At 41.4% G+C, this 72,089-nt stretch overlaps 2 protein-coding genes across 3 annotated transcripts; both read left to right on the top strand.

Annotated features, from left to right (window-relative positions):
• The first annotated feature begins 18,802 nt into the window (after nt 1–18,802).
• Nucleotides 18,803–59,164, top strand: notch1b (notch receptor 1b). 2 transcript variants are annotated; one of them, XM_072387463.1, is made up of 34 exons: nt 18,803–19,122; nt 19,788–19,869; nt 32,323–32,585; nt 32,752–33,090; nt 35,254–35,376; nt 35,463–35,696; nt 36,201–36,356; nt 36,778–36,963; nt 37,923–38,036; nt 40,957–41,070; nt 41,189–41,422; nt 41,505–41,615; nt 42,663–42,855; nt 42,968–43,113; nt 43,199–43,312; nt 44,025–44,144; nt 44,587–44,739; nt 44,853–45,081; nt 45,590–45,791; nt 46,016–46,169; nt 46,306–46,490; nt 47,282–47,414; nt 47,942–48,199; nt 48,425–48,537; nt 49,339–49,910; nt 50,154–50,588; nt 50,791–50,939; nt 53,140–53,353; nt 53,685–53,775; nt 54,074–54,236; nt 55,380–55,678; nt 55,929–56,076; nt 56,174–56,271; nt 56,375–59,164. In XM_072387463.1, the coding sequence occupies exons 1-34, from the start codon at nt 19,065–19,067 to the stop codon at nt 57,746–57,748; spliced, it is 7,557 nt and encodes a 2,518-aa protein (XP_072243564.1). In that variant the 5' UTR covers nt 18,803–19,064; the 3' UTR covers nt 57,749–59,164. The 2 variants fall into 2 exon arrangements, with proteins under 2 accessions (XP_072243564.1, XP_072243563.1); XM_072387462.1 differs by having other exon boundaries at nt 54,071–54,236.
• A 2,261-nt stretch (nt 59,165–61,425) lies between these two features.
• ubac1 (UBA domain containing 1) lies at nt 61,426–69,610 on the top strand. The gene is made up of 10 exons (XM_072387461.1): nt 61,426–61,857; nt 63,553–63,673; nt 63,785–63,858; nt 63,961–64,068; nt 64,191–64,293; nt 64,692–64,800; nt 64,968–65,235; nt 65,437–65,523; nt 66,347–66,485; nt 67,349–69,610. Exons 1-10 carry the CDS (start codon nt 61,720–61,722, stop codon nt 67,462–67,464), a joined length of 1,263 nt encoding a protein of 420 aa, XP_072243562.1. The 5' UTR covers nt 61,426–61,719; the 3' UTR covers nt 67,465–69,610.
• The last annotated feature ends 2,479 nt before the right edge of the window (nt 69,611–72,089 follow it).

Genomic DNA, 72,089 nt, shown 5'->3' with positions numbered 1-72,089 from the left:
ACGCAGGTATTTTTTGCCAAACGCAGGCTTTTTTATGCATTTATGTCCATCATTCACATGCCAAAGCAGTTTTTGGGAATGGCACACAAACTAACATTTCTTCCAGGATTTTTTTTCACATGCTCTGACTAAAAAGTTTGGATGTGACTGAATTTTCTGGCTTGTGACATCAGGTTGTGCACAGCCATGTGTGCAGTAATATCTCATGGATGGAGATTTATTTTGTTAATGGAGCTGTGAGAAAATGACTTCGTTTTGAGAACAAAGAAGCGAAAAACTCAAAATATATGTGTACATGTGGACAAGGCCACAAACACCAACCATTTGGGCAAATTGGATTCTGCAATAATTTTGGAGAGTAAGAGGTGGACATGGATAATTTAAAATCATCATTATCATTTATTAGCAAAATATAACCAAATCTGGTACTTTGACATAGAGATGTATGCTGTTTTTTTTTTTCATTGCATGGTACAGCATCACTCAACACTTCGACACTTCGTTGTCTACTGCAGGCAATATAAATTATAAAGAAACTTCATAAATTTAAAAAGGCTACAAGCTTAATCCGGCTGACAATTATTTTGAAACTAATTGTAACCCTAAGAATCAGAACTGAAACATTTGATATGGAAGGCTTCAGAGTCTTAAAAAATACTTCATCTTTTGATTAATTCATCCTTTTTTATACCCCAATTTCTGTCTGTTTCTGCCCAAATAAACTCTCACTTTTTCTTGTGGTGATTTCTAATCAAAGTGTAAAAAATATATATTGGGACATAATTTTACTGCAGATATGGTATACACAATCAGATTGAGTATTTTGATAAATATTTATGCTTATAGGACGTAAGTTTGCATAAATCTTTCAATGAATTAATGTTATTCTGGTGAAATCTGCAGCACGATGTTGTCATGTGATGCAAGTTTATTGATGTAGGTGACTTCGAGTCTGCTCAAAGAACAAGGAGCTGATTTATATAGTCAGGACATAAAGTCTTATCATGTGTGTCGCGCCACTAAACCACCTGGCATAACATTAGGATTAGCAGCCTTACTTATTGCATCTCTTTAAGGTCTTAATGGCCTTAAAGAGATTCTGAGGTGGAAAATTGAGAACAAACATTTTAGGGAGTAATTATTGATGTGACAAAGGAAAGTCTTCAAAATGTAAGAGGGGAAGGATGGGAACGTCCAGTCTGTCTCAGAGTTGGCAAAAATACTCATCTCCTTACAATGATGCATTGTTTTCATGTTCAGTAGCCCTTGTTTGGTTGAAAGAGATCAGCAATTCACAGCTATTAGCACTCATAAGGTGTAATAAACCCTTTTTTTCTTCAGAATGTTCAAACAGCAGCGATTGGAGGATTAATGTTACTCAATTATGTGGCCTAGCTGGAAAATAAATTTCCCACAATTTTGAGGCTGTCATGAGAGCCAACAAGTGACGTTCAGGTCTGCGTAGGCAAATTACTGTTTTTATCTCTGTTTGGAGAGAAAGGATATTCAAGTAGGCTGTGAGCTGCATGGAAGCCTCAAATAGCTGTTTTCTTAAAAGAGCAGGATTTAGCACATAAGCAAACACTTACCTGGTGTGTAATTTATGTAAGTTCTTCCGAATAACTGAGAAGTGAAAGGGGAAATCTGAACAAAAGTCAGGCCTATCTTTGAAACCTGTCGCTGGGAACGGGAACAGAACACCATTTTGAAAACAAGACGCTAAGGAGCTTAATTGCAGAAAACAAACATTTACTTCCTCTGAAGTGTGTACGTGCAGCTGGGAAAGGCTCTTTTGTCTGAGCACGCTATTGCTGATCATTGACAATTTTTTTCAGCTGACAAAACGTTTTCAAAGTTATTCGTATCGTGAAATTCATCAGCATGCATTTCTTTTACACATCTGTAGAAACAGGGTAGCACATATACAGCTGTCTTTAAAACAGTCAGAAAGCCTCTGATCTTGGCATTCACATTTTGGACATCCATCTGAACATTTGTCTGCAAAGTTGTTAATTTACACATCTACTTAACTATAGCTCAATCAGACTATCACACATAGTTCTAAACCAAATTGCACCTCCTGCATTTTTCAAAATATTTTGAGAAGAATGTGAGACTGACTTTTGACATGAAAGAGCTTTCCCGTCCAGCATCATCTAGATAAGTTGGCAAAGACAGGCCTGACTGAGTCACGATCAGAGAAAGTCTGAGTGCTTGTTACAGGAGAAAGTCCTGCAGGTCAGTAGTGTTTTTACTCCCATCTGAGGCACAAATCTGATCGCAAAATAAAAATTTTCATTGCTTAGAAAAAATCATGAAACTATGTCAGCACAGAATTGAACGTGTGTGGTATTTAGAAGACACCAACTCAGGAAGAAGAGCTGGAGAAAGTGGACCGATTGTCTTCATATTGGAGGGTAACGTTGCTTTTTCTTAAGTTTATGACGTAGCAAAATCCTAAAGCGCTGTATAGCCCTTTTTACACTTGTCAAAAAAAATCACCAACATCTGGCTTCGCAGCAAAATGTAAAATGAGTTTAATGAACAGAAAGACCTGAATCAAATGAATATGCAGTATTTATGAGTGTTTATAGGCTTTGGCTCTCATCTGATTGTTTTAAGACACTCAACATACTTTCAAGACTTTGAATTTCCGTTTTATCCATGTCTGCATGGTTACCCAAAATATTTTAAGTTCCAAACATATTATTGGAGGTTTCATTTCCAGTTTAACACTGCCACTTTGTTAAGGGCAACAAAACATCAAATGACTAAAATCACACACTAACCAATGAGAATCTGGACTTTTCAGCAACTACAGGGAAACAATTCTGCACCCATCATTCAGTTTAGTAATAGCTCCTTGTTTTATACAAATGAGAGTTGTGTGACTTTGTCTGAAGCCTTTGGTGTCTTCAATGTCTCACACCACTTCTGGTTTCTTAACTCCTTGTGTGGCACTGGGTCACGGGATCCCACACTGTTCTCATGCAGACATTACACAGAAACACACAGAGGTGCACTAATCCTCACCCTTCCTTCTCACACACAAACTACAATTATGTGATTAGGTTCACAAACAAGCAGCGAACACACTCACACACATTATTGGGGCTTACAGTTATATTGTCCAAACTCTGAGGACTTTAGAAGACATTCAATCTTATGATAATAAACCCAGAGAACATCAATGTCTCGCGTAACCAGTTATTTTCTGGCCAATATTTTTCTAATTAGTACATACAGTGGGAAAAAGATGAGAGGAACAAAAGTTAATAAGTTGAATAAGTTTCTCCGTGTTGAGCCAGAAAGGAGGACAGGAATAGTCCCTAATGAGGGAAAAGGCAGAAAGTCCCCCTCAGCCTGAGCTGTGACCTTGCACTGGTTAAGTCCATATCAGTAACCCCGGCTAACCCCTTGACATAGAGCTATTTCATTCCCATGACTGGACTGCAGATATTTACCCACAATCCAAGAGAGTCATGGAGCCGGACTGTCCCAGCTGCACGGTGATACTTTGGCCTCCCTCATCACTTACTCCTTATCTCTGCTTCAACAGAGGAGAGCAGATATCATATTAGATATCTTTCAGTGTGCAAACAGCAGGTGCTGACACTCATTGAAACATGGCAAGAAGAAGAAACTAACTGAAGAAAGCATAGTCATAATTCATCTATTGTGAAAAATTTAATTTTTTAAAAATTTAAAGATAGATTTTTAGAAACAACGTGGAAACTTAACTGTTCCATGTTGTAATTTGCTGCGTTTGGAGATGATGCATAAAATGTCTTTTATTAATCAAATTTGACAAGCCTTTGTTTGGATGAACAAATATTTTGTTCCATGAAGGACCCTAACACTGGACTCAGAATCCAAAAAACTAAACTCAAAACAAACAAGAAGCTTAACGGAGGTGGATAGACAAGACTGCTTGGCACAAAAGAGCTGCGAAGATATGGCATATATGCCATATAGATATATTTAGATATATGAAGGAAACGGGGGCGTGGGAAGCTATAGTGACAAACAACAAGTGAGGTAATGGGCTAATTAAATCCAGGTGTGCAATGACAACAAAACAATAAAAGGAACAGCCTTAGATGAAGAAACATAAAATATGAGATGAACTTAACAAATCTTAACACAGAAAATCAGTAAAATAATATGACAAAGTAGTTCTAAAACGTAACCAAAAACTTACACAAAACCCATAGGCCATCGTAACAAAACCTTAGAATTCAAATAGTTTTCAGATAAAAATACCAAGAACACACCAGGCCTTTTCAGAAAGCAGTCAAGCATTATCTGCAGGAGAAATATTACCTTGTTATGCTGCCTTTGCCCACTTTGCCCACTCATACTGACCAGACAGAAGCACTGTAGCTGACAGTTTACATGTAAAGTAATATTCCTATATTAATCTGGCCACAGCCATGTAAACACCATATTCTCATGACCTCAACCCAAAAAAGGTCATATTTGGAGGAATCAATAACCAAATTAAGCTATGTGTAGTATTGCAGTCTTAGTGACATTATGCAGTGATGTATATACATTATATGTGCTATTACGTTCTACTGGAGTCTTTGCTGCATTTTTCAACACACACACACTGCTACTTTACAGTGCATGCTTCAGCAGGGTCTGTTCAGAAGATGGCTGCAGGGAAAAAAAGACATTTGGAATGAAGGAGAAACCCCAGTATTACATTTTGTTCGGAGGGGTTCCTAAATAGGGGTTGCACGTAGTATGGTGGTTATCACTGTCACTGACAGTAAGAGGGTTCCAGCTTCAATTCCCAGCTAGGGCTTTTCTCTGTGGAGTTTGCATGTTCTCCCCATGCATTTTCTCCAGGTACTCCGGCTTCCTCCCACCATCCAAAAACATGCATATTAGGTTAATTGGTGTTTCTAATTTGTCCCTAGGAGTGAGTGTGAGCGTGTGTGTGATCATTTGTCTCTGTGTGGCCCTGTGATGGACTGATGACCTGTCATGGCTGTACCCTGCTGTTTGGGATAGGCTCTAGTGCAATGATCCGACAGGAAACAACAGGAAACCAGGAGTAAATACACTGAGGAGTAAATTAGACATGAACAGCAGGTGAGGCAATCAGCAACAGAAACTTGATCAAACCCCCATTTGATCAGATACTAAGTTGATTGTGTGATTGAATCATTTTTGTGCTGCCAGGTTTAAGACATGTGAAACATCCACTTATTAAAAGCTGCGCTTTCTTTGCAGTAACATTAGTTTCCAGTTTTACTGGATAAATAAGCTTTTAGAAATTCTGGATTAATTTATTTTACATTGTATTTTGAATGGTTGATGGATACATAAAACAACGAGGCAGTAATACATGTTTTAAATAATATGCTATTTTAACAATAGGCAACAACATTTGAACTCTTTCTTTACCTTTTTTTGTAGGTGATTGTTAAGGTGATGAAAACAGGACAAGCAAAAATCACAGCTTAGTGACTTGAACTCCTCAATGTGTCAAGAAAAACAAGAAACCAGTGTGAAATAGGACACTGCCCACTTTAATGAAAATGTTTCCACTTTGTTCCAGTTTTTACCCCACTAAACACCAAATAAAGTCTTCCACTCAACATGCAGACTTAATATACAGATTAGTGTGTGAAACCACAATAGATTGAAGATCCAAAAAGGAGTAAAAAACCTTAACAATGTCTGCAGGTGTGGGTGCTCTGTGGACAGTTTTAGTGAGCTGTTAGTAGCTCTATAATGGTTGTGTATGGGCAAAAACCACCTTTTGGGCTGTAGTGGCCTTTTGTTTACTTTTTCAACACTGTGAGTGTGCTCTATGAAAAACACATAGCGCCATATCTAAATCTAAAACAAACAAAATTAGATCAGTTTTGGGTCACTGCTACAGCTCTTCTAGACAAGCTTGTGCCCCGTGTACAGAGGTTGAGCTGTCACTGTGGCAAACCCTCAATCGATTCTGACGCTGGGCAAGTGACTGGATAACACTCCCTTCTCTCTCTCAGCTCAATGTCCTGCTCTTTTTTTCTCATCTTTTCCTAAAGAATTTGACCAATTTTGTTCCACTGGTGCAGTACAGAGCCATACCCTGACTCTCAAACAGGCGGATTTCTCAAGTTGTACTTGTACCTCTTTCTGTACCATTTCCTTTCTTTGTGTCTAAAAAAATTTATCCAGGAGAAGGGCAGGGCTCTGTAACTACATAAAGAGAGTAGAATGTAGTAGAAATGCCAAAAGCTGGTGCAAAATGGGCTGTGACGGGGAAAGTGACACACCTAACTATAATGTTAGGTGGTGGCTCTTATTCTGCAGGAAGTGATTCAGAGTTGGAGAATATGGTGCAGTTTGGTGACATCATCGTGTGAATGTTGGCATCACTGAATGTGCTTTTTTTGTCAGATGAAACTGACCTTTTACGCTCCTATTTAACAAAATTACAGCAACATTAATCATTATTGCTTTGAAGTCGCATGCATGACTTTCTCTATACTTGACAGCATGTCAGCGTTCTTGTTTGAGGACTTCTTAGCCACAAGACAGAGCTTTCATTGGATTGTGTCTCAATGCATCTGTAATCACGTTCATATTTGTCTTAAAGCTCTGTGTTTCATTTGAATGGGGAAAGTGGTTTAAACTTGTTAAAATAACCTTTGGGAATGCAACAAGCCTGGACCTCTGATACATGGCATGGCAACTGGGCGTGTGGGAGTCCTGGCAGAGAAGATTGAAAAAAGGAGGAGTTAGGTCGGGGAGGTGGAATGACATCAAAACGGCGGAGGCAGAAGCAAAGGTAAAGAATAAGTGAGAGGGAGAAACAGAGAATGAATGATGGAGGAAGCAATGGATGTGAAGTGGAATTACACTCCCTTGGGAAATCCAAACAAGGGAAAGGCCACATACTTCCCAAACTCCCCAAAACACAACTTTTTTATTTTTTTTTGTCCAGGCTGCACTAATGTTTGGAAGCCAACATTTTAAGTAACAGATAATCCCCTTGAGAAGCCTTTTCATACTAAAAACACAGCCTCTGATATTACTTTTTCCAAAATAGCTTTTTTAGCATGAGGGCTGAGAGTTCACACGATGCAAACAGTGGGAAGTTTTCACAGCAGATGGAGCATATAAAGTTAACACGGTGGGGTATGTAAAGGGAGTGAGTGCTCTCCACAGTAATTATCAAATATTTAGGGAACAAAGGAATGGTGTTCTCTGCCTGGGAATGGTGGCTCAGAGGTGTGTCACACTACTTCTTAAGCCGAAACAAGATAAATGCATTCCTTTCAAAGGGAAATCTGTTCACAAGTTAACTGCATTGTGTGTTCTATGAGTGAGAAAATCAGAAATGCAAACTTTACTACAACTTGAGTACTATTTACTATATTCTCTACTTCAGGCCACTGAAGTGTTTATAACTGCACAGCTGCAGTGCAAGACATATGATAACAAATAATTAAACCAATGTATCATAGTTCCTTTAGTCCCAATAAGCTCATTCCCAGGCCTCCTGCTATCCCTGCTCTGACAGGAAATCAAAGACTTTGCATCTCTAAATTTCAAAACAACTCCAAGAAACAAAACAATCTGAAATCTTTACTGGTTAAGCACGAAAACAAATTAGTAAGAGTTACAATAACTCCTTTCTGACAGTTTGGCAGCCAACACTGTCAGCACTTCCAACACAGAAAGCTGTCAGTAAATAACGTTAATTTCCACTCTATCTGATTTTCCCACATTCTCCATGTAGCAAATGTTGTGGACTCATATCATCAACAATATTTACTTTATTTTTCCCGGCAGATAAGAAAAAATATGCAAAATATTGACTGAAATACCACCTTCAAATGACAACAAACAACTGGCGGCTTTGTTGTAAAAGCCCAACCTCACAAGACACATGTGAAAAACTAGAGTAGCAGTGTCACAATTTGAGGGTAAAAACTGGCAGGCCGTTGTTTTATATAAGGCAGCATCATGTGACGTCACTCTTGACCCTAACCATTTGTTTGTGACAGTGAAATAGAAAAGAAATGAGGAAAGGGATGAGGGAAAATGAAGGAACTGTAGAAAAACATGCAGGATGGTTGTCTACTAGAACTACCGATCTTTCATATCAAAGTGCACAGATTAGGTGTTTTTGCAGAAAACAACACCACTGGCTGTCTTTGCTACAGTTCACATCATCCGTTCATCGTTATCAGATCATCGTGTCAACACATCACAAGCTGATCACTACTGTGACAGAGCCTGCAACACAGTGAGAAAATAATCAAAATGTCAACGTGAAGGCTAATTGGTCTGGACCAATGTAGGAATTACGTTTTGTATCGGTTTCACACCGGTGATGATGACACTGTGGTGGCATTTTTAAACGAGAGCGCAGTCACTTTCCCTTTGTGTTGTAATCCAAACTCCTCTGCTCAAACTTATGGCAAATGAGCAGGTTAGGGAATGTGAATCCAAGCTGTGCAATTTGGTTCAAATGAACTTTGAGATTTTCCTCCGCTAAATAAATTATATTCTTCATATAGAAGACTAGTGGACTCATCCAATAAGAGTCCACCTTGTCCTTGGAATTGGTGAGAACTGCAACCTGCTTGATAGGCTTATAGTTTTATCTTATTGTACGTTTGTGTTCAATTTTTATATCCAGAAATATATATTTTGTATATTTAAATCAATTTTCTATAACGATTTTACAGAATTTAATTGTGAATTTGGTCTATTCCTCTGCTGCTCCTTTATCGGTCCATTTGAGGACTCATAAAAGAAACAAAACAGATTATTTCATTCTTTTCCATTCTAGATGTTACTCTTAATTTAGGTTCTGTTTGTTTTGGACTGAGAAATCTAGAGCAACACCTATTTTTCTTAGTTGGTATGTTTCACAGAAATCCAATGACGGTACTGTAGTTTAAGTCACATTTTCACATTAGATGCTTTGTTCAGTTCAGTCTACCTCAACCAAACAGTCAACATTTGAGGAGAAACTGGTTCTGATGTAAGTTCAGTTTAGGTTTTTTAAAATCTTACTATTAAGAAACATTTGTTACTACTTACCTGGTTAATGTTAATATCTTTAAAGAGGAGTAATTCATTAAAAAGCCTTCCTAAGTGATGCTTTCGAACAAGATAAACAAAGTTGAGAAACAAGGGCAAAAAAGGGCAAAAAAGACAAAGAAAAGCAGCAACCTCTGGTGCAACTTTGTCTTTGGAAGTTTAATTCAATCCACCTTGTACACAAAGGGAGGAAGTGGCGCTGTGTGACTGGTTTGCAGTGACTTCCTGTTTGTGATTATGTGTCCAAAAACAGAACCAGTGTCTCTGGACCTCCCACGACTCTTTACTCGAGGCCAGGGAGTCAGGGAGCCACAGATCCACTGCGTCTGGCTGTCCACACATTGTGCTAATGTAGCCGGGGCGCCACAATACTGGGAAGCAGCTGCAACAGACATAAAAGTGACAAATGCATATTGTTGATGGCATTCAACAGCTTCCATTAGGGTAATTAGTTTAATGGATATTAACAGAGGAAACAGTATGAATGACATTTAAACTTGGTGGGTCAGTAGCTTTAATGGGTCCACCGCTGGATTGAAAACTTAGGAAGGTGCTGCAAGTCTTTCAATCGATGACTAAAAATTCTGAGCAAATTTGGTGAGTCATAAAACTGTTTTTATCATCCCAATTTAGTTATTATTCACCAGTTAATTTGACTGGATTCAATTGACTGGAAGGACAAATTTGAATTATGAGGATTTCTTATTATATACACTGATGCATGTAGTGATTCCAGGTTCTATAAATGATTATAACAGTGTGGAGATTATGTACAAGATGCTGATGGAGGCATAGCCGACTTATCCAAACCTTCACCTATGATATTGCTACTGCCAAAGTCTTTTAATGCTCTTCAGAAATGCACAGACACTTATTACACTAATGATAAAAAATAATGGCAAAGAGGAGAAACAGTGGTGTGAAGGCCATTTCTCATATCTAAGATAAAGACTTTAGAAAGTAAAGTTTTTTTTCACCTCTGATTTTACATGACACATGAAAATTACAACACAAAAGTTTTCATACTCGGGGAGTGACAGAGTCCAACGATGTGTGAGATGAGTTCATATGTGATTACGACCGTACATATGAGTGTGAATACGTGGCCATCAAAGCATCAAATATCAAGATTTGACAAAGTTATGGCACAATATAGGATATCTTTTAGCATTCCATAGCTAAACTGAGGGGTAGAAATTGTGCAAGTATATTTATTTCATGTGTCGACAGGATGCAATAATGCCACTGAAAAAATTTGCTCTACCAGTTGATAGAGCAGAACATTAAAGGGTTAATTTTCTCCCCTCCCCTCCCCTCCATTCCTAGCATCTTAGTCTCACACCAGGGATGAGAGCAGAGGAGTCAAAGGTAAACGTGAGGAGAGAGGAATCAAGCTGACAGGCTTTCTAAAAATGGATACATCCTCGTTTTGAAGCCGCCGGTTCAAACCCACGTGAATTAAATATGAAACTTGACACAAGTGCATCATCAAACCTCTTTTGCTGCATCCTGATTTAATCATCTCTGTTAGATGAGCATTAAATCTGTTTGAGACAACACATATGTTTACTTTTAATTCTTACTGTTTACTTTGTGAACTTTGCGGGCGTCCTCTTCAGAAGTCACTTACTGGTGTATCCTCGCTTATAGTTCCTCATGCAGCTTCTTCTCTCTTCATTCCACTCCCCCCAAGGTGCATTTTAGGAATTGACACATCCTGTGACAGAGTTGGCTGTAAATCATTTCTGGGTCTCAGACAGGAGGACAGTTGAGACAGGAGATGAGGAGGCTGAAATTAGACAAAGAAGATGGGCCAGAAGTCGACTGAAAAAAACACTGAACAGAAGTAAAAAGTTGCAAGGAAGCGTATGGCCACCTATTGTAGTGGAGTTCGACATACTTTGGACAACAAAATCATTTGTCTCCTTTATTCTGGAACAAGGAGAACATTTTAAGCTAATACCATAATTGTGCCAAGTCACATCATATCCTGTAAATTTAGGTTTGATTACCCTTAACAAGAGATCTTTGCTTCCTTAGCACTTCTGTGTAATTTACTTCTAAAGCTGATATAAGGAAGCCTTCAAACAAGCCATGGACTTGTATGTTGACATAAGTACAACCTAGTCATTATCTTGTAATTTTGGTAACTCCAATACCATGATCAAACTTGCCCACGCAAGAACATTCAGGTAAAAAGGCCCAAACTGATCCATGTGAGATCATTTTGTCAAACTACCGAAGGTCCAGAATGACCTGAAAGAACCTGTGGAAAATCATTTGGTTTGAGTAAAGTTTTTGAACTCTCCAAACGATATTTTTGCTACTAGACTCTCAGCTTCCCATAACCTTGCTACTGCAGGAAAGAAGGAGTCAAACACCCTTTCCTCACTTTGGGAAACATAATCTACAATTCAGCTTTAAAGCCAGTAAAAGCTCCTCCCTGATAAGAACAATACAGCAACACCAGGATACATTAATCCATGCTTGAAACACTAAGGAAATAATACGACTGCAATACAATGGCACATTTTCCTTCCCTCAGGTATGCTTTAGACACGATACTACAAGAACTGTCTGTGCTGGATGTGAGGTAGACTTTGTTAAAGGTATGCCACTGGACACGGCACTTTTATTCAGTGGGAAAGAGGAAATACGAACAAAAGAGCTGATCGAGCTGCTGTACAGAATTTTTCTCTAACCATGGGACTTTCTTAGATATGAGAGCAAGGAGGAAGAGAAAGCATAAACTGAAGCATCACTTCACACAATGCAGCTTCCCGGAAAATGAATGTTTTAATAATCCATATTTTATATTGTCAAGAGTATCATGTGAGAATTCATATCTGCTGCTTGGATGAGAATAATTCATAAAGAGATCAACAATGACCAGAAAGAATTTGTTTTGAGATGAATATCGTATTGTACACTGACGATACAAAGGTCAGTTTGTTACTGAACAATTTGGTGCTTATCTGTGAGTAAAATGGAAAGTTGTGAGTTAAAGATTCTTCAACAGGGCTCATCTAATTGGACAAAACATAAGACATCTTTGTAATAAGAACAAACGACTTAGACTCTCGACAGAAAACCTGCTTTATGTAGACAATATTTGGAGAAAATCACCAACTAGAGCACTAGAATAGCTCTTGGTTCCTAAAATAAAACATCACAGAAAGTTATTTAAAACTGAATATCATTCATGTAAATAAACTGTGTGAATAATGTACACCACACTGTTTATGTCTTTGATGGACTCAAAGCTCAACAAGACAGAAATTATCCCTCAGGCCGCGAGGGTCAAATCTCTCCACAGCCGTAGAGCTTTTTACAGTCCTGTGAATGTAGTAAACAAGACAGTATAATTAGAAAAGCTTGGTCATAGCAATTCTTTGGAAAAGAAACAAGCCCACAAGGATCCAAAAAAGCAACAAACAATGAGCCTTGGACTGCTCAGATCATCCAGCATACAGGGCGAGCACCCGTGGTGGAGCTGACTGTGAGAGACTTTTGAGTTTGGATGTAAACTTTATGGATTTTCACCCATTTTCAGATTCAAAGAAAAGAGTGGAGCCGAAAGGGGAAGATAGAAAAGTTCAAACTATCCATCCATTTTCTATACCCGCTTATGCCAACGCAAGGTTGCGAGGGGGCTGGACCCTATCCCAGCTGTCATTGGACAAGAGGCGGAGTACACCCTGGTCAGGTCGGCAGTCCATCACAGAGATAGAAAAGCTGTAGAGACCTAGTCTTGGCCAAACAGATGACATTAGGGAAGGTCACATTCAGGGAAATGTGGGATGTCTGTTTTGCCCTTTCAGCATAATGCAAATAAAACAGTTTGTTGACTGTTGTTCACAAATTTGATAAATAATCTATTTCTGTCATGTGTGATGATATTTACAGGACTTTATGACAGTATTTACACAGGTTCTAACAACAGTAAGTCAACAGTTTTTAACTACCTATTTACAAATAAAATATCATATAATATTCAATATAGGGAAATTCTGCTACTGCTTGTTTTTTCAAGTATTAAGCAATGGCAAAATTTAACATTTTGCCTCCCTTGCCATATCACAATAGCTGTTCAAATATAAGCCTAACTGACTCAAACAGAAGTTACCAGTTGCATGAACAAGCCTGGACTCGTCCCTTTACACTTCACATCTGCGGCTGCAGGCAGCACGTCACCCACCCACACTCCTTTCATGCAAAGCAATGTTAACATTTTATAATCTTGGCATTGAGAGCTCATTTATGTGAACAATGAGATATGCCAAAGAGATAAATGCTGATTCGCAATTGGTCAGATGCTTAACTGTTGTATGTCAAAAATTGTGAGATTTGAACTTTAAAATGACATTCCTAAAGCGTTATTCTGAAAGCTTCATGAATCTGATAAACTTTGGAATTAGTATCTCTTGTCAGTGTGTTGTTAATGGTTGTGTAGTGTATGTAGTATGTGTAGCCTGTGTGCTGTGCTGGTTTTAGCTTTGCTTCCTATCTAATCCATCCAAAATAGCTAAGATAAAAGACATTGTATTCATTGTGTTTTATGATTCTGTAAAAAATAAACTGCAACATCTTTCAATTCTAACACTCAATCAATCAAAAGTTGATAAATATTATCTGCTTCTTACCAGGTCTTAACATTTGGTAAATGCATCCTCAGACGAACAACAACAACAGATGACATATTACATGGTGTTATTGTCATTTAATGGACCCTAAGCCAACAAGTAGAAACAGTGTGTAAAGTCCACCTTTACTGCTTCCACTGGAATTTAACGGGTAAGTAGTAAGTGGTCTAGAGCATTCAGGTGTGTGTTAACAAAATACCAAGGAGGAAAGACATCAGCAATGATATTAGCGAGGTAAATGTTACTGCACATCAATCTGGGAAGAGTTATAAGACCATTTCTAAACCAGTCTATAGTGAGGAAGGTCGTAAGTGGAAAACATCCAAGATGGTTGCCAATCTCCACAGGAGCAGATGTCCAAGCAAGTTCACCCCAATTTAAGACAGTGTCCTGTTCAGAGAAATTGCAAAAAAGACCCCAAGACCTACATCTCAGACTCTACAGGCCTCAGTTAGCATGTTAAATATTAAAGTTCATGACAGTACAATTAGAAAAAGACTGAACAAGTATAGCTTGTTTGGAAGGGTTGCAGGATAAAGCCTCTTCTCTCTAAAAAGAACATGTCAGCACAGCTCAGGTTTGTAAAATTGAATCTGAACAAATTACAAGACTTTTGGAGCAATGTTCTGTGGACAGATCAGACCAAAGTGAAGATGTTTGGTCATAATGCACAGCACCACGTTTGGAGATAACCAAACATGGAATATCAGTACAAACACCTCATACCAACTGTCAAGCCCGACGGTGGAGAGCTTGTTCATTTGGGCTTGTTCTGCAGTTAAAGTATTCAGGGTCAAATGTGATGCCATCTGTCTGATTGCTAAAGCTTGGCGGAAAATGTATCATGGAAGGGGACAATTATCCCAAACAAAGCAGCAAATTTACAACCGAATGTTGGAAATCCAAAAGAATGAAGTCCAGATCTCAATCTGATTGAAATGCTGTGCTGGGACCTTAAGACAGCAGTGCATAAACAAACCTCCATAAATGGAATCAACGTTGTGAAGAAGAGAAATTCCTCCACAACAAAGTGAGAGACTGAAGACGTCATTCAGAAAATTATTTCTTCAACTTATTGCTGCTGAAGGTGATTCTTCTAGCTAATGACACATGGGCTGTACTTAGTTTTTCACGCTCTGCTTTGTCACTGACAATGTATAATACATTATATGTTGTTGTTCATCTGAGGCTGTATTTACATCATTTTCAGATCTGGTAAGAAACAGATGGCTTTTAAAAAATGTCCTGGTATGTAAAGCCAAACTGCAATAGGGTGTACTTTCTTGTTCACATGACTGTGTAACAATGATTTTGAGTCCCAGATGATAATACCTGCACATGGATAAGTGACAGGATGCAGGCCACTGTATTAGCAGTCAGATTGTGGTATAGTTTTTGTATTATTAGTTTATATCCACCCTGAGCAGCTGTCTCTGTTTTTGAGGCCGATCAAGTAGAGCAGGTCCTTCCATCTGTGCCGTGCCAGTGAGGGTAGACAGACCACAACCCCCAGGTCAACACAATGGGAAGGAAATCAACACAAATCCTGTTTACTCTTCACCTTACAATGTGATACAATAAACACATTTCCCCCCTTTTCCCACAATGAATAACAGCACAACTGTGTGATATGTCAGTGTAATGTGTGTCAATGAATAAAACCTACAGGGCAGATGTATGAGTTTAAAAAATATTTGGTATCTAATGGTGCAGTTACATGTAAATCATGCTCACCTGGGAGATGACAATCAGTATGAAATACTACATGAATAATATCACAGCTCAGTTTACCCTCAGATCAAACTGTGACACAGTCAGTGTGAAAGTCCAGTGCAGAACACATCTAGTAGGACCACGCACCATCTGTCCATTTTGCAGATGGACACAGAAAGGTGTATTAGGATGGAGAACAAAGATGGTAATGATACCAAACAGCAATCCACAAAATGCAATGCTTATCCTTTTAAGTGCTTCAATCAACTAACCAAAGCTGATTATGAGCTTAATGTGGTAAAGATGTTCAGACTGATACATTTGCATGACAATATCCACATAATATTGCTTTAATCTGATTATAACTGTTCTATCTGTGTGATGAAAACAGGCCACATTTCATATATTGGGTGGGGATCGTTTAACACTATCTCTCATCACTTCTTCAAACTCTCCCAGAGCTTTGCCTGCCCTCAGGGTGTCAACGTTTCCACTTGGTGTTTTTTCTCACTCTGACAGTTGTTTTACCTGTAATAGCTTGGCAGAGTCACAGTATGTCACTCAGTGGCTCCTTGAACAAATGAGGGCCTGGGAGTGTTGAAAGAGACAGTTACCACATCGATATGATTAATGATCCTGAGCATCGCTGCCCTATAATGAGTTTATGAATTCTGGATATAAAGATCTGTATACAAGTAAAAATAATAGAGTGATTCACCCTCATTCTGAAAAATAAAACCCAGGAATGTTGAGCCGCTAGAATCCTTTACCAGAGTGTTGTCTAGAATGAGACAACACTCCTCTCCTAAAGGTCCATCGAATGATCTCCACAGTTCTCAGAAGTTTACAGACTGTTGGTAAAAGAAGAGGAGACACTACATGGTGGTAGACATGGCTCTACCTCATCTTTTTACAAATTCAAGATGAGCTCATGCTTTCATGAAATAGTAACTTCCAACAATCAATGTATTTAATATGTTCTACTGTTTCTTTGGAATTAGGTTTGTAGTTGTAGTCCCTAAATGTAACAAAACAACCTATATGCGTGAAAACTCCTCACTTGATGATTGGTCAGGAGCCTGCAGCACAGGTTTTAACGCAGAGCTGTCATGAAACTGACATCACAGATGTAGAAGTACCCTCTTTGACCAATAACATGAGCTTTACATGTTAAAACACACGTTCAACTCTTAACTTAGGAGTAGTTTGGAAACAGCTGCACACCATTCATTACTCTGAATGAACATACACTATATTGCCAAAAGTATTCGCTCATCTGCCTTTACACGCATATGAACTTAAGTGACATCCCATTCTTAATCCATAGGGTTTAATATGACATTGGCCCACCCTTTGCAGCTATAACAGCTTCAACTCTTCTGGGCAAGCTTTCCACAAGCTTTAGGAGTGTGTTTATGGGAATTTTTTAATATTCTTCCAGAAGCACGTTTGTGAGGTCAGACACTGATGTTGGATGAGAAGGCCTGGCTCACACTCTCTGCTCTAATTCATCCCAAAGGTGTTCTATCGGGTTGAAGTCAGGACTCTGTGCAGACCAGTCATGTTCTTCCACACCAAACTCCCCCATCCATGTCTTTATGGACCTTGCTTTGTGCACCGGTGCACAATCATGTTGGAACAGGAAGGGGTCATCCACAAACTGTTTCCACAAAGTTGGGAGCATGAAATTGTCCAAAATCTCTTGGTATGCTGAAACATTCAGAGTTCCTTTCACTGGAACTAAGGGGCCAAGCCCAGCTCCTGCAAAACAACTCCACACCATAATCCTCCCTCCACCAAACTTTACACTTGGCACAATGCAGTTCTCCTGGCAACCAACAAACCCAGACTGGTCCATCAGATTGCCAACTGGAGAATCGTGATTCGTCACTCCAGAGAACGCGTCTCCACTGCTCTAGAGTCCAGTAACGGCGTGCTTTACACTACTGAATCCGACGCTTTGCATTGCACTTGGTGATGTATGGCTTGGATGCAGCTGCTCTGGAACCCATGGAAACCCATTCCATGAAGCTCTCCACGCACTGTTCTTGAGCTAATCTGAAGGTCACATGAAGTTTGGAGGTCTGTAGCGATTGACTCTGCAGAAAGTTGGCGACCTCTACGCACCTCAGCATCCGCTAACCCTGCTCTGTCATTTTATAGGGCAATAGGAAATTTCACGACTGAACTTGTTGCACAGGTGGCATCCTATCACGGTACCACGCTGGAATTCACTGAGAGTGACCCATTCTTTCACAAATGTTTGTAGAAGCAACAGAAGTCTGTATGCCAAGTGCTTGAATTTATACACCTGTGGCCATGGAAGTGATTGGAACACCTGAATTTAATCATTTGGATGGGTGAGTGAATACTTTTGGTAATATAATGTGAAAGATGTGACTGTGTTGTAAGAAAGGTAATGTTTTCAAACTTACTATTTCATCAACACAATAGGAAATGACAAGCTCAACAGCTGGCCTGAGTTAGGGAAAACTACTTAAAATGTATCTCGTATACCTGGTATCGGTTACCTGTGTGAAGCTGCTCGGACTCTGTTCACAAACACCCTGATGGGAATCTGCTCCTGCCTCTGCTGACTCTGCATACCTGCTGGGTAAAAACTTGTGTGAGTCACTGACTGTCAGCATTTATTTATCAGTGTTGAAGATCCCAACTGCCAACAGAAAAGGTTCCCAGGCTTTTTCAGGTTGTGATACCAAGATGCACGAGTGCATGAGATGCTAATATGATCCAGTTTTAGAACTTTCTGGCCTGCACACAACCAAAACAGCAATGGACACATTGTAAAATGACAAAAACAGTTCTATATTAATTTCTGCATAGTTCAGTTTTCTAAGTTCTTATTTTCTAATGTTCATCATATTTTTATAAGCCATATATACATTTTAAACAAAAAAGCCTGCCTCGCGTTTTCTTTTTTCCAAAAAGGTAACACCTCAAGCGACCATAGCTTTTCTTGGGGGATAAATTAAGGAAGTCTTTGGGGATATTTCAAAACATTTTCTACGATTAAACGTAAAAGTGTGCATAGAAACGCTGATGAAGACTCAAGTGAACATAATTGAACGTTTTTAGGGGTTGCATTATCGTAAAATAAAGACATTCTGAACTTCATTCAGCGGAAACTTTGGTTTATCTAGTAAAGTTTATTTTAGTATGTTTAATGCGCTTTTCGGGACTTCAGGGCAAAGCTCGGCTAACTTCCACGGGCTTGATGAAAATGAAAAAACCGCTGGACTGATGATCCAGAAGTGATAATAAACCCCTCACTATGTGGGAAAACCGCTGGGGGACTCAAAAACAAACTTCCCTGGTATCTCTTAATCAAGTTTCACAGCTTGCGCCTGTCTGGGGAGCAACTGTGTGATTGTTAGTGTGTCTGTGGAAGAATAACGCCCCTCAATGCTGAGCAGCGGATTGAGACTTGAGTCCCTTCAAATCACTTCTAACTCAGGACTTGAAGTGTCAACATCTCATGCACGGAGTCCGCTTTGCTTGTTCTCTCTTTGGACCTACTCTAGGATGAACTGAAAGGGTTTTTTTTTACCTGTCGAAGAGGAAGACACTATATCGGATCTATGAAAAAAACACGTGGATTTGTACAATCTTTTTAAACCAGAAGGAATGCATATTTTGTTTGTCAGACTAACTTTCCTGTTGTCGCTGATAGGAATAACACGAGGTGAGTTGTGGGAAACCTTCAGTAGTTTGCTACCTCAGTAAGACAAGAAAATATTTAGTTTCGTTAACTTTTGGATGGATGATGGATTTAATCTTTAATCTTTGACGCGTCCTGCACATTTCTTAAGCTCTCCACATATGTTCCCTCTTTAGATTTGCTTTCATGATGTCTTGCACCTGTTGCCATTAAAACAATGTATTTTCATGAGCCCAGCAACTCTCATGGACCGGTTTGTGCATTTTACTTTACTTTACTCAGGCAACTGTTAATCCACCTTCCCAGCAAACACCAAAACCTTTTTCTCACTAGAGTGTAAACGCAAGCCTCTGCACTTTGGATCCGGAGTTGTCCCTTTTTTTTTTTCTAATAGAATTGGAAAGCTGTGTTTCCCTCCAAATGGCTCAAACTCTTTCTGGAGAGCTGCTTATAGGAGCACACTGCTGCCAAGTCACTGTCAAGTCCTGTATTAACCACAAAAACTGCACTTTTAAAGTGGCAAGAGTCACACTGACACTCCACATTGGTGTAATTTCTTATGCCCTCGAGAGTCAAAAATTTGGAATGCTGTCTACTGCATTTCATCATAAATGTGTCACATTGTAAATAACTTCAGGCTTCCAAAGAGTTTTAGCCAAATACACATGTAGTAACGCTTTTATTTGCAGGTCTAAGATGCTCCATGCCCACGGAGTCATGTTTGAACCAGGGGAAGTGTGAAGCAACTCAAGATGGGAATGGAGAGTGCAAGTAAGTTAAACATCGGAGTTTGCCATCCTAACCAGTAATTAATGACAAATGCCCTTATGGAAGAGTTGAAATGTGGGATTGTGGAATGTGAAATTACTCTGAGATTTTTGGTTGCCACGTGAAGGCTCTGAGGGGGGGAGTGCTTATACCGCTGGTGCTATTTCTAGGAGGCAAATGGTCAAATGGAGGGCTGAGACAGAAATGAGAGGACACTGATGAGGACAGGGGTCACTATGAGATACTCAGTGTGTGCATTACTGCCACCAAACTCTCCACTCTCCAGCCAAACTCTCGTAGCCCTAAATCTTGTTTTTCTTTTCTCTCATGGAGCGACAGCTGGGTTTGCCAGAAGCCCGGCGACCATTGTTCTGTGCTGCGATTAATTCTGTGTGACTAATCTGGGTGAGGCTTCCCAGAGAGACCCTCAAACCCCGTCCTCCTACCACCCCCTCCTCTCTCTTGGGATTGTGTCCCCTCCTCAATGGCCCTCAGTGCTCACTCTCTCTGATTGCCCCAGACAGATGGCTGAGAATAGATGTTTTGTAAACTCACTAAAAACATTGAGACAGGTTAATTTCACACATATGTGTTTCTAGTTCATGTGTACACCAACAAGTCTCATGCTTTTTCCCCGGGATCTTGCCCTGTTAGCTGTATATCCACTTTGGCATGAGCAGCAGCAGCCAGCGTCATCTCATAGAGCTCTGTGACCGCTCCATGATTAAGCCGGCCAGGTCAAAGCTTCGGGACTGCAACAAGTGGGCAACCATCTTGGCCCCCCGCCACATCTTAATTTGGTCTGGTCGTGTATTCACCCCTTACTCACACCCCCCCTCCTCCCTCTTGAATGACCCACAAAGCCATCATTGTGCCGATGCACTGTCCTCCTCAGCCGTCTCCAATTAAACACGGACATGGGCATAGTCGTGGTTTTGAAAAGTTTTGAGCGGGTACACAGGGCTTAAAGTGTGTTTGTGTGTTTCAATGTTTCTTTCTAATTGTGTGAGTTGTCATTGTGGCAGTAGAGGGGCAGGAAAAAAGTTCAAAGGTTGCCAAAAAATGGGCAAATTGTCAGAAAGGGGTCATTTAGATCATTTCATGCTGCAGTGTTAAAATTAATTAATAAACAAACACTTTTAGATTCCATCTGATTCAAGTGGTGATCTTTTTTTAAATGTAACTCCATGGGGTTTACTGGGTTCTGTTGTGTATGCAGTTCTGTTTTGAAATGCTGTCACCGATGTGTTGTTCAGCAACAATAAGTTAAAGTTAGCTTTCTATTTCGAGTTGAATTCAGACCAAACTGTGAAATGTACATCCTGCATGATGCAACCACTTCATGCTTCTTGTAAAGTTATAATTTCTCATCTCTAACCTGAGAAAACAGAACACAATCATTTTTACCCTGCTTTAAAACCATCATAGAGATTATGCTACTGGGTTCTCAGCTAAGTTAGTACACCAGTAAACAGGGCTTCACAGAGAACCGGGCGATGCGTGTTAAAACCAGCGTCTAGCTTCTCTTTCCAGCTCCTAAACTCAGCACGAGGTTGACTGATGTCATTCTTTTTACATGAACTTCCTTTAAGTATTCGCCAAGATCAATGACTTCAATTCAGAATCACAGCTAGTTGTGACAGGACATGGAAACAACAGAATAACTGCAAACAGGTGGATCCTGTTCGAAGCCAAAAGATGTCAAACATCTGACAATGTTAAGAGTAGAATTTGACATATGTACTATTTCAATTAGTGGCTTATTATTTACTTTATTCTGATTGATCTTTCGTGTTTCCTCATGAAAACATGAATGGAGGATTCCATTTTCTTGGACTCTCCTCAGTCTTTGAAGAATGATGATTTGGTTTCACCTCAACCAAACAGATGCCGCTCTTAAGCTCAAGTGTTATGTTAAGGTTAAGTAAGTGGTGTTGGGTGCTTTTGTTTTATAGTCTGTCAAAGATGCCTACTTGACATACCATAAATACCATCTGCTCCTCATATCTGGCTTGGCCCAGTGACACCCTGACTGAGGTTTATCTCCAAAGAGCTTCGAGGAGGCATCTCATTTACTGCGCAGGCTTGGCAGCAGGAGAGTACAGTGACAGAGCCGAGCCAGTCCAGACCAGGAAAAATATCTGGCAGATTCCAGTGGCATAATGGATGGCGAGCATCAAAGCCGCTCGAAGCAGAGCTTCTCTCTGCCCAGAGAGATGAGAGATGTCGAGCCAGGAAGGATGCTGCTGAGAGATTGCATACCTCATATGACAGCTTGTTGATAGCGAAGTGATGCGATGAGTTACTGAGTGGATTTAAGTGTGCACTGTTGGTGAATGATGCAAACATACAGATTGAATAAATCCCCTTACTAATGAGGTAAATTAGTTCTAGGCTCTAGTCAAGTCTGCATAGAAACCCTAAACTGCATCATCCTGTCATGAATCAACTCAGTTGTTAACAAGTTTTTTTTCTTTTTTATTCATCTTTGAAGCTGAAGGCGTTGTGGATGAAATCATAGTTTCCATACTAGTTTGGGATTTCCACCTCTTTTTGCTTTTTGAGTCTCCTTTAACAGGGAACATTTGTAAACTTTTTTTCCAGTTGAACATCAGACAAGCATGGTTGACACATCGTTGCTTGCCGCAGTGTTAAGCAGCCATTTCTGACTGTTTTGAAGTTTGAATGTGAAAGATATTTGGGGCTTTGGTTGAGCAGCAGTCATTTAGGATCTGTGAAAGTGAGAACTTAAACCCCTCAGTTCGGATCTGATGATTTCTTAGAGTTGGAGCAAAAGATCCAGCCGATAACAACCACAGCCATTAATTCCTTGCTGGTATTTGTCTCTGCTACAGTATACATTCACCTCAATGAAAGTGAGCCCTTGTCTCTCCGGTTCTGGGCATTCTTCAATGGCACCTCTGTTTGCTCCGGTCAGATGAGTCTATCTTAACTCCCTCGCACGCTCTTCGCTCCCCCCTGCTCTACTATTCAGAGTCAGGAAGCAGCCTCGGAGTGGCCCGAGGGAAGAAAAGGTGCCGTATCTGATCATATCATCACACAGCGAGAAGCACATAGTGCAAGGCTTTTATATGGCCGCTGCCGCCAGTGTTAGGTTCCCTTTGGCGAGGGTCCACTTGGTGAGAGGGGAGTTCTGGCTGAAAGAAGCAACTTGGTGGTGGGGAACCTCAGCGCAGGGGATTAGTGATATTTGAGCCGCCCCGTTTGGCATATGCCAAGACAAATCACATAAACTTTGATCGCAGGCGCTGACAGTCAGTATGTGTGTGTGTATATGTGTGTGTGTGAGTATATGTGTGAAACAAAGGCGCTTAGCATACTCCAAACTACACTTCCTCATTTCTTTTATTTTGCTCCAGCCAGACCACCTGCCTGTTTGTTATAGTATAAAAACTATGAGGGACATGCAGTCACCCACACAGCAGCATGCTCTATAATAGCCATGATTAATTGTGGTTGGTGCCCATTCATCTCCACACACGGACAGATTGACTTTGTTTGCCAGGTGTGCTTTTTACTTTCAGCCACTGTTGCTGCTTGACACAAAGTCACTCTCAGGATATTCAGGATAATGGAGTGGGATGGTTTTGTAGGGAAACAGAGCAGTTTGTTCCGTTAAAAAGAAATTTAGATCGTAACACCAATACAAAGCAATGTTTCTGTTACGCAATGTGTTATTTCAGCTGCACCATTTATGACAAGAGCAAGGTGTGAGTCATGATTGTCTGACAGTGGTCAAACTGACACTTTATTGTTTTTGTAATCTGGGGTCAAGAGGGCATTGAACTACAAATAAAGACCTACAAATAAAGATGATACAAAACCTGTTATCAGACTTTAGTATCGTTTTGGTTTTTAAATTGTGTGAACACAGGAGGGCAAAGGTGTGCAGGAAAATATGTCAGGCAAAATTACAGCTTGAGTTGAATTCAAATCCTAACACAGATACATCTTTCTTTGATACTTTGACATATGTCCAGGGAAAATAAACTTCCAAAATGCAGCTTAGAAAAAGGCTATTATGTGTAAGAAGCAGCCTCATCTCAATGAGCACATTTACATGAGACCAGAAAAAAGAAATTCACTGATCAAAATAAAACTTTTATATACATGTAAACATGTTAGTCTGACTGAAATCCAGCTTCTCAAAACTGAGCTGAGACGCGCAGATAACGCAGTAGGGATGAAATCCCTCCTTGATGTATACACTCAACTGGACTCAAATGGGCTGATGAACTCTGCACACTTGCATGTTGAACATTTTCTTGCAGTGCACCACATTGCTAGGTCGGACAAACTTCAGTTATTAACTCGATTCTCCTAACGTGGTGTATGCTGGGACAAAAAGTAGCGGTCCAATTAGATGGCCAGGTTGGACTTTCCAAACCCAGCACTAAATTTGTTTGTTTTGTTTGTACTGTCCACTGAGAGTCTGTTAATGTATCAACTGTTACCTCCAGACAATGTACACTTTAGGACGGGAAAATTAGGGCCAGTACTAGATTGTTTTGTGATCAAAGGACTTATCACTCCGTTCATCTTTTTGAACAGCAGAGTCAGACTGGCTGGTTAGACAATACAGAGTGGAATTTCACCCTCATACAGAATATTTGGCTCACTGTACACACATTGAACAGGAAACTAAAAAAGAATATATGTTGAGTAAGTAAGTATATGTAGGATATAAAGTATAATGTAGGATATAATGTGTATATATATATATATTATATTTCTGATATTTCTCTCATGTTGTGGCTTAAACTCTGAAGTTGACACGTATGCCTAACAACCTGAGGGTTCTATGTCACATACACCTTCAGACACCCGGAAAGCCTTTAAGTGGTTCCCAGCCTTGTAAAGTAGGCAGTGGCAGAAGTCATTAGAGCTGCTGTGATTCTCATGAAACACACACTCACATACACACACACACACGCACACACACACACTCACGCACTCTGAGTGTTTGGTCCTGGGAGAGCTGGTTGTTTCCCATGAGCTATGTCCATAATGCTCCCAAATACACAGGGTCTCTAATGAAGGCTGCCAGATGTGGGCTGGCCAGGTCAGCTCTCCTGTACGATTAGAGAGGAAGGAAAAGACGGATGAACATAAGGAGAGGGCAAGAGGTGGAGTGTTCCCCCTGTAATTTGTGTGACCAGTAGGGAGTCTGTGGTAATTTTGGCTTCAGTTCCACAACAAACAAAAACCCAATTTTTTTTTTTTTTTGCCAAATTTGGTTTTTACTGAAGGCTATTTTTATTTCAATATGTTCAGATTGCGGCTTTGAAGCTAAATTTAAGTGTATCTTATTGGTGACTTCCCCCCAGTGGTGGCAAAGTTGCCACCGTGGTTAGCCGCTGTACATGCTGCTGTGAAAGCACAAGAGAAAGGAAAGTGCAGAGGAAAGGAGGGAGAAGAGGCCCCTCGCCCCTTGGGCAGTGCTTTTAAAACAGATCAGACAAGACTAAAGGGGACTTAGCCGAAGCACAGAAGCAAACAGCCAGGAAATGAGAAGTGGTGGTGGGAAGACAGGAGGGACCAGGGGAGGGGGAGTCAGAGGTACAGACATGCTCCACTAACACTGTTTGACCGACTGAAAGCGCTTGAGAAAAAGACATGACACATGACAATATATCTGCAAAAGTGTACCAAGAAAACTGCAACGTTCTTGGTGTCAGTCTGGACGGGTCCTTCCTTTCTGACTCTGTATATCCTGCCTGCTTCTTTCTCTCCAGTTGTAACAATTAAGATCACGACCTTGTCACTTTTATATTGAAATGTTATACATTTATAACATCTTATACATTATACACTTTAAGGTTTTCTTGGGTTTAAAACATGAAGCAATCCCTCTTTTATTTATCTCTTTTAAAGGACCTGTATGTGACAATATTTGACACTTTGTAGTCAAGTTGAAGACCGCAACCATCTGAAATGCTGCTCACCCACTGTGCGGCAGCACATCTATTTTGGTTGGAGGAGAAAACAATAACTTCTCTTTCACTCTGAAGATGTTTGTTCTTTATCAGTGATTTCCGTCTGGATGGGGTTGAATCATGCGTAATAAATGTGATTCTTATTTACGGAAATTTGTGCCCTCAAACTTCTCCCAAAAAAGATTCAATAAAGGCTAATTCCTCCACTTTCTTCTTCTTCGTCATCCTCTGAACTGTACTCGACCTTAATGTGCCCTTTATATTGGTAACCCTTCTTCCATGTTGAAGTCCATTCCAAGGAAGTAAAACATACAACTAACATCAACATTGCTTTACTAATTACTAATTGAAACTGTTTTAAATAATACTGTTAATTTTTTCTTGTAGATCTTTGTTTCTGTTACACACTGTGACTTTAATAGTCAACATATTGGAAAATTAATTGTTTTGCACGTGCTGTTTTCTGATTTCTCACACATTTGTGCAGTGCAGTCTTAACTTTTGTGCATATTTAGATGGAGAAATAAAGAATTATCAGTGAATATTCCTAATTATGTTGTTGACTGAAATAGAACCAGACCAGTTTGTGTCCCACAGAGCTTTATATGTCAGCATAATTGAGTAAATGCACAACCTAATTCACTAATCTTCTTAAAAAGCACTCAAAGTGAGGCCCATGCAGCTGCCTGAGTCTGTGTACTCTCTCTAGGTTTTTTATTTGTATACACTGCGCATGTGTAGCCCACATACTACATGTCCTCATCTGCGTGTGACCTCAGAAAGATGGCAGATGGCAGATTGGCCCGACACTGAGGAAAACCCCTTTAGAGTGACGCCTGGCCCAGGGTCAGATGTCACCACAACATCTGCTGCGGGCTCGAGCCGCCGCCCGGCCCTGTTATGCGTCCTATCGGTGGCGCAGACCTGTTGCCACGGGCTACTGTGGCAGCAATTGAAGAAGAGACATGCCAGAAGTGAGCGCCGAGCGGAACAATGATGGCTGCTGGGTTGGGATGACAGAGAAGATAATAACAGTATCAGCCTCACCGCAGATATAATTCCACTGCTGTCCTACAGTTATACGATGCCTCTGAACACCTGATATTTGCTCAGCTTTTGATTTGTGCCTCTCTTTTCATGTCGTCTTTATTTACCTTTCCAGCAGCCCAATTTACCTGCTGCTGTTGAGATTATCTCACTCTCCAGGCCAGCAGATTTCTCTTGTTGAAGCAGCTGCTTTGCTCTGTTTGCACTGAAAACAGAGAAGACTCCATAAAGGAGTCGTTGATGTTTTTTTGTCTTACCCACCTATTTTGTACACTCATGCTCTTATCGAGGCAGTTAATTTGATGCCTGTAAAAGCTGTTTTGTGCTGAGTCTGGATTTGACAGGTTATCGCCAAGTTAAAGAGCAAACTGTTAGCATTCTTTGCCCAGCGTGTGCTACAGTTGACTTAATGCTAGCACCTCAGCCGGAGTGTGTTTGGATAGAGCGTCCACGTGCTCCGAGGTAAGGGTGCGGGGGCTCTATGTTTGTCTTTTAGGCCTCGGTGTGAGACTCTGGGCTGTTTTTCAAGGACAGATACCAGTTTCAAAGCTGGCGAGAGTCTCTTCAGGGAACCATAAAGTGCGGCTGCCAGCAAGTCTCTATTGAGGTTAAGAATCAGGCCAGCAGACTCTTTTAGAGTAAACAGCAAAATTCCTTCTGAACCGGCTGCCCCTTTCATTGAAAAACCAAACCAAGCCTGTTCCAGTTTCCTTTCTTTCAGAAGTCTTTTGTTTGTCCCATTGCTTGTGTGTGCTTTATATTAAAAGCTTTTCTTTTGCCTTACGCTTGGCCCCTAACACTGAAGACCACCGAAAAAGGTTGCAGAGCCACTTGGAATATCTTGGAAGAAAGTTTTCGGGAGTGTGTGGTACTCAGCAGAGACGTATCTGAATGTGATGTCTCACAAATGAAAAGAGGCGGTTTAGTGGAGTAAGTAGATTTTGGAGGGAAAGAAGGTGCACAGAGTGGAGTGACTGGATTCCAGCAAATGTACGGCACTGAATAGAGGAAGTGAAACCAGTAATGAGAAAAAAAGGGGGCAGTTCAGGAATGAAAGAAGATTCTGAGAGAGATTTTTTGGAGACAGAGGAAGGAGAAGGACGGGGGGAGAGGAGAGGAAAGAGGAGGTGTAACAGCTGAATATGCCTGGCCTGTGGTCAGCTCTGAATGGGGAGGAAAAACAATGAGCCCACTCATCCTTCGCTCTCTGTCCCTAGTCTTTCTACTCCTGTCTCGCTTCTCATTTCTCTTCTAAGTACACAGGACGGGGGGTGGCCATTCAGATACCAGCACTGCAAAAGATATCCAACTAAAAATGTGATCTGTCTGAAAATTGAACAAAAATAGCAATTTTCAGCATCAGCAACCTTGATTCTGTAATCAACTTTCATATATTCACCATATGTTTGATCACAGTTACATGTATTAAGTTAGAAAAAAAAGACTCTTTTTAGTGACATTTTTTGCAGTGCGCAACCCCTTCCTGTCTTCATGCTCTGAGGACAGTAGAAGGATGGGATGCCATGGATGGAGAGGAAGGAGGCAGAGTCAGGGAGGGAGGGGGGTCATGGGAGACGTAAGGAGGGATGGGAGGGGAGGAAGGGGGGCTGACTAGCCGGGGCAGCAGCTGCTGTCTCCTCATTAGCATGCGCACCTGCTCCCTGCGGCCTTTTTCCAGCGAGTTCGTGTGGCGCCTCACGACCTCAGCACCCGCCACCGCTGGGGCTTAACTGGACTGGCCTTCTCGCAGCCAGATCTGCTGCTTCTTTACTGACCCCACCCCCTAGTCCCACCACCAAACCCTCCCACTCTGCAGCACACACATGCCTCTACAGTCCTTTACAGATGAATTATGTGGAAGAATTTGCACTATTTCAAATGCAAAAATGCTTTTCAGATTGAATTAGAGGGAAAATGCGGCACATATGGTGCTATTAAGTAATGAAGTGTTATACATTTTATAAAAGTTTTTGAAATGAGCATATATTTATAAGATCATCATCATATTTGTACATATATAGAGAGCATGTCTGAGTGTAACTTGTAAGAAAAGCAGGAAATGTTCTGAAAGACTCAAGAAGCTGTCATTTATTTAGGGTTGATTGCTCTTGATCAATTCTGAACCTGCTCAGTTTTGGGGATTTTTTTTTAGCCAGCCAGCCAGTAGATTAAAAAAAAATCTGGAAACAACAATAGCCTAACCTTAACCAAGTAGTTTCTAATGTGTAAAACAACAACGAAACAGAGACTGAAAGCACCGGGGAATGGCACCTGAAACAATCACATTTCAAATTACTTTTAAAAAATCTGTGGTTGGGATGGGAGCTGACAGCTTGATGGTTGCTTGTTTAGCTCCATCCTTTAATCTCTTTAATCTAAAAATGCAGACTTAGTCTTCTCTTAGATGTAGTACAACAGTATTTCATGAAATGTTGTGACACTTTGTTCTATGCAGTTTTTTTTATGTATGTCTGTAAAAAATTCTGTCTATTTCACATTTTGCTGTGAGCCTGTGTTGTATATATTTGCCTTTAGCCACTCTGCTTTTTATATAGTCTGCATCAGTGATAAGACAATAAACTCACTTCATATTAGGGCTGTAGTGATACACTAATCTCACAATACGATACACGATATTCAGCCAATAAATCGATACGATTCGATACACTTACATAATTTTCTGACAGATTTTAAAGGGACAGTGTGATTTTACATGAACCGTCGCTGATTGGACTGATGGTTTGTCCTTTGAACCAGAAGGACAACACCGCCAGACAAACAAAAACAAACGAATATGTCCCAAACGTGTCTTCAGCATACGCAGACTCATGTTTATGATGTGAATTGTCGACAGCATATCCAGTATCAATTTTATCTGGTTTCTGTCTTCCATATGTAAACGTACTGTTTGGGTTCCTCTCCTATCCTGCGAACAATAAAGATCAATATTACATCATCAACCTGCTTGTTTTACCATATACACAAATCCAAATTCTCTAATCACAAACCATCTTTTTTAATTTCGATACTCGCGGCTGAAAAATCAATACTTTATCAGGAAACAAAAAATCAATGTATATGACAGTATCGATAAAATTGCTCAGCCCTACTTTATATAAAGACAGTTAATTTACTTTGGCACATTGATGATTGTTTTTTTTAAACTTCTTTTCATCTCCATAATCAAAGCTCCTTGCAGTGTTTTGCGAGGGCCGTTTTAATCTCTAAATGATGAGTCGGTGCTGCAGGTGTAATGATCTTTGTTGAAAAAAAAAGATATCTTTGCTATTTAATTTGCTGGATTATTTGCCCTTGTATTGACTTGAATGTGTGAGCTCCTGCTTGTTTGCCCTTACTACCTCAAAGATCAGAGGCTAAAAGACACACAGCTGAGGCACCACACTCCACTGTCAACATGGTGACATGCCACCACTCGTTGCTACTGTTTATGCAGCAGGCGGACTAGCATGTGATGTTTTCTTTACTTTGCCACAGTCCTAAGGCTGCGTAATCCCCTTAGAGGGAGACCCTGTCTAAACACACTCCTGCCACTGCAGAGGGGCCACAGCTCGGCCCCTCCATACGCTCACACACACACATGCGTGTACGCCCTGGGAATGTTTGGGGACATGGTCCTGCCAGCCCCTCAGGGCTAACAGACTTGCTGGCTCTGGTCAGGTATTTTAGAGTGACTTTGGGTTTATATGTCGTGGGAAGCCTACTTTGACATGGGCAGGATGTTTTTACTCATAATGGGAAAAAAATGGCAATATTCAAACACACCCCATACGTATACATATCCCCCACCACGAAAACAGGAGAAATCTGGATACCTCGGCATTCCCTGTGTAATTTTCCTCTATGCAGGAATTGTCTGTTCTTTCATGATTCATAACAGAAGTTGCGCCACAGTCTCCTCCGTTTTATCTCTTGTCTGATGCTCGAATAAATCCTCTCTGTGGAGGAAAGAATAATGAGCGCTGAGGTGGTGGCACAGTTCTTTGAAGTTGTCATAATGTTGGCTTGCAGCTGAAACAGTGGCATAGATGCCTTGTACTCAGGATGAATGAGTGCTGACAAAAGGGTCAAAACGAGAGAGCTCTCTGGCTGCTTCTCTTGTGTCTAAACTTTTGGAAAGGAAGAATTAGCATGAAGAATATGAGACCGTGGCAGTAAGGCAGGGTTGTTTGTAGAACTGCGAAAAGTTGTGGGTATAATTGAACATCAATAGTTTTTTATATATTCTGATTTTCAGTTTGGTGTGCATTCCTGCTCAAACTTGCTAATTGTATGATGGGCTATTTATTGTCTAAAAACATCATTTTCAAAAGTTTGGAAGTGAAGAAGGCAAACCCATCCGATATTGTACACCCAACTGTTGTATGAACATACTCCCCTTGTCTGTGTGTGTGTGTGTGTGTTGCTCACAAAATCCTCTAGGTGTGTGCATGAGCGCTGTGTGTGTGGCCGTGTACATCCTCTGGGGACGACCCCTCAGCTCCTCTCATTGTAATTGGAAATGTGTGAATGTGTCTATGTGATCTGAGGCTCTCCTCTCTGCGGGCATTTGTTCGCTGGGGTCCAAGCGGCATTTATGACTCAGATGCAACCTGTGAGAAACATCACAGGAGTTTGACCCCCTCCTCCTTCTGTTCAGGCCGCTGTTTTACAGCCTTGATCACATTGTTCACAGGGGTGACGGTAGAGAGACAAATGTGTCGTTTAAAGGCTAGTTTCTCATGACTGTGCTACTGTGCTGTAAAAACTCCAAAGGAGGGCTTTCTATCCCAAATAGCTGATTTATAACACAATAACGCCCAAAGGAGGAATCTTTGCTTCTTCAGTTGTGTTGTATTAATCTTGAGAATGCCTGCCTGGATAAATAAAGATAGTGCTTATAAATTACTTTAGATTGCAACCGCTCATTTTTTAAAGCCAAGGGCATGAATAACGTATGGAAACAATTTAGCAGAGTAATACGTAAAATAAATTAAAGAAAATATTTAAAATTTCAGATACACATAATCATTAAGTCTGGACAGCGCTTTCTCACTTGTTTTATGCTGCTGTTAATATAAGGCCCCTTTGGTGTAACTTAACAATACAAACTTCAGCGTCAGTTCTCAGTATGCTGAGTAACCATAGTGGAGGTTCTTTTTCTTGGTGTATTTCTGTGTCAAACATGCCAGATAAAGTTTTAGGGTGGTATATTCTAAACCAAACTGATATTATGCCTTAATCTACATAAAAAGAGAGTGAGAGCAGCAGTAAAGAGGAAACAAAAAAAGAACAAGGAAGTGCAATATATACACAGCAGTATTTGAGGTGCTACTCTTTTATATTTAGATATGTAAAATAATAATAAAAAATAAATAATAAACTCACAAATGCAGCTTCTTCTTATCCACACCTGTATACAGTTTTATAGACCTCTACCTCTCACTTCCTCCAGGTGCCGGGACGGATTCGTAGGGAGCAGGTGCCAGCTTCATGACCCATGCAACAACTCACCATGCAGGAATGGTGGCACGTGCCGCGCCCTCTCCAAGGGGAACACAGTGGACTTCAACTGCACCTGCAGAGCGGGCTACACAGACCGCCGCTGCCTGACTCCCATCAGCATTGTCTGTCTCAGCTCACCATGTCGCAATGGAGGCACCTGTGAACCAGAGGGTCTTCAGACGTATAAGTGCCGCTGCCCACCTGGATGGACAGGTAACAAGACATGATTTACAAAGCTTTATATTGACTTATAAAATCGAGGTCTGTTCTAAAGGTTCACTTTAAGGTTATTAAACAGTGATTTGCATCACTTTCAGAATAGACTGTGAAAAAAAGTGGAGCTCAGTCAAGATGGAACATAATTTCTCTATGTCCTCAGGTAAAGACTGCTCAAAAGCCGATGCCTGTGCCTCAAATCCATGTGCCAACGGTGGGCATTGCTCCTCTACTGAGTCCTTCTTCATCTGCAGCTGCACACCTTTCTTCTCCGGAGAAACATGCAAACAGGACATCAATGAGTGCAACACGAACCCGCCGCTCTGCAGAAACGGCGGCGTGTGCATCAACGAGGTTGGCGGCTACCGATGTCAGTGCCCACCGGAGTACACGGGGAGGCACTGCGAGAGCCGTTACCTGCCCTGCAACCCATCGCCCTGCCACAATGGAGGCACCTGCATTCAGAGGGGAGAGACCAGCTACGAATGTTCCTGTGTGCCAGGTAAATCAAATCCTAAAGAGAGAGCCACATTACAGGACGTCTGAGCTGATGAGATGATCTCTTGTAGCGCCACTTGAAGGGCCTGCCACAGGGCTTACATCTAGCTCAACTTTGTTAAACGTTCACCTAAACTTTTGTGTTTGCAGGACAGTCAAAAATGCCAAAAATGTTATGAATACAGTTATGAGAATGAGCTGTTAGAAACTGAGATTTCAGCACCCAGCATGGGGCGTCTTTGTAATTGACTGGAACAATCCTAAGTTTCAAGGCTTTTGCAGACGAAGAAGATCCTCGTTTGTTAGCTGACATGAGTCGCGCCCTCGCAGATTATGGTCAGGTTATTAATTTTGAAAAACAAATAAATGACTTGAACTATCAGTGCTTCTTGCTGGTTAAGCAATGATGTCATCCAAGGCAGGGCTTATCCTGCTTATGTTGTGTCCTCTGTGTGTGGAGATACGTGTGTATTTCTGCTTTGGTTTGGGTTGTGTGTGAACAAAGTCAAGCAGGAAGGCATCTGGGCTTATCATGAGGAAATGGTCAAAGGACAACATCCGGTTCACATGCTCAAGAGAAGGAAAGCTTGCTGGAACCACAGTCCTTCCCAGTATGCTCTCACCTTAGCACAGACTGACTTGTTCTCTGTCTCCACTGTCTTCAGAAATTCATGCACTTAATTTTTTGGCAACTTTCCAGCCCATCTCACCAACAGCCTCCTCTGTTCCTTGAAAAGTCCAAAGGTCACTTTCTAGGATGTTAGCGATACTTTTACTCTTTGAACCAACAGGCGCTGTGCTGAAGCACTGTTTTTATGAGTACCCCATTTTTGAATGAGGATGTGCAGTTGGCACAAAAATGCCATTGATTTCACTTTTTTTGGCTGATTACAGTATCTGTGTAAGCATATATTTCCACATAAATGTGGAGAATGTATGGCATAGTCAAACTAACATTTTACAACCTAAAATCAGCCAAAAGATTTTTACATTTATTTGGACTTGATTTCATTCCAAACACTATAAACCCAAGATATTTCATATATTCACATCGTATTTTTTAAATTTGTTAATATATACCTATTTTCACATTTCAGATCAGCAACCCTTTCCATGAAAAAGGCCATCCAGAATAATATCAAAAATAAGTTCAAAAGCCAGGTTCTGTTATGGTAAGGTCAGGTGTTGTATCATTGCTCTTGGCAAAGCGAGTTTAGACTTTAGGAACTTTAGTGCTGAAATCTCCAGATTAAATTTAGATGCCAAGAAATTAGCATTTTTCACATCGTCCCAACCACTGGTTTTGTACTTTATAATGTCTACTCTTAGTAGGATGCATAGGTAAAAGCAGTGCCTATCAGATTTGCACATTTACTGGACGAAATACTTAAAAACTTTTTATGAAACAATAACAAAGCAGAAACTTTAGGCAAGCCTCTCGTGCAGATTTAATTTGATTGTCAGTCTTAGTATTGGACTTATAATGGTATTTCTTTTAAAACTGTTCATATCATTGTGCATCCCTATTTCACATTATTCCAGCCATCAAAAGGGGGTGATTACATGCCATCATTTATAAAATTAGAATTCTGCAAACTTGCAAACATGGATTTAAAATATTGGGGCTTTGTAAGTGTTTTAGCATCAGGAAATGAATTTTGAACTTTTTTGCTGGTTAACTATATGAACATTCATGTTGATAGATTTCCATCCATAAGTTTTCATACAACTATTATAGATTCACTCAAAATTCATGCAATATTGCTTGAAACTCTGTGCCTCTAATTGTGTAGAACCACCTTAAAGATTTCCAGGAATGTAAGTCTGTAAGAAAATGGCTGTTATGACATGTACTGGTTTTGCTGCGTTTTCTATAACCCAACACACCAACCGTGCAGGCCAGTGGTTGCCTCTTGTGTAACTGTAGAGAAGAGTGAATGTTATTTCATGTCATCTTGCCACAGATGGGTACAGCTGCTTTTTATTCCTGGGAAGGAAAAGACAGTTGACCACATTTAACTGAAGAGAAGTGTGCCTCCCTTTTTTTTTGTTTTGAAACCAGCAGAAATGAGAAACTGAGGTTTCTTCCACCAGAAAAGATACAATGAACCCACAGTGAAGTGAAAAAATTCAAGTATGTGGCTGATAATTCTCTTGTTTTTCTCAGGTTTTACAGGTAAAAATTGCAACCACAACATCGATGACTGTCCGGGTCACGAGTGCCAAAATGGAGGAACCTGTGTGGATGGAGTCAACACCTACAACTGCCAGTGCAAACCAGAATTTACAGGTTTGTGCACTGATGCCCTGCTATATGTGATATGATCACCACTGTATTTGGTTATTTTTCATCTGAAAAGTTGCTTTCCCCCACAGGTCAGCTCTGCACGGACGATGTCGATGAGTGCCAGCTCATGCCCAACGCGTGCCAGAACGGCGGCACGTGCCACAACACGTACAGCAGCTACCAGTGCGTGTGCGTGAACGGCTGGTCCGGTGACGACTGCAGTGAGAACATCGACGACTGTGCTAGTGCCGCCTGCTACCGCGGGTCTACCTGTCACGACCGCGTAGCCTCTTTCTATTGCGAATGTCCTCACGGCCGCACAGGTATGTAGACGTTTCTTAAGTGAAAATCCTCCAGTTATCCAGGCTTGTACATATGTAAAATATTGATATAATAATATTGATAATAATTTAATTAAAACTAAGCTGCCAAGCCAGCATTGGTTTGTCACATGCTCAATCCAGAAAATGTGGCATTCTAAAATGCTGATCTTTGGTAGCTCCTGTGGTTTTATCGTCCACATTTGTTTTTTGAAGGCTACAGATGAGAGGAAGATTACATTATGACAGTTTTACTTAAGCAGCCCTGAGTGCCTCAAATTGTGTATATTTGAATATAAATGCTAGATAGAGAGCTTATTGATTCAGCTTCCTTTGTGTGATAAAATAAAAAGAAATAATCAAACAATAAAAAAAAGAAAGCTTTAAGTCTGGCTGCGTGAGACTCGTGTTGCAAGGATAAGGATAAGATGCATTTTAAACTGACAGAATTGACTGATTGATGTTTAGTGCTGTTTAACAAAGTCCACCTTGTGCACTCTATGCCAGGTCTGCTCTGCCAACTGGATGACGCCTGCATCAGCAACCCGTGTCAAAAGGGCTCTAACTGTGACACCAACCCTGTGACTGGGAGCCATATTTGCACCTGCCCCTCGGGATACATCGGTCCATCCTGTGATCAGGATGTTGACGAGTGCGCATTAGGTAAACCTCCCACAAGCTGACCTGCCAATGCTTTGTCTGCTGTCCAGATTCAGACACTTTTCAACACCCATATTCATTGTGTCACTGTGCCACTGTCAAAAAAAAACTCAGCTCCCACACATGCATTCATAACTCTTTGGTACAAGCCAAAATGTAAGCTCATTCTTTCCTGTCATTATGGGTTTTTGCTACCCATAATTTTACCCATAATTGCAGAAAATAACACCCTCTGGGGTATTATTGCTGTAATCACACAAGTGAGGGTTTGTTTCAGCTTTGTCAAACAACAATAAACTTCCCAAATTATCTCATGTTAAAAAGATTGTCACTTCTTTACAGTATAAGTGCTGCTTGTTAGATCCTTACGTACACGATAATCCGCTAAAAGAAGTGAAGTTAAGGCATCGTTTCGTTTAAACAGGTTCCAACCCATGTGAGCATGCAGGAAAGTGCATAAACACCAAGGGATCGTTCCAGTGTAAGTGCCAGCGGGGTTATGTGGGGCCACGCTGCGAGATGGACATCAACGAGTGCTTGCCGAACCCGTGTCAGAACGAAGCCACCTGCCTGGATCAAATAGGAGACTTCAGCTGTATCTGCATGCCAGGTGAGAAGAATTCATAGCTAACACACTTTAAGGCATCCTTAGAGAAATCCTTGTACAATATAAGTTGATTTTGAAGTGGACATACCGTTTTAAATTGTAGACTTCTGCTGCCAGTTTCTGATGACTCGTGTTTCTTTTTACTACTGAGGTTATTAATTGTTTGTTATTTTGTGAAATTGAACTAAAGGATTTAAGTGAACTTGTTGGTGTGTTATGCCTTGCTGCTTGTGCACCGTAGATGCCAAATTTAACACTGATAAGACGACATAGAGATTTATCTGACACTGATTGGCTTAAATCAGCATTGTGTGAACTTACTGATTAACCTTGTTCCTGTTTTCATTTGTATTTTGGTGTCAAATTTAGACACAAAAATCCATACAGTCTGATGAATAACATGTGAGACTGCTCTGAAGCTCTGAGTGACTGTAATGTCATTTAATAGGGCAATGCAACATGACAAAGTAAAAGTGCTTCTGTTTGTAGCTGACCAGCTTTTAGTATAAATTACTTCACTGTGCTGGCTGGTTGGTTGATACCAGCTGACTCTATGAAAACTTAAAGAAAATATGAATGTGAAGGATTTTATACTTTTAAACAAAACATAATCATAAAGCAATGCTTAATTGATATATAAGGCCCCATAAAACCTCTATTAAAGTCATTTTAGAGGAAATATGTTTAAATTGTTTTTTTTATGCGTTGTTTGTCAAACATGGTAAGAAATTTAAAAAACAATTTGATGAAATCACCATAAACCTAAACTAAATGATCCCCAATATACTTTAATATTTTTATATCGTATATCAATACTAATTTAATTGCTGTTCCTTAAATGCTTGTTTTTTTTAGGCACTTACAGTCCAGTATAGCTGCATATTGCAGCAAATGCTTCGCACCTTGTTGTCTCTGTCTAACCAATCCATCTCCCTCCCGGTCCTCTCTTGCTAATTGGCCAGGCTACGAGGGGCAGTTCTGCGAGATCGATACGGACAATTGCGCCAGCAGCCCCTGCCTGAACAACGGCAAGTGTATCGACAAGATCAACGACTTCCACTGCCAGTGCCTCACAGGTGAGGCCGCTGTACCGCCGCAGAGGGGGAGGAGGGTGGGGGAGCGAGGTGGGACCAGAGGGGCACAGAGGTCGATCCTTCTCCGTCTGTGTCTTGCTCATTCTATTCTCCTCACAAACACACATACTCACAAACACCTCTCCGGACGGGCACTAATCCAAGCCCTGAGGCAGGCTTACGCAGGCCCGGGCATCCCAGCACAAACACTGCTGCTGAGGAGGAGAGGTAGAAAAAAATAAAAATCTATAGGGAAAGGCTTGAGGAAGTTTCTGAGCAAGTTTCTCATCCCTTTTATCAGGGCTGATGATTGAGCAGAAAACTTGTGGATCTAAGTGAGACTTTTCATTGTGACTGAATGAGCGCAGAAGGCAGAGCTGCAGCTACGCTCCATAAAATGGCATTTTCTGTGCTGTGGTGAGCCGCTTTGTCTTTGTTGAGGGCAGCTTCTTGGTTTTGTTTTTTCCCAAAATGCTATTCAGTATACACTATTTGGACGAGAGGTTTTAATGCTTTGTTCAAGAGTGAAGGAATGCAACTTGTCAATATTAGACGGGAAGAAAAAGAGAAAAGAGAAGGTGTTTTTTTGTTGTTTTCCATTCTTTCACTGGGATGACTGAGGTGGAAGTGATTCTTTTGGGAAGGGAAAATAGCAAAGTCGGGTGGATCAAAGGCAGCACGGGTGGAGAGCGGCTGGATTCCTCCTGTTGAGAGAAAAAGAAAAGAAGATAGAAAGACAGAAAGGAAAAAAAGAGACATCTCAACAAGAAGGCTTTAGAATTAAAAGAGAAGAGTGAACACAAGAGCTTAACGCATAAGAAAACTCACTGTGTGTGACACTGAGTTTGAGGAAGCAGCTCAATGTGGTGGTGAAAGTGCTGTTTTTAAAGATGGGTGGGGGTGCTATGTGTGTTAAGACGCACGGACCGTTATGCAGAAGCAGGAAGGGTACCGCAGGGGGAGGGATATTAACCGCCCTGCTTCAGATGTAAATTTGTCCCTGTTGCGAGGCCCGAGGCGAGGTCCCCCCTTTTCATTTCTGTACATGGAATAGCCATGGAAACCCCACTGAGAGCCATTGAAATGTCTGATTCCAGAAGTCTGGGGATAAATCCCTTGGCTGTGGAGATTTGTGATGAGTGTGTGTGTGTGTGCCCGTGCATACTTGTGTTTCTGCTTCACCTTTTGTGTGTACATACATATGTGTGCATCTAGGTAATAAATTCAGTCAGAGATTTTTCTTTTTACAGTCAGGATTGTATTTTATGATACGATACTGTAGCTTCACTGCAAGGAAATGTACATCTATTCAAATAAATTGCTTCATTTTGCACCAATGAAAAGCGTGTTCAAGCTGCTTAAAAGTGACAAAACTACCAACAGAAGGGAGTTCTTTCCGTATGGAAACAATGGATCTTCAACCAAGTTTTTTACTTTGTGATATTGGCTGTTTTCTTTAGTGTTCACATTTTTCACATCAGCTTTAAAGCATATACAAATCATTAATGGTTGCCCCTTTTTGACACATAAATCCATGAGCAAAATCTTCTGTGAAAAGTAAGGAGGTTACAAAAAAAGGGCTAATCAATAGAAAGTGTATCGGTAAGTATTGTGAGATGAAACAAATGGGTGGTGTTGATTATCAGCAGTTATAAAAGTAAGAGAAAATGCCAAAAACCTCCTAAAATGTGTCCTCTTTCACTGCTTAGAACTGATCTGTAAGGCAAAACAAAATGACCTATTAACATTGATAAGCTTTAAATGACTTATTAATTAATTTATAGCCCAACCTTATTATAATATGTTCAGAAATATCTTATTGTGTTTGCATCCAGGAAACCTGGATGAAGGTGTTATTATCGAGTATAACCGCTTCTTTTTTCTGTGTACCTTTTGTTTCTCTATGAGCTCACAGTGCTCTCTAAAAATTACTTTTCAGTTTATATGTCTGTATAGAAACACTATAAAACACAGTTTGTATACAAGCAAAAGGTGTTTTGTAGTAGTAGTAGATTCCCTGAATAGGAAGAAACTCCAGTCACTCTTCTCCTAACATAGTTTGAAGGACACCACATGTGTGTTACTGCGTCCACATTTGTTGTGACTGCTTGCAGCCAATTTATAGTCCACTGGGAGAAATCAGCTCACAGTCCGCCACATAAATACTTCCTCGCCAGACTAGCAACAACTGAGCCTGCTTAGCTAGACCCACCTGTGGGTTTCTGTGATGCTGTGGTGCAGAAGCGGGAAGTGCATTTATCTCTTCATCAGACAACATCCTACTACTCCATGGACTGTGACAGAGGGGAGACAAGAATATCCGAGATGAGAATAACTCCAGGAAAAGGGATGAAGCCTGCTGGTAGATTTTGAATGAATAAGAGTTTTAATAGTACAGTGTCAAAGGTCAGGCTGGCTCTTTTTGGAGGCAGGCAGGGAGTGGAGGGGGTAGTGGGGAAGAGGTGAAAGCAAGACAGGAGAATGCACATTGTGATGGAAAAGCTTCGGGGGACAAAGGAGGCAACAGGCTCAGTTTGGCGCTGCGTTGAGCAGACAGGCCCTCCTTTGTCTCTCACCCCTTGGTCAGGAGGCCTCACAACTTTCATTCTTTCCTCATTTCTTTCCCTCCCTCCCTCCCTCACTCCCTCGTTTTAAACGATTCGGTTCCCCCACTCTCGCCTCTCCCTTTGGAGTTGCACTGAAAAGAAGTAAATGAGGAAAAAGGGGAGCTCGTAGTGTTGCAGAGTTGTTAATTAATATGCAGATTTTGTGATTAGTTTAGAGCTCTTGTAGAATGGGTCCAGGATTATGAGTGGAACTGGTTTGAAATGGTGAGAACAAAGTAGCCATGTCTGTATACGTACACACACACACTCCTTCACGCACACATGCACACATTAAGAGCCTCTTGTTGTTTTTCCAGGCTTCACTGGGAGCACTTGCAACATAGACATCGACGAGTGTGCCAGCACGCCGTGCAAAAATGGCGCCAAGTGCACAGACGGGCCCAACAAGTACACCTGCGAGTGTACTGAAGGTATACCAGCTTTAACCAAAACTGGAATCACATGCGAAACATTTTATTCATGGCTGAAATATTATCAAACACCACACACATGAATGGCTCAATTCAAAGGAATGTTTTTTTTTCATAGGTTACACTGGGAGGCACTGTGAGACAGATATCAATGAGTGCTACTCTGACCCGTGTCACTACGGCACCTGCATCGACGGCTTGGCCTCCTTCAGCTGCCAATGCAAGCTTGGATTCACCGGCCGGCTGTGTGAGACCAACATCAACGAGTGCCTCAGCCAGCCGTGCAGGAACGGAGGCACCTGCCAGGACCGAGAGAACGCCTACGTCTGCAGCTGCCCCAAGGGAACCACAGGTAAACAGCTCAGGCAGAAGATTCAACTTGTTTGTTTTTGTCTTATGAAATTTGTACTCACTCAAAACTCCATTTCCTCCAGGAATCAACTGTGAAATCAACATTGACGACTGCAAGAGCAATCCCTGCGACTATGGAACCTGCATCGACAAGATCAATGGTTATGAATGCGCCTGTGAACCCGGCTACACTGGTAATAAATAAATAAATAAATAAAACCAAATGAAAAGAAGCGGGGAATTGAGAATTGAAAGGGGGGAGCCTTTTTTCCTAGAAAGAAATAAATAGTTACACTTATAATCCCAGCAATAAATCTAATAAAATAATGACTTTGACTATGACTTAAATCATATGATATGTGGACACTGGATCTATAAATGAAAATAGAACAAAAAGGAAATCTTAGGTCTTTTTTTCATTTTATGCTTTTGCAACAATGCATAACTTTGCAGCCAATAGAGCTAAACAGTACCTGAGTATGGGTATGTAACCAAATAAGTGTTAAAGTGCTGGATTGGAGGGTTGAAAATATGAGCAGACTAGTAGAGGACCTGATGGAAGGCAGGGGTGACAGATGGCAAGCGAGTGAGCATGTTCCTCTGAGGTTCGAGTTGTGTGACTTTCCAGCTCCACCCTGTCCCCAGCTTTCTGCTGTTAGGACACACGAGCTGCCCTCCCTCACAAAGACAGGACACACACATACACGCACACACTCTGCCACACAGAGTCACCGGGGATTTGAACCAGAGAAAAGATTCCCTGAAAGATTCCTGAAAGTTGAGCTTTTAAAAGCTTGGAAGCCGGTCCCTGCTTTAAAGCTAAATGGGCTGCCTTTATGTTATGCATGGCACTGGCCTGAATGGCGTCAGTGCTTCAAGTGGCCGACAAAGGTGGACCTCAAATCCCTTATGTTTCTGAAAACTGATACATTTGTGGCATTGCTATATAAGCAACATTGAGTGGAGGCTTTATGTGCAGCTGTATGCATTGCTATTGTGTATTTTAAAATCATGCTTTATGTGTTTGCATTGTCTTTTTCCTCTAATTCTGGTAGGAGAATTAGTGCCACCCTCAATAATCATGTAACAGTAGTTGGTGGAAACACTTTTATGAGAATTCTGTTAAGATCTCCAAACACGTGGATTGAAGCCAAGTGACTGCTTATACACTAATGAAACGATTATGTTATTTAATCTCATTTGATCCCACATCATAAAGTAGTCCCGTCTCTTTTCTTTAGGTACTATGTGTAACATCAACATCGACGAGTGCGCCATCAACCCCTGCCACAATGGTGGCACCTGCATCGACGGCATCAATAGGTTTACCTGCATGTGTCCGGACGGTTACCACGATCCCACCTGCTTCTCCCAAGTCAACGAGTGCCTGAGCAATCCCTGCATCCATGGTCACTGTGAAGACAAGATTAACGGGTGAGGCAATCCACATAGACAACCAAGCAGTTAATGCCAATAAACACATCTACCCAAATCCCCAGCTGACTGTCTCAGGATGATTCTGATTTTAGCACTCTCTTCCTGTTAGCTATAAATGCCTGTGTGACTCTGGCTGGAGTGGTAAAAACTGTGACATCAACAACAATGAGTGTGAATCCAACCCGTGCATGAATGGAGGCACCTGCAAGGACATGACCAGTGGATACGTTTGCACCTGTCGCATGGGCTTCACTGGTCAGTATCGTTGTGTGTCTGTGGACTGCTGTTGACCCTCTCCTAAACTGGCGTGTGTGTAATGTATTGTCTGCTTTACCCACAGGACCGAACTGCCAAACCAACATCAACGAATGTGCATCCAACCCCTGCCTCAACCAGGGGACCTGCATCGACGATGTCGCAGGGTACAAGTGCAACTGTATCCTGCCGTACACGGGTATGAAAATATTGTTGAAAATATTTGATAGTACGCCCATTTATTAGCCTGGTGTTCTGGCATTTCCTTGCTGGGGGTTGTTTCCACAGGCTGAGTACTTCAAGTTTTAGGGCAGAGAGGAAAAATGTGCTGCTGATGAAATAACTGTCGAGTAAAGTTCAACCACAAGACTTCCTCAGCCCTCAAAGACATCAAACCTCTGACTCCCTCTGCCCCTGTTTGACATTAGCATCCCTGATGAGAGCTGTGAAAGGTTTTCATGTCATCACACTTATTATTTGATCGAACAGATAGTGATGGAAACGCAAAGGTTTCTTGTATTTGTCTTGTATTTTTTGGAAGAATCCACAGGACTTTAAATAATAAAAAGGCTTTAGCTTGTACCGGGGTTGGAACAGGGGGCTTGACACATTTCCTGTTTGCCAGCTTCCTGTCTCACAGAACAGCAAATGGCTACACAATGGCCGGAAACTGGATCCGGCTTCCTGTGTGAGCCGTGCGTTGTGGAAACAGATGGAGACACGTCTCCATAGGCCTCTTAACGCTGACAGAACCTGGCTAAAATCTTCTGATAGCACTGATTGAAAGATGATTCTGTGTCCATTTGGGTGGGGTTATCTCCAAGTTCACGACTCCTGTGTGATATCACACAGTGAAGCAAATGATAAAAACATCTTGTATTTTATTTAAGGGGATATTTTGTGTGTTACAGGAGAGAACTGTGAAACCTTGATGGCCCCCTGTAGCTCTAAACCCTGCAAGCACGGAGGAGTGTGTCAGGAGTCAGAGGACTTCCTGAGCTTCTCTTGTGTTTGTCCTGAAGGATGGCAAGGTAACCTTTTATGCCTGCATAGATATGTGTGTGCCATGCTATACGGTTCTTGTGGATCCCTAATAGAGAAAAGCCCTTTTAGAATATAAATGTTACATTTAAAAGAAAGTTTCGCTTTCACACATTCAAACTCAAGTTCAAGCTTGAATACAGAGCTTTCACATTTTGTCTGGGTACACTGTTAATATTAGGGTGTATGTTTTGTGATGGGATCATATTTGTGGCGGTTGTGCATAATAATAAAACTCTAACTTAATGTAACTCACCAATTTGACCGACATACAGTACTGTGCTAAAGTCTTGAGCCACACATTTTTAATTGGTTCTCAGGAGGGGGAATCAATGTCATATTCTATATGCTGTTACCCACATGTGCTCGTTTTGTGTTAACACTGAAAAAAAGATGACATCTACTCTTTGTTTCTCTTTTGATCCCTTCAAGGCCAAACATGTGAGGTGGACATCAAAGAGTGTGTGAAGAATCCCTGTTTGAATGGAGCAATCTGTCAGAACACTTTGGGCAGCTACCACTGTGGCTGCAAACCAGGCTTCAGTGGTCGCAACTGTGAAACCAATATCGATGACTGCAAGCCCAGTAAGTTCATCAATCGGTCCCAGTCTTCCCTCTTCAAACTTGTTAATAAGGATGCGTGATAGTACAGACTCAACCGGACACTGCAGAGCTAATTGTAACACTCTCTCCCATAGACCCCTGCAGCAACGGAGGCCTCTGTAAGGATGAGGTGAACAGCTTTCTGTGTACCTGCCTGCCCGGCTTTCGGGGAACAAAATGTGAGGAGGACATCAATGAGTGTGAGAGCAACCCGTGTAAGAATGGAGCTAACTGCACAGACTGCGTCAACAGCTACACCTGCACCTGCCCTCCCGGCTTCAGCGGGATCCACTGTGAAAACAACACTCCTGACTGCACAGAGAGGTCCAGAGCTCATACTATCAAATTTAAACTGCACAGCTTTGTGTGTGAATGACTAGACAGACACTTGAGCAGCTGTAAAGCTGTGCTTCTGATCAACAGGTTCATTTTCTGTATTTAGGTCTCATTTTCTTGTCCACTGCTGCCCCCTGTGGTGGAGTATTGATTTACAGCTGCTGACTTTCAACACCTCTTGCTGTCCCTTAGCCAGATGTTAGTGAGACTGTATATTAACCAAATGAATGGCTGTAGAGTTGTTCACAAAACTGCAAAAAAAGTCATTTCCCTCACTTCAGTCAGTAGAGCTGCCATGTGTTAGAAGTTTGAGCACAAAGTAGGGCATTGCTGTGAAAACAAAAGTGTTTGTTCTTTGTGAACTCTGTGGAAACATCAGATGTGGATTTGCCTGCAGCTCAAATAATGTTTTATTGATCTATCCTGTTTTTCCCTAAAAAGCTGTAAAATAAATTTCAACCAGTTCTTGTTTGTTTGGGTCTTTTTTTTTCCACAGCTCCTGCTTCAATGGAGGCACCTGTGTGGACGGCATCAACACCTTCACCTGCATATGCCCACCAGGCTTCACTGGCAGTTACTGCCAGCATGATATCAACGAGTGTGACTCCAAGCCCTGCCTGAATGGCGGCACCTGCCAGGACAGCTACGGCACCTACAAGTGCATGTGCCTGCATGGTTTCACTGGAATCAATTGTCAGGTAGGAGAGTGGCTTAAAGCTGAGTCACCCTGCTTGTCTTACTGCGTTGTCAGAAATCACTCAAGTAAATAAAGGTTCAGTGAGTTGCTGGTGTCTCAATTTGTTGGTAAAACTTGTATTCATTAGCTGAAATGAAATCTTAAAATTACCTGATAAATCTGTCAGCTTAAAAACACGCAAATCAGTGAATGTGCAGCGCCAAATTAGTTATATCTGTGTTTCAGAATCTGGTTCGTTGGTGTGACTCGTCGCCCTGTAAAAACAAGGGAACTTGCTGGCAGACGGGCACCGCATACAGCTGTGAGTGCCAGACCGGCTGGACTGGCCTTTATTGTGACGTCCCAAGTGTTTCCTGCAAGGTGGCAGCAAAACAGCGAGGTCAGACGGAGTTAAAATCCTCCACTGTCGATTTTAAACACACATGCAAAGATGATGAATTACTGTCTTAGGAAAATCAATGAGCAAGTTAGATTAAAATCTCTCTACGTGTCAACGTGTCATCTTCACTACTCAGGAGTTGATGTGTCTCAGCTGTGTCAAAACTCGGGTCAGTGTCTGGACACAGGAAACGTTCACTACTGCCACTGTCAGGTGGGATACACAGGGAGCTACTGTGAGGAGCAGGTCGACGAATGCACAACGAACCCCTGCCAGAACGGAGCCACCTGCACCGACTTTCTGGTTGGATACACCTGCAAGGTAACAACTCCCGAGAAACCTGCATTTACTTGTTTCCATGCTGCATCTGTGCACTGCTGCACAAACTCCAGTTGTTCCAAAGGTCTGAATACCATTTAACAGGTTAATTCATCTTTTATGACAACTTCAGAGGTTTTTGATTACGTTTTTTTTTTTAGCGTCTCGGAGCATAACTAACTCCACCTGATTGTACACTTTGCATATTTAAAACTCTTAGATTTGCAGCAGCCTGCCACAGCAGTAAACCATCCTGCGTGATATTGTGCAGATTGTGTATTGTCCAGCAGGGCAAAGATGCATGACCTTTGGGGGTTTCCTGAGGGACCAGGACTTTGCTTTAGGTCCTGTGGGTTGGATATAGTGTTCTTGTGCTCAGCATCTCCTAGGTGCTCGATCAGATTACAGTTCAGGCTCTTTATTGTGCTGCTTGAGCTGTTCCTGAGTAGCTTTTGCTTTAGCTTTTACCCCAATGCTTTTTGTCTCTGCTCTCGGTGGTTTTAATGCTGTGGCTCATCTGTATAAGTATACAACAGGTATTCCCCCAGCAGCTCTCCTTATAAAGAGGCCTGTTTATAAATAGAAAACAAACAGCTTGGCTATGTTAATCTCCCCTGGAGTACAGGATCTGCTGGCCTTGGCAGGATGGAGGCAGGAAAACAGCCAGGTAAACAAAAAAAACAGCTTTGTTTCATGTCAGACTTTGATTAAACTTTCCCTTCTCTCCCTCCCGCTGTCTTCCTCTCCTTTCTTCCTCTTTTCTTTTTCTCTCCCTTCTTCCCTCTCTCCCTCAGTGCATGCCAGGCTTCATGGGGACCAACTGCTCTGAGGAGATCAATGAATGTTTCTCCCAGCCGTGCCAGAACGGGGGCACCTGCATTGACCTGATCAATACCTACAAATGCTCCTGTCCCCGGGGAACCCAAGGTCAGAAGACCCCACGCACACTCCTCCCACACCCCTTTGCCTCACCATCCTCTCCTCCCAGTCTCCACGCTTCATTAATTAGGGCTTAGCAGCACACAGGGCATGAAAACTCCTCCTCCCAGATTGCCTCCAATTCTTCCTTTACTTGTCAAATACGCCATCGATTTCTCTCTCAGACTTGAAGGAGAGTTTGTGCTGTAGGTCAGCCTAACGTGGCAGCTGAGATGGGTGTATCTCATTGTAGCCAACATGTTAAGAGTTCAAGAAAGTGAGAAAAAAAAGAATCATGACTCAGCTCAGACTTCTTCCAAGCATTTTCATCACACAATCAGTACACCATACAATACAAGGTTCATCACACAATCAGTACACCACCACTGCTTACTTTTCAGAAACAGACATGCCTTTTTTTTCAAGGTACTGAGATTATCATTGAAGTAGAGGCAGATTAGGAAAGTTGAGAAGAAGTTTACTTGGTGCTCAAAACCTTAAGTAACCCATTTGTACTTTTCCGTCGTCATCCCCAGGCGTGCACTGCGAGATCAACATTGACGACTGCAACCCGTTCACCGACCCCGTCACTAAAGAGCCAAAGTGCTTCAACAAAGGGAAGTGTGTGGATGGAGTGGGAGGCTACCACTGCATCTGCCCAGCAGGGTATGTGGGAGAGCGCTGCGAGGGAGATGTCAACGAATGTCTGTCCAACCCCTGCGACCCGCGGGGCACGCTCAGCTGCATCCAGCTCACCAACAACTACCGCTGCGAGTGTCGCACAGGATACACAGGTACACCGCAATAGGTGTATATATACCTGTGGTGTGGGGTGTTATTGGTTGGTTTTGTAATGAAAGTAATGAAACTGTTCGTTTAATTTTGTTTTGTCAAATAGATATTAGACTTTTTTTGGTCTTTGGTAATATTTGCTTCATATTGAAACATAAAAGTTGAAATCATATTTTTTTTTTAACTTTAAACTAACATAAACCTTTTATTTTTGTGTGACTCTGTAGGTCAGCGCTGTGACACAGTGTTTGATGGCTGTAAGGGTAAACCTTGCCGTAATGGAGGGACTTGTGCTGTAGCCAGTAACACGCCACACGGCTTCATCTGCAAATGTCCTCCGGTGAGTTCACACGAACACTCAGTGTCGGAGTCATAGTTGATTATTTGCTGCCTTTGTCTGTGATGATCTTCATGTTCGCCTCTAACATTAACGTCTACATTTTGGGATCAAATTTAAAAGAGTTAGATAATAGTTAATCTTTTAAATATCTTAGAGATTTCTGTCAGATTTTGCATCCTTATAGGAGATATGTTATTCCATTTTTTTCTCAACTTGACACAATTTCTTGAGGTCTTCATGAATTGTATGCCACGTTTGGTCAAAATACCACAGGAAAGACCTACTGTGAATTTATACCATCATTCACATTGACCTGTTTTTGGTCTGGAGTAACCCACGTCAGTATCTTTGGGGGAAATCTCCACTCATGTTTGGAAAATACCTTTGCTGTGGATGAAGGCGAGTTCTGGGATCTTGAGCTGAAAACTTAAGGTTCTTGCCACTCTGCTGTCAGAAATGACCCACCACTGTGGTAGGAAGGGTCTGCAATCAGATCAGGGCACTGATACAATGATCCAAAGTCCTTGATCACAGATACTGTGTATCATGGGCTTACCTTTGTCCAAGCACAGTTACTTTCTGACCGTGAATAGAGATTCCACGCACTGACGTTTTTACTGACGTTTTCAGCCAATGCCACTATCAGGATACATTTCAAGAATGTTGTCTAAATTGTTAAAACTGAATTTTGATCAGAAAATAAGATAAATTCTTGGAATTTAATTAAAATTTTCTTGTAGTCCTGAGCTAATGACTAAAATAAAATCTGAATCCTCATGTTTTGTATTGATTTGTTTTAAGGGTTTTACTGGCTCCACGTGTGAATATGACTCTCAGGCCTGCGGCAGCCTTCAATGTCGCAATGGCGGTACCTGCATCTCCGGCCACAAGAGTCCCAAATGTCTGTGTCTGCCATCGTTCACTGGGCCTGAGTGCCAGTATCCCACTGACAGCCCCTGCAATTCCAACCCTTGTTACAACGGTGGCACGTGTAAATACACCACCGAGGCACCGTACTACCACTGTTTCTGCCCCACCAACTTCAATGGCCTTCGCTGCCACTTCTTCGATGACAGCTTCCCTGGAGGTCCTGGTGAAAACATCCCGCCGCCGACAGAGGTGGAGGTCACCTGCGATATCCCGCAGTGCGAGGGGTATAAGCACAACAAGCACTGCGACGAGCTCTGCAACAACCACAGATGTGGCTGGGACAACGGCGACTGCTCGCTCAACTTCGATGACCCGTGGAAGAACTGCTCGGCCTCGCTGCAGTGCTGGCGATACTTCAACAACGGAAAGTGCGACTCGCAGTGCGACAATGCCTTGTGCCTCTACGACGGCTTCGATTGCCAGAACTTGGAAGGACAGTGCAAGTGAGTAGCTTCTCTATCGAAATACCACATCCAGTAAAATATTCAGATATACTGATGTTATTATTCTTTTTAGATCAGGGCTGTAGTTTTCCTGTCCAGAATGTTCCCGCAGACATAATTAGTTGAAAATGTTCTGAATATGTTTATATAAATCTATACTCTATATATAAATATACAAATATGCAACAAAGGAACACCTAACAGCAAACTAGAATAAGCTCAATTCATGCCTTTTTCCTCCAGCCCTCTGTATGACCAGTACTGCAAGGACCACTATGCCGACAACCACTGCGACCAGGGCTGCAACAATGCCGAGTGCGAGTGGGACGGCTTGGACTGTGCAAATAACATTCCTGAGAAGCTAGCCGTTGGCCAGTTGGTCCTGGTTGTCCACATCACCCCCGAGCAGCTCCTCAACAACTCCTATGGTTTCCTGCGTGAGCTGAGCCGCATTCTCCGAACCAACGTTATATTCAGGAAGGATGCAACGGGAGAAACGATGGTCTACCCGTATTATGGAAAAGAACATGAGCTGAAGAAGTACAATGTCAAGCGCTCAGTGGACTCCTGGTCAGAAGTTCCCAACAAGGTGCTCAATGTGGTGAAGAGGAGTCTGTATGATGTGGAAGGCAGCACCAGGAGAATGAGGAGGGAGCTGGATCATTTGCAGATCAAAGGGTGAGGAAGCAAAATTATGTAAATCAGGAAATTGTACACATGATAAGTAGCCCTGTAGTCATTTCCCTTATTTCCTGATCTTTACTTTTGACCTTCTTTGCCTTTTCTTCCACCAAGAAATATGACTGCTTTGTGGAAGCTAGTTGGCATTATGAAAATAACAAATACTCACCTGTGTTTGTGCCTTCTCTTCCATCTATAGTTCAATCGTCCATTTGGAGATGGACAACCGTCAGTGCGTTCAGCAGTCCACAGAGTGCTTCGAGAGCACCGATGATGCAGCAGCTTTCCTCGGAGCTTTGCAGTCCAGCGGCAAACTGGATGTTCCCTTTCCCATTGAAGTTGTTTACAGTGAGTATGCTTTTCAGAAATTCAAATTAATTAAGATAAGATCTTTGCTCATTATTGATTTTGTCAAAAGAAGCTTCTAGAAACAAAAGTAACAAATCGTTCTGAGTACATGTTTTCAACATGTTTTTATCTAAAGATTATCAGATATTCTTTGGTTTTAATGCCTCCATTAGGGCAAGAAGTCACAGTTACCACACAAAATTACATGTTGTAAATGTTGCTCTATGACCAATTTTTAAGCAAATTAAATTAAATAGTTTATAAAACAGTTTTCATTTAGTTTTTAAATGTACCAAACTCAGGAGGAAGAGGCTGATGTTGTGGCCATATGGATCTAGTCTTCTTTTGCAGAAGAAAAGCATGTTTGATACCTATTGAGGGCCAGCCAACAACTTTTTTTCTGACTTGGCAAAGACTAATAAAGTAACTTACCAACTGTTTCCAGTCTGAACCAGCAAACAATAAACCTGCCTGTGCCTGGCCGGCCTCTTTCCAGATATGATATAACATCCCAAATATTCCCAGGGAAGAAAGTCATTCCTGAAGAGGAGCTCTCCTCTTATGGATGTATCTATATTATCTTTCCAGAAGTTTCTTTGTGGTCAGGACTACTTCCTCTGCTTTTGCAGTGGCGGTATTGGCTGTGCAGGGTAGTGTATTCTGCTACCTTCACTCAGCCTAGTTTATTCGCTTTAGACCAATCATGAAAAGATTCTCTTTTCTTTTTTGCGGTTTTTCAATTGACACTTTGCTTCGATTGTGAAACCTGGTTATTGCCACTTCCACTAATATCTTGTGTGCAGTTACTAGCCTGTATTTGTGTGACAGCCTCTGCAGCAGGAGGGCTCTTGAAGGCGGAGCTGAAGCACAGCAGAGAGGGAGGGCCAAGGGCCTGAAAGTTGTAATAATTAAAATTTTCAAGCTAAATCCAATTTCTTCTCAAGATTAACAAGTTCTCCCTTCTTGATCACATGTGACCTTCATGATCTGTTTGTGAAGTTATTCGTATTCAGTAAAAATTAATTGGCTTGAGGCCGAGAATCCCAGACAGCTGGGATTAGTTATTGTTGGTTTAAGTCTTTATATGAGACTTGTTTACAACAAGTTAGCCATGACTAAATAATTTTTAGAATAAATCTTATTTAGATGTAAAAAAGAGTATGATTAGTCATAAATGGGCTAAAATATGAAAAACGAATGTTTTTTTTTTTTTTAAGAATTGAAGTGTCAGCACATTATCTACTTGACGTGACACGTATTCTTCCACGCTCACACTCAAACTAAAATAAAAATCCATGGCGGCCTCCAGTTGGATCCTCTCCCCAGAACTCTTTGATTGTGTATTTGTTATGCAGCAGTGAACAAATGCAGTTGTGAATCTCATGGCCTAAACAATCAATTCCTCCCCATGTGTGTAAATCCAATGGCTTCAGGCTCCAAAATAGTTAATTGCTCCAAATCAACTCGTCCAACCTCCTGCTCACATAATATAAGTGTCTCTGTCTTCCTGTTTCTCAGACATGTACACATATACGTACTCTGATAACACACTGGCACACACGCACGCACACACGCCTTATCCCTCAGTGTGAGGGGCTGCTGCAACCTTCACCTCGCTGAATGTAATACCAGGACTTAATGTATCTCTGAGGGTTTAGGTTGGGGGAGTTTATCATTTCAAAATCGTTAGTGGAAAAAAAGAGAAGGGGAAAAATTGATCGGGAGTGTGCTAGAAGTTGGGAGTCTTTGTTATCTCGAAAATCCTAATAAATCCTTCGTCTTTACAGCTTAAAGCGCGTGCAGTAATTTGAAGTTCATTAATCCCCCTCCTTTTTTTCTCTTAAAGAAGAAATGGTAAAGTTGTCTCTTGGTACCTTGAGTTGAAAAGAGAGAGAGGAGGTGGTGGTGTTCTTTTTTCCCCTTTCTCTTTTTTTTTTATCACGCCCCATCCTCTTTTTTTTCCTTTTTTGATGAAAAGTGGTTAGCAATTCTGATTATTACTGAATAGATAGTGGAAGCTAGCTTCTCAAGCCGTGAGGATTGTCAGTGAGTTTTGGGCACTGGCTGCCGCCTGCGGTGCGTTTTGGAGTGGGAACTGCAGGGCGAAGAAGAGCTCTGCTCGAACGCTCAGGCTGACCCTGGGTGTCCTGGACTTTCACGCCCCAGCCTGTCGTGACCATGTCATCCCTTTTCCTACCAGGCGGTGTGAAACTCGAGCCTTCTAAGGGACTCTACCCAATCTACCTGGTTCTGGGCGGCGTAGGAATACTGGCCTTCCTTGGAGTGGGAATGGTGGCTGCCCGAAGGCGGCGCCATGAGCACGGGCGTCTCTGGCTTCCTGAGGGCTTCAAGACCACAGAGACCAACAACAAGAAGAGACGTGAGCCTGTTGGAGAGGATTCGGTGGGATTAAAGTAAGTTTCCGTTTATTCATCGTTGGTGCTGGTTTTCAACGTCAACCTGTTTCTCTGCAGATCGAGTGAAGGGCGAGTTCTTAGGGATAAAATGGGTGTAACTGGTGATCATTTAAATTTTAGAAAGGGGAGGTTTGCCTGGATCACTAATGATAATGATATAACAGATTTAAGTGTGCGTTAATTGACTTGATGGGTCAGAGGGGTGGGGTACAAATGTAATCAATGCTTTTGTTTTTCGGCATTGCTGCTGCATTTTTGTTGAGTGGCTCGGATGAGATGGAAGCAGTCGAGTAGGAGGAATTTTACTGAGTTTTCTGCTTTATCACAGGCCACTGAAAAACACTTCAGACATTTCACTCATGGACGACACCCAGAATGACTGGGGAGAGGATGAACCGATGGATGCGAAGCGCTTCAAGGTAATGAAACAGAAATATGACAAGCCTTAAAACCAGTGCCCTTTAAGGCTTGAAGATGTTTTCTTTTTTTTTCTTTGTTTACTTCTTATTTTGCATTTTGAGCAAGTTTTCTAAAATAATTTCACTTGGGAATTTTAAAACTGCCAATATGGGAGTTGTAAAAGACTTGTGTTTGTTTTTAAGAATTTGAGAAATCCTACCTGTTTATAAATAGAATTTAATTTTATGCTTTTTATCACTGATTTAATATGAACTCAGTGTCTCCTTGCCTAACCTCTTGCTGTCTGTGTTTTAGCAGTTTGATGAGCAAGCCGTGCTGGACGTGAACAACCAGACGGACCACCGCCAGTGGACCCAGCAGCACCTGGATGCTGCCGACCTCCGCATCCCCTCCATTGCTCCCACACCCCCTCAGGGCGAGATTGAGAATGACTGCATGGATGTCAACGTGCGGGGACCAGGTGGGTGACTTAATAAACATATTAAGGAAATTAAAGGGACCTTCATTTCTGATGGACCCAGCTGCTTTAATTATCTCACTCTAGATGATTCAGAATAGTGAAGTGTAACTGTGTCATCTGTAGAAAATTGCGAAAAGAAAGAATTGTGACCTAATGAAAATAATTCAAAGCATAAGATCAAATACATATTAGTCTTTCTCTTTGTTTCTTGCTGTAAAATGCAGATTTTCAAATCTGTGACCAGTCTTTCTATCCAAGTCACAGTGTAAATTAAGAAAAAGAAAATATGTAATATATCCGCCATGACCCAAGAAAATTTTGAAATTTACTTTTGCTTTTTTTTTTTTTAGGAGTCACAAACTAAAAAAAGCCCTTTTTTGAGTGTGTATACCATTTCTAGCGTGTATGTACTTTAGTATGCGCATGTGTGTAATGTGCATGTAGGAGTTGTGAAAGCCCCATGTCCTCAGGGTAAAGGATCTTCTTCAAAGCACCTGGTTGGAAGCCAGGTGCCTGGGGGAAAACGCTGATTCCAGATCAGATTAATCGTTTGACCACTAATGTGCCTCTGTTTTATTCTGTTCTGCGTTACAAAACCCAATGAGGGCATCAAATGCAAAAACACAGTTTTGTACTAAGTGCCAAAATCCCTGAAGTAAAGCTATGAAAAATCAAAGTAACAGATTTAACATCTTGAGAGCACACTTTTTTCCTCCGCCGCGGATCGATGCACTTGAATCGACCAAATCTGCAAGATCTTGGGCTTGCTATCCTTTTGAAGAGGAGAAAACCTATCCAAGTCAACTGACTGAGCTGCCGCTCTCAGTTAGATATTAATGCTTCGTTTTCGCAGCAGTCTAGCTTTAGCACACCCTGGCCTCTATCCCCTCAGCTTCGCTTTCCTTCTGAAGCTCCTCCTGTGCCGGGGCCTTGATCAGAATCCATAATTGAAAGACAGAGCTGTGATGATTCAACTCAGGCAAAGGTGTTCAATCCACATTCGATTTGTTTGTTGCTCTGTTTTGATCTGCCAGATCCTTTGAAGAGCAGCCTTTGGCAAATTTTGTAGTAGTTACTCAGCACTTTGCTGACCACGCACATAAAAAGTGCCCTCTTTCATGTGCCTCTTCTTCCTCCCTTCAGATGGATTCACACCCCTGATGATCGCATCCTGCAGTGGAGGAGGTTTGGAAACAGGCAACAGTGAGGAAGAGGAGGATGCCTCTGCTAATGTGATCAACGACTTCATTTATCAAGGTGCTAACCTTCACAACCAGACTGACCGTACGGGTGAAACAGCTCTTCATCTAGCTGCCCGATACGCTCGGTCTGACGCTGCCAAACGGCTGCTGGAGGCCAGTGCTGACGCTAACATTCAGGACAACATGGGCAGGACGCCTCTGCATGCTGCTGTGGCAGCTGACGCCCAGGGAGTGTTCCAGGTAAGGTTTGATTATGTCAAAAGCATTGGTGCTGAAATTGAAATGACTGGGAAATGTTGGTTTGTGAGTCTCACATCTGCTTTAGTAATTTTTTAAGCCAAAATTACACACATTAGCAGTTTACAACTTCTCAAACCATCCCAAGTTTGTTTCGCCACATGCTATTACAAACCAGAGGTTAAGATTACTTAAAATGACTAAATTAACTCAGTGTAGCCAAAAAGGAGTTACTTATTGTTTGTTTCTGTAGATTCTCATAAGGAACCGAGCAACAGATTTGGATTCCCGTATGCATGACGGCACTACACCCCTGATCTTAGCGGCCAGGCTGGCAGTGGAGGGCATGGTGGAGGAGCTTATTAACTGCCATGCTGATGTGAATGCCATCGATGACTTTGGTAAAGATTGTCCTCACAGTTTAGTGCTGAAAGTGGTTAAAAAGTGCATATAAAGGGCACATTGGGTTCTAATGTATTTTTGGTCTTGTCTCCTCAGGAAAATCAGCCCTACACTGGGCTGCAGCAGTAAATAATGTGGAGGCTGCCATTGTGCTACTGAAGAATGGTGCCAACAAAGACATGCAGAATAACAAGGTTAAAAAACAATCTCTGTTCCTCCGTATGAGGGCTGCAAAACAGCATGTCTAGAGCATCTCTGAAAATATTTAACATATTTTTTCTTTTCTACTCGCTTCAGGAGGAAACCCCTCTATTCTTGGCTGCCAGGGAAGGAAGCTATGAGACTGCCAAGGTGTTACTGGACCACTTTGCCAATAGAGAGATAACTGACCACATGGACCGGCTGCCTAGAGACATTGCACAAGAAAGGATGCATCACGACATTGTGCGGCTGATGGACGAGTACAACCTGGTACGAAGTCCTCCCATGCATGGAGGGTCTCTAAGTACCACATTGTCACCCCCTCTTTGCTCGCCCAATGGCTTCCTGGGCAGCATGAAGCAGCCTCAGCCCCAAAGTCAAGGCCAGGGCAAAAAGGCACGTAAGCCCAGCTCCAAGAGTATTGGTTGCAAAGATGGCAAAGACATGAAGGTGAAGAAGAAGAATTCCCAGGATGGGAAGTCTGGAAACCTGCTGGACAGCTCAGCTGTTCTGTCACCAGTAGATTCGTTGGAGTCTCCACATGGTTATGTGTCTGATGTGGCTTCACCACCTATGATGACCTCACCTTTCCAACAGCCACCATCTGTGTCCCTGAACCATCTGCAGGGGATGTCTGACCCACACCTGGCTGTAAACCACATGGTGATGCCAAACAAGCAGGAGTTAGCTCGAATGCAGTTTGACCCACTACCTCCCCGTCTTACCCATCTACCCGTGTCCGGCTCAGGTGGTCAGGGTGCCATGAACGGCCAATGTGATTGGCTATCCAGGATGCACGGCAACCTTAGCCAGCCAGGTCAGTTCAACCCCATGAGAGGCACTCCTGGCGGTCAAGGAGGTCTGCACCAAGCTGGACAGCACGGGATGATGACGACTTCACTCCATAATGGCCATCCCAACGCCAGCTTATCTCAGATGATGACCTACCAGGGGATCCAGAGCAGCAGACTGGGACCTCAGACCCACATGATGCAGCAGCAGGCTCAGCAGATGCAGCAGATGCAAAACCTCCAGCAGCTTCAGCAGCAGCAGCAGCAGAGCATCCAGCTGCAGCACCAGAACTCAAACACGACCAACGGCCAGAACTTCATCAGCGGGGAGCTCAGTTCCCCGGAGCTTCAGCAGGGCACAGGCAACTCCAGCATGCCCATTCACACCATCCTGCCACAGGAGACCCAGATTATATCCACCTCCATCAGCCAGTCAATGCCCAGCACCCAGTTCCTCACTCCACCCTCCCAGCACAGCTATTCAGGCCCAATGGACAACACCCCAAACCATCAGGTCCAGGTGCCTGACCATCCCTTTCTGACCCCGTCCCCTGGCTCCCCTGACCAGTGGTCCAGTTCATCTCCACATTCCAACATGTCCGACTGGTCAGAAGGCATTTCAAGTCCACCGACAAGCATGCAGTCTCAGATCGGACATATACCTGAACAATTCAAATAGAAAGCTTGTACCTATACACCCAGATCATCCGCTGTATTTTTATTTTTATTTTTTTTAAAGGCACTCTTTGTGGAAAAAAGGACAAAGCTGTAACAAGATTTAATAGAACTTTTATAAGCTTTTATACTAACAGTAACATCTGTGCGTCATCCATTCTTTTTATTTATTAATGTCTTATTTATGCGCATCGCTTGCTTATTGACATTTGAGGGGTCCATGTTGTTAGGCCATATGCAGGACAGAGAAAGTCCTTTAGAGAAACTATCTTCTTGTAGTACTTACTTTCTGCAGTGAAGCCACAGCATACACACTGGGTATTTATTTCCTTGAGGACTTTTCATCTTTGACTTTTAAAAAAAAATTTTTTATATGATTTCTCTGTCTGTTTATATTTTTTGTATAATCTTGTTTATAATGAAAACCATGATTAAAGTTAGAGCGTATTTGGAGTTTCAGTGTTATTTAAATTTGTTGTATGTGGAAATATCAGACAAACATGCTGTGAATGTTAACAGAACAGGTGTATTTTATACACAGGTCCTGTATGACATAGGAACCCTTTCTCATCTTTTTGAATATCAAGTTATTCTTAGTAACATTCTCTATAGTTGTGTACATTTCTTCAGGCAGTGGAGCAGCGTTATGCTGTGCCTCTGGACTTAATTGCATTCGTGTGTAGAGACGTGGTGGGGATGTGAAATGTTGTACAGTGTATGACCGAGACTGGCAGTGAGGGCAGGCTTGATTATCTTTTAGTCCTGTGGTGTTGGAGAATTGGCATGTTGGCCACAGTGTTTGTTGTTGTTCAGAGGGAACAGGAAACTTAATTTCCCTTTCCCTCCGATTAGTTTGAGCCTATGGCTGTGTTCTTCCTTTTGTAAATATGCTCTGTATTTCCCTTGTAAACAAGATTTTGTTTAAAAAATCTTTTGTCTTCAGCATGTGTTGGAAAGATCTCGCACCCTCTAAAAATGTAAAACAGAACAGAATATATATTTTGTATCTTGCTGTCCCTTAGGCATAAAACAAATTTGAACTGTATACAAACAGATACAATATATTGTTAAGTTACATTTTCACTTAAAAAGTATTGAGGTTTTATAAATTCATATTTATTTACTGTTCTGTAACAGAAGTTATCTGAGGTAATCATTTGTAAATGATAAGAAAGGTTTTTCCTACATAAAATTAAAAGTAATTGAGTCCTCAGTTGTGCCCATGGTATAATCTTTTGAGATGCACTCTGGTTTTGCTTTTGAAATGTTATAATTAGAACAAAATACATATTAGGCTGTAGTGAATTTTTCAACATTTCTTACCTGTAAAAATTATTTTCAACAAATGTTCTTTTCCTTTTTCATTTCAGTCCTGTAAAAAAGTTTCTTGCTATAATAAAGGGCACTTGTGTGTTTCGAATTAATGAGAACGTTTTTTTTTTTTTTTCTTTAGTCTTTCAAGACCTGGTAGATCATCTCCTAATGTTAGTATGTCTCCATCTAGTGGTGAAATATGCAGATGTAACAGTTGATTTAATGCAACACAGTGTCCGGCTGCACTGCACCTAGCACTCAGCACAGTACAAAAACAACATCTCAAATGTTAAAAAGTTTTAGTCATTGTGAATTTGATGCAACCGTGTGATCTCTGTAAGCTTTTAGCAGCTGTGGAGCACTGCTGTAGTTTGTTGAAAAAATGGAGTTGGGATATTTTCTTTCTGAAATGAGGAAGGGTGGCTGGATCCTCTCTCACCTGCCATTAGGCAAGAAGTGGAGTACACCATGGAGAGTTCCCCAGTCCATCACAGAGCCACAGGAGACAAATGATACCACAGGACAGTTTTCCATGTCACTGCAGTCCATTTGAAATGAGTTTCTTGATTACCTCTGGCTTTTTTTTTATCTTTAGAATTTGCAGTGACGTCCAAAGGAGAATTGTGTCTATTTTTAATGCAGTGGTGCATTAGCCTGGAGACCTAATCAGTCCCCCCCTCTCCTTCCAAGTCAAGGTTAATTTTCTATTCCTCATCCTTAATGCTTAATTAAAGATGTGGTCCTGCAGTGCAGGTGAGCTACATACAGTGGGTTTTCAGCTGTAAATGTAAATTTAGATGTTAAGTTAGTCAGGCTTCTGTTAGTTCTTGTTTCAAGTACATACTCAAACATGAACCTGACCTGTTTTGAAGTCACTCTCAGATTTCCCAAACCCTATGCTTCTTCTCATCCTGGGCTCTGGAATCCATGAGCCTGAGGACAGAGACTTTATTCAAAAAGTTCCCTGACACATTCTTTTTGTACACGATCATCCCTTTTTCTCTTTGACAGTCTTTGTCTTATGTCTCATCTCCCTCACACCCTCAACATTTGTCTTTGTCCTATTTTAAATCACTTATAACATTGAAATGATTAGCTAGTATCTCATTTTGTTTTTTAAAAACATTTTTCACAGTTTTCCAACTTTTTAGGCAGAAACACTTTGATTTTACATCTCACTTTGACATGTTTTTTTTTTCCCAGCATGTGATCCATAGCAGACAAATTTGAATTCTGGGCCACTTTTGGCATTTATGGCTTAGTTACAGCTCAAATAAAAGTTAGGTGGGCCAGATATGGCTCATAAGTCATCAGCTGGGCCTGACTTTAGTTAAGATCAGTGTTGCAAGGGCCAAATGAGGCCAAAACGACTTGTCTGAGGCTGTGTTTAGGCAGCCACCCTAATCCTCGATAAACAGCTTTATTGAGATTATATTAGCCCCAATAAATGAAAGAAAAGATGTAGATGTTGACCATATTTGGACCAGAATTTTGTTTGCAATCAGGAGTTTGGACTGTGCTGAAATTGTTATATCTCATCCTGGGCTTTAATAAAAGTTCATCCATCCAGTCCCCGTTTTGGGTGACCTGTCCCCGGTCAAAGCTGTCCCCGAAAATGTCCCCGATTTTGACACTGAATGGTCAATGACACTGAATGAGCGCAGACTCAATGTAACAACAGTTATTACGGTAGCCATTTAACGCATCACCAGAATCGACGTCATATGACGTACAGACGCAGCAGCGTCAACAACAACAATGTTGGAGGCGGCAAACAGGAAAGAAGAGAAGACCAGCGGCCGCGTAAAATGGTTGTTGTGTTGTGTATTAACTTACTGATTTTGTGTGAACTGGCCGCGCGTGTGTGTTAAGGGATGTAACATTAAAGTAAGTATGATTGTTTTTCTGAATTGAAAACGTAACGTTATAAAAGTCAGTTAACTTTAACATTATGATACTGTTTTCATATCTGTCATTAGTAAAGATGTGACGTTAACAATAGCATGAGATTACCAGGTGATGTTTTTCTCGTGTTCTCCTCTGCTCTTATTCTACCCAGGCTCCTGAGGTGGAGGTAGATCAATGAGGAGATAACTGTAATGTCACTAATTTTTTTGAATGCCACCTTTTGTGTAATAAAAGCTGGTTAAGCAACATGAAAAAGTACTTGTCCCTGTTTTTTATTTCATAATGATGACATTTAATGATATTTCACCACTGCAATGAAAATGTCCCCGATTTTCATTTCAGAAATCTGGTCACCTTACTCTAAACCAGTATGAAAAGTACTGGCGGCTTTTGCGTGTACCTCAATAAAACTCCAACCCCCACAATGCAACGGCGGTAGTACAGTTGCAGTTCAGAGTTCAAACATTACAGTAAAAATAGGATATTCGCTGGTTGCTGCTGGTGCGCTAAACGGCAAAAATAAACTACTTTGCGGGCACACAACACGTTACTCGGTTGCCACCACACTGACAGCCGGCCGAGGACCCCGAAAATGGCCCTCAGTTAATCGGTGCTCGCTCTTGCTCTGTTGTCGGTGGATTTACATACTACTGCTAGCTGGGTGCTAACGTTAGCACGCTAGCTTGCCGAGACGAGCACATAGCAACTGCTGCTCGCTAACGTCACTGGACTGGTACTCTGAATACTGCAGCTATGTTCGTGCAGGAGGAGAAAATATTTGCCGGGAAAGTGTTGAAAATACACATCTGCACCATGGACGGCACGGAGTGGTTGGAGGAGGTCACAGAAGACACCACTGTTGAGAAACTGAAGGAGAGGTGCTTGAAACATGTAGGTTTTTGGTTTGTTTGTGTCTTCCTTGTTTCTTTTCTCTCTCTCCCTCTCTTTTTTTTTGTCCTGTCACTCCTCCGCCTGAGGTGTCTTCAGCTTGCTCTGGTCTCTGTGTAAACCGTCAGTGTCAGTGTCACTAGCTTTGTATTTATAGTAACTGGGTAGACTTTGCTATTTATAATTTAGCAGGTTGGCTGCCCCTCTCCAGCTACAACTCGCTAACAGTCTTTTTCTGTTCCCTGCTGTGGCTTGTCAGAGAGGCATGCTGCTTCTTAGCCTTTCTATTATTATACAACTCACCTCTCCGCTCCTTCTATGGCCTTTAACGTAAACTCAAGTGGTGGGCTGATGTTTGGCTGTCATGACAGGACAAGTGTCAACAAAGTCACTGCTTGTCATGATCAGGTTTTCAAATACCTTGTTTGGTACGACTAAAATATGTTTAAAAGAAAACCAGCAAAGTTTCACTATAAGGAAACTTTTTTTATTTAAAAAAAAAAGAGACTTAATTTTCTATATTTTTTTAGTTACTAAAGCTAAAAGTCTGCCATTCCATTCATTTGCTTGCTCCCACAGTTAAGTCAAGGTGTTAGTTAATATCCACAAGTTTAGTTTTTGGTTGCAGAAGCAAAATAAATCCATCAGGTAGAAAGAAGGGACCTTAGACGTGGCCAAATCAGCAGTGTGGGAACCTCTAAAAACTATGCTGGCGAGCTCGCCAACATTAAATCCATGGACAGCCCCAGAAGAGTACTGGTTGACGATTGCAACATCCTGCCAAGTAAGGGAATACACTCCAGGAGGAGAGCATATCAATAAGTCTACCACAAGAGAGGACACCACAAATCATTGACAACCTTTCAGGTATTCATACAATTTTCAATTAAGTCTTAAGAGCATAAAGGGAAAATAAGACTGCCAGAAAAAACAAAATACCATATAAGAGCCAGAGTAGTACTGGAGCAACACTATTTGGACATATAAAACTGAGATTGGCCTGTACCAGAATGAGTAGAAGAAAAGGTGTGGAGGGGGCTTGAAACAGAGCCAGAGCATGCAACATCATCAGTAAGTCATGCTGAAGCAGTGTGATGGAATGCATGGCTTCTAGTGGCACAGGGTCAGTAGTGTTTATTGATGATGTGACAGGAAGTGGAAGCAGCTGGATGAATTGTTAGCGCACAGAGACGTCTACTCAAATTCAGCCAAGTGTTACAAACTTGACTGGACGCCACGTCGTTGAACAGATGCACGATGAACCAAGAAAAACAGTAACCAAAGAATGAGCTGCAGAATACTGACAAAGATTCACAAAGGAGAAAATACTTCCTTCGCTGATGCATACGGGTTCCACACTTTTGCCAGACATTGTTTGAAAAGGGTTCTCAACAAAGAACTAAAAGTGGTGATGTGAATTTCTACAGTTATGTTTGAGCCTCTCAAAAAAGAGGCTTTGATTTTTAAACTCCTCATCCAGTCTGGATGCAGAAAACCTCGCATCAAGGCCAAACTTGTGCCCTTTATCCTTGTGTGTATCATACACTTTAACTGCTAAAGCATAAGCAATAATACGAATATATTATCTCAGAAAAATGAATGAGGAATGTAAAAATAGCTTTAATGCCGACGATAAGTAGCTGCAGCCCTGTTGTTTCCTGTTTGTCTCTGAGCTGTTTTATTTTGTTTATTTTGTAGTATGTACATGGAAATCTAGAAGACCCCAAAACACTTACCCACCATAAACTTATACAAGCTGCTACAGAGAGAGTCCTTACCGACACTAAAACTGTTGCTGATGAAAATCTCAAAGATAAAGGTACGTGGTGCGCTGTTTGACAGCTTTACGACAAATTTTACACCCAAAAATCATACGTTTTGAAATCATGTCATTTTAAAATATTGATGATGTTTTGTACATTTTTCTTAGACGTTTTGCTGCTTATAAAGAAAAGACCACCGCCGACTCCTCCAAAGATGCTAGATGTTAGTTCAGAAGAAAAGGTGAGTTTGGTTGTAGTTTTGTAATCGGAAGAGTGCAACAAAGTCTTTCTTTTTTCTACGCATTGATTATTGTCTACTTGTTGTTTATTCTGCTTGTTACAGAAGAAACAAGATAACAAAGCTCCAGACAAAGATGCTATCCTGAAAGCTACTGCTAACCTGTCCACGCGGCACACCGACCGCACCGTCACGCAACACAACATCAGAGATGTAGGGATCTCAGAGGCATGGCTTTAGCTCACACAGTGAAAATTAATTCTACCAGCAGTTTAACATAACTTTGCATAACTTGTGTTTTCATGGTTTTTTTTTGTTTGTTTGTTTCGGTCCAGTTTCAAACAGAGCTTAGAAAAATCCTGGTTTCTCTCATTGAAGTCGCCCAGAAGCTTCTTGCTTTGAACCCTGATGCTGTTGAACTCTTCAAAAAGGCCAACGGTAAAAAAAAAAAAAGCTGCCCCATGAAACTTAAATTACATACAGTAGAGTGTATATTGTTTAAAAAGAAGAAAAATAAACCTGGAAATGAATGAAACTTAACCGATGTGCTTACCGTACATCCTCATGGATGGAGCAAGTTGGACAAGCTTTAAAGGGCTAACTTATTTATACCTGTTTGGGTTGACATGTAGGTGTAATCTGGAGCACAAAGTCATGACGTTTAAACATTTAATAAAACACGGGGGGCAGCAGTTGTTAAGCCCAGCACCATATTCCTGTCAACAGGGTTTTCCAAGACCGTGTGTGTCTGTCAGCTGCTCCTTGTTCCTTATGATTATTGTTGTGTTTCTCTTAGCCTAGCCTTAGTTTGAACACAGTGTTTTTGTGTGTCCTAGCGATGTTGGATGAAGATGAGGAGGATCGGGTGGATGAAACTGCTCTCCAGCAGCTCACTGAGATGGGTTTCCCTGAGAGCAGAGCAATCAAAGCTCTTAGATTGAGCCAGTAAGTCAATTTTTTTAAATTGGTGTTTTTATACAATTATTTACTGTTATCAGATATTGTGTTGTCGAAAGCTTTCCCACATTATTTACTTTGAACATTTATTGTAGCTTGTGCCTTCTTGACTGTCGTTATTCAGTTTTTCTCACCTTCCCGTCTTCCTCTCACAGCATGTCAGTTACCCAGGCTATGGAGTGGCTGATAGAGCACGTGGACGACCCCTCTGTGGACTCGCCGCTTCCAGGACAGGACTCTTCTGGGGCAGCAGCAGCCGCGGCAGCCGCCACACCAGGCGCCTCGGCTTCAGCCTCCGGTTCTAACCTCCTCCTCCGCAGCCTCTCCAGCCAGTCGAGCACAGATGAGAGCAGCAGACAGGATGAACTCACAGAGATCTTCAAGAGGATCCGCAGGAAAAGGGAGTTTAGACCAGATTCAAGGGTGGGTTGTTTTGTCCAGAGTTTAGATTTTGTAAACTCATCTCAAAGCACATATTTTTATTCTTTCTTTTTGTCTGTACTTAGGAGTAGGACTATAGTATCATCTTTTCACTTATTAACAGCTGCTTCCTCAGCCACACTGATATAAACCAAAAACAGTTTGTTTTTTTTGTAATTACACCGAATCTTTGTTTTTTTGTAGGCTGTCATTGCATTGATGGAGATGGGCTTTGATGAAAAGGAGGTGATCGATGCTCTGAGAGTCAATAACAACCAACAGGATGCTGCGGTAGGTTCACACATCCAGAATCCAGTAGCTTTATTACAGTCACTGTCTGCTGTTTTGGGGATGCCTACAACATCATCTGACTAAATCACTTTAGACAAAGGCTGCAATGTGATTTAGGCTAAATTTACATGTAAAATGACCGCACATAGAGAAAGTTATGAGAGACAGTAAGTCTCTCTAATCTTTCTGTTTCACACAGTATACAGCCATGTGATAACCAAACCACAATGACAGCACTGTTTATGTGCAAACAGCACGTCTCAGATAATGCTGCTCACTCCTGTTTGTTAGAATAAGTTCTTGTATTTATATTTGTTGCTTTTGGCAAGAAAAAGTTGGTTTTGGTGGTAACAAAATAGCTTCTGTGGTAGCAGTGGGAAGAGTTGCTTTCACTTCTGTGGGTGAGAGGGCCATAGATGTACAAACTAAGAAGCTGAGAAACACCTCAACCCACTCCTACAATTGCATCATCGATCTATACAAGGAGACAAAATTAAACTAATCTCACATGTCTGTGGAGGAGTTGGTTCGTCTTAGGGTGGTCTAAACAGGGAAAAAAAGTGAAACCGTGCAAGTTAATTTGATTCTTCTATGATTGGTATTCTCTTTCAGTTCCAAATTCATGTGTATTAGGATGTAACAACTCTAAGAAAAAAGACATATTACATACAAATGCATATTATTATTGTCAATTATTTGGCAAAAACTGGGGGCAAAATGCAGGAAATGTTACTTGTGTAAATAGAATTATGTGGATAGATAGTCCCAAAAAAAAGATAATTTAGGTTTTGCCTGTATTTTTATTTTTTTTTTCATTCTTTAGTGCGAGTGGCTGCTGGGAGACAGGAAACCTTCACCGGAAGACCTGGATAAAGGCATCGACACCAACAGCCCTCTGTTCCAAGCCATCCTGGAAAACCCTGTGGTCCAGCTGGGTCTAACCAATCCCAAGACTCTGCTAGGTACAGTCTCACATTCATGATGTTCAACCTGGAAAAAGCCTCGAAAAGGGTTTCATGTCTTTATCTGTTTTGTCTGTGAACTGCAGCTCAGCAACCGTCTCTATCACCAGCTGGAACAGTCTCCAGCCTAGAAAAAACAAATGAACCTTAAAACAAAACTCGTTTACTGAACTAGTTGGATTTTACAGACCAGAGATGGAACAGTGTGACAGCCAAGGCAGCTGTTGTAAATAGTGAATGATCCACACCTCAGTATTTGGCGCCCTGTAATCTTAGCTAGATTATACAGAGAAAGTGCTTTCCTGCCGTGTGCTGGGACACTTTGACACGTGAAGGGGTTGGAAATCAAATCAAAACTATTCATTGTGGTGGTGCAACGGTGGATGACTGCTCTGTCACTCTATCCATACACTAAGTGGTGTTCTGTTCTTGGTTGGTTTATGTTCACACTAGCTTTACTGGTAAACAGCTGACCACACCGGCTGTGCTGCTTTTGGTATGAAAACAGCCGATTTGTAACATTCAAATCCATTTTGAGTTTGCAATCAGTTGTCGTATGGCATTTAAAGCCAGCTTTCCAATCCATCTGAGAAAAGATTTGAACAAAAGCTCGTTTTCAAAGCACAAAATAGTGACAGAAATATCTGCTTTGAATAACCTGAAGAAAAGAAAATCTAAAACGATCTTGACAGATTTATCTTGACTGTCAGTTTTTGCAGTACCAGAACATATCACGCCATCACTGTAGATCCAGCTGACGCGCCATCAGAGCCAGGCTTCTGGTGGGCTGGTTGGGGTTAGAGGAAAGAAAACTGTGATGAAGAGTTTTAACAGCATGTCCTGTGGGTTTTGTTTTTGTGCAGCGTTTGAAGACATGCTGGAGAATCCACTGAACAGCACCCAGTGGATGAACGACCCTGAGACCGGCCCCGTCATGCTCCAAATATCTAGAATCTTCCAGACTCTCAACAGAACATAGAACCTCCCGGTGATCCCTGCGTGATTGTGGCAGCTTGTGCGTGTGTCTGTGCGTGTATGAATATACTGGGATATGTGTGTGTTTGTTTGTCAGAGACATGAGTATAGTTTTTTTTTTCTTTGTTTGCCTTCTAAAGACAAAGCCAGAGGAGTCAAAGTATGAATTAAGATGTTACACTATTTATAAGAATACGGTAAAAACACTTATACGAAGCAGATGTTATCATTATTATTACAGTAATAATATAAAACTGAGATTTAGTATGTTGTTTTTACATTTAAATGATAACAATTTACAGGTATGACGGACATGATTTATTTTATATAATTTCTCCATGTGCAGAAATGACATCAGACATAAATTTAATGTTTACACTTCAAAGCAAACTGTTTTTGTATGATTTACAATATTTAAGTATCGATTACGGTTCTGTCTGTCTCCTTAAATTGTTACATTTCATCAATAGTGAATGTGTGGAGAACTAATACCACTGTCATGTTTTGGGTTTCTTCTTCCCTTGTCTTGTTTTCATCTGAAAATCGGCTTTTTGACACAGTAGAATATTGGCAGAGCTCTTTGAAAATGGGCTCTCAGACACGATGCCTCTCTCCGTTCACACCTGAGGTCACTGTAAGTCACCTGTCTCACTTCAAAGAGGACAAGTTTGGTCCTCTGCAAACCTACGTGACTTTCTTGCCTTTTAGAGAAAAGTTGTACACTAGAACTTGTCTCAATCATGATTTTGCAAGAAGATGTTGTAGTAGGCCTGCGTGTTTATTGTCAATGTGCTCTTGAATGTCATATCGTCAAGTTTGCGCTCATTTAGCACTCGTTCACCTCTATGAATACAGCTCACTGCAGCACTGAGGAAGGGACGAAGAAGGGTTTGCATTCTGTATGAAAAGGCTGTGGTGGGAGCCTAATCTAAAGGGGTTTGCCTTTTGAACCTTTAATTTTAAGGATGAAGATGCGCGCTGGCTTCATGCTGCAGAGGTGAAAGCATCTTTGTGCACACAAAGAAACAACAGAAGCTGAGATACAACCAGTATAACCAAACCAAAATGTTACTGTAACCTGCCTTGTCATCATGTACCCAGAACAAAAGAAAAAAGAACAAACACTGCATTTTTGTGCAATAGCAAGTACTTCTGTTGACCTGTACAAACGTAGATCTGATCCGACTGTTAGAGATGTGTGAACCGAAGTGGGTAGTGTGTTTTACAATATTAGCCTTTGCATTGAGTCTATGGCTACATGATGGGAAACGTTGCCTCTACTAGTTGTACCAAGAATTTAAAAACAATATGGAGGGTGGTGTGTTTTGCCAAGCTTTTGAGTGTTATTATTCAATATTTGAAATGTGGTATTATTGTGACTTTCTGCTCAGGGAGGCTGAGATTGTTTTTTCTTAACCTGTCATTATGGCAAACCCCTGCTCAACTCCTCCTAGTTTGGCATTTGAAGATGGCTTTAAGTAAACTATCTCAAACTTTGCTTAAGAATAAGAGCACCACAGGACATGGTTTCGTAAATGCAATATTTGGAAATATTTAAATGTTTTTAGAGAGAAATGTCTGTGTGAATTATGTCTTATTACATTATTTATATTGAAGCCAAACTAGTAACTTGATCTTATTTATAACATTTTTAGCAAACCTCGAAGCTTATCTTCAAAATGTGAAAGAAAGAAAAATGCTTCAAATGTTGTTTTTACAAACCATTATAAAGATTTGCTTATGATGGACTGGTGGGGGTGACCTTGTGATTTCAAGTGGTGCAACGTGTTTAAACAGGGGCGGAGCTCTACACACCTCTGGAAGCCTCGCCACACTTCAGTGAACCTCCATCGCAATGTTGTGAATCAAGCTTTGGGAGATTATACACTCAAGGGAAAACATCCACAGGAAATGCAGAATTCTTTCATAAAAGTCAGCAGGAACTGAAAGTCACCGATTCTTTTCTCTCCGCTCTGACGCAGGACTGTCCCATATCAACAACCTATGCAATATACTCACTGTTCAACCAGCCTCGTGGTCACTGGCATCAAAATCCCTCTCGCATTAAAGTTTCTTTTTTTTTGTGGCTGTATTCTCTGGATTTTGTTTGGACTCGGGAGCCCAGCAATGAATAAAAATCACTATATCAAGGCAGACAGTCGATTATGTAATACTAAGATGCTTTTTTTTTTTAAGTGTTCTTTTGTGTCTGCTAATTTTCTTTGGACTCGTGTGGTTTTCAGGTCTTTGGGGTCAGTTTTTAAAGCTTGCTAAAGTCTCGGTGAAGTACGTGTTTCCAGAACAAAGGCATTTTCTTCGTTTTTACACTATCACATATACACTTGTGCTGTGGTCTGCTGGACCGGAGGTTGATAAAACAGTGCAAAATGTTGGTGAAGACAAGTGAATGTGGTGAAAATGATGGAGGTTTGTCCGTACGCCTTTAGCTTTGCAGTAGCTTTTTCAAGAATTGAGCATAGCTGCTGTTATGATGCTGATGTTTTTTTTCGAAATGCCCGAAGCTTAGCTCCAGGACTCTTCCATCTGCCCCTCTTCTCTCAGCACACTATAAAGACACAAGACATTTAAGCTGGGGTCTAAATATGTTGGTCTCACAGTATGTTTAACCTGTTGTTCTCATGACATTATCTCATCCTCCTTAGCTGATCAATCTGACACCTGGAGAAGATACTTAGATACTTCTAGTGTATCTACTGGAGAAACAAAACCATTTGATGAAGTACTTTTGAGGAGACACTCTCACCACATGAGTGTAAAAGCTCCAGTTTTTTTCAACCACTAAACATTTAATCCTTACAAAACATTATTTTCTGAATTTTTTTAAAGGAATGAATGTTTTTAATGAGAAGTAGGCTCGTTTTAGCCGTGCATTTTAAGGGATTTTGACTTGTACATAATATACACTTTTGCATTAATACTACTTTATAAAACAAATTTAGACATGTTGAAAATTGAATTGATAGGTGACTGGGTGAGCCTTGATAATAACTATCGTGCAGTAAAGAGGGCCCTCGCCTATCGCTCGAAGGAGAAAGCCTGCATTAAAAAAGGTAGGTTTTCCATGAACTCCCCTGACTGTGCTTTGAAAGAGTCTCAAATCGCCATCTGATTGTTGTGTTCTGTCTTAGAATTTGGAGAACAAGATGCCATGAAAGGAAGAGGACTGAATTCTATTCAGGGTCATCCTTCAGCATATCACATCCTCTCTTCCTTGATTTGGAGGGCAGAGGGAATTTTCAGTATCTCGTGAGTTTGTGTGCCTGTTGAGTCTTCCAGAGCAGTTCCCTGCGGTACGAGCACGAGCCCAGAGCTGCTTATGTGTCTCAGCTCTGTCAGCTGTTGTTCCTGGAGACCCGTAGCCAGATTCTGCTGTTCTTTCAGGGCCATTGTCTGCTTGGTCGGAGGCTTATGTAGCTCAGCACGGTGCTTCTCACCTTTTAGTCCCCTCCAAAAGCACTTTGCTCCAGTTCAGATCTTTTTAACTTCTCCTCTTTCGAGACACCTTTAAGCTGTCTCACACTCTCCTCTGACTGTTTGGTTTGAACTCCATCCTCCATGCATATGAGTTTATTGATGGTAGTTTGATTCTGAGAGTCATTTTCCTTTGCCAAAATGTCATCGTGGCTCTCAGTGGTCAGACTCTAATCTCAAAAGCAGTTTCTTTGCAGAGAACTGTTTCTCTTGCATCTCTTGCTTCTCAGAAGCTCTTAAATAAGCTGGTTGTCTTTCAACCTGATCTCACGGCATCTTGTTTTCATAGGACACTTCTTTATCAGTCAGATGATCCACTTTTTTTTCCTTTACTGGGAAACAGTCTGGAGCCACATGTCTTTGTTTTCTCCTTCTTGAGATCTGAGACCTGCTGATTAACTTCATCTCACAGCAGTGATATACTGTACCCTCTGCTTCTTCAGAGCATTTGCAAGCTCTCTTTTTCTTTTTGATCCTTCCCCTGAGCACTTGGTATTTAGCTCTATTTTCCCCTTCTTACAGGGGAACTCTGGTATTTTTAAACCTAGACCTTATTTCTGTCATGAAATACGTTTATCTACTCACAGAGAACAATTTGGCGAAAGTCGGCATCCTTCGGAAGCTATTTAGATAACTTGCGATCCATATAATGGAGTGAACAGGGCAGGGATGGTGCAGCCTCTAAATAAGGCATTATCTGTCTTTATTTCACCAATACTTTAAGACGAATGAATGAACGAACGTATACTATACCTCTGTTAGCTCATAGCTGCTGTTATGTGGCTATTTGCGGCTATAGGAGAGCTAACGGAGGGATTTCTACACAGGCACTCTACTGGGACCACTTCATCCACACGCCCCCCTGGAGCGCAGTTTATTTACTCCTTGCTCTGTGACAGTTGGATAACTTCACAGGAGTTTGCTACTGCTAGTTTTGTGCAACATGGCAGGATATTTATCAAATTTTGACAACGTGAATGACCACTTTGAGTAAAATGGATGTTCTTACTGGAGTGAATGAGCTGTGCTGCAGCAATGCGTGTTGATGAAGTGGTCCCAGTAGAGGTGTGTGTAGAATTCTGCCTTCTTAGAGCTCACTGAGCAAGATGTTTTAATGATGTTTGGACATCTCTCTAC

This window comes from Leuresthes tenuis, unplaced genomic scaffold, assembly GCF_036924035.1.
Source record: "Leuresthes tenuis unplaced genomic scaffold, fLeuTen1.0.hap1 SCAF_6, whole genome shotgun sequence".
In the NCBI taxonomy this organism is placed as follows: domain Eukaryota; kingdom Metazoa; phylum Chordata; class Actinopteri; order Atheriniformes; family Atherinopsidae; genus Leuresthes; species Leuresthes tenuis.
The sequence above is the reverse complement of the archived record's forward strand: the minus strand, read 5'-3'. Positions and strand labels throughout refer to the sequence as shown.

Coding starts and splice junctions, on each gene's coding strand:
- notch1b (XM_072387462.1), top strand. CDS start 19,065: ATGCATATTTTGTTTGTCAGACTAACTTTCCTGTTGTCGCTGATAGGA. Junction 35,697..36,200: donor ATGTCCTCACGGCCGCACAG/GTATGTAGACGT, acceptor ACTCTATGCCAG/GTCTGCTCTGCCAACTGGAT. Junction 56,272..56,374: donor AAGACATGCAGAATAACAAG/GTTAAAAAACAA, acceptor TACTCGCTTCAG/GAGGAAACCCCTCTATTCTT.
- ubac1 (XM_072387461.1), top strand. CDS start 61,720: ATGTTCGTGCAGGAGGAGAAAATATTTGCCGGGAAAGTGTTGAAAATA. Junction 64,801..64,967: donor AAAGCTCTTAGATTGAGCCA/GTAAGTCAATTT, acceptor TTCCTCTCACAG/CATGTCAGTTACCCAGGCTA. Junction 66,486..67,348: donor CAATCCCAAGACTCTGCTAG/GTACAGTCTCAC, acceptor GTTTTTGTGCAG/CGTTTGAAGACATGCTGGAG.